This window comes from Lepidothrix coronata, unplaced genomic scaffold (assembly GCF_001604755.1).
Source record: "Lepidothrix coronata isolate B3197 unplaced genomic scaffold, Lepidothrix_coronata-1.0 Scaffold47, whole genome shotgun sequence".
NCBI lineage: Eukaryota > Metazoa > Chordata > Aves > Passeriformes > Pipridae > Lepidothrix > Lepidothrix coronata.
In genome coordinates, this window is record NW_016690227.1 from 4,436,513 (window position 1) to 4,498,133 (window position 61,621).

Sequence of the window (61,621 nt, forward strand, 5' to 3'; positions counted from 1 at the left end):
GATTTTACTAATATTGACAGAAATAGTTTGAATAAAAAACATTTTGAAAAATGCTTAAAGTTGTAGTCAGGTGACAGAGTAAACATTCCTGTGAAAATACCAAGGTAGCCAATGCATAAACAGTAGCACAAGGAGGCATTCTTAGCCCAGCACATGGCTCCTACATATGTTCACCTTCAGTGAGCTGAATGAGATACCTTGTGTGCTTAAACAACTTAAATGTTTGAGCTTTGCTGTATTGCTCAGCTGATACATTCATCAGGGAGCGTGTACTATGACAGGTAACTTCCCTGTGAGACATAATGCACACAAAAGCTATAGAGCTGCCTTCATGTAGCATTTATAGGCTGGGGGCTGAATATGTGTATGCTTATACACAGGTAGATAATACAAGAAGTATCAGGCTTTCCTGTGGAAAAAAAATGTGTATTTCCAATTTACACTAAAAAGTTTGAGATTTGTTGTATACAAGCAGCTTAACACTTGTTCTGTTATGACCGATGATGCTGTAGGATATATCCCAAATCCCTCTGGTGGCATGCCTTTATAACACCTTGATTATCTATTTTATTACACTGCAACCAAGTCCAGGAAATTCACTTAGCAAAAACATTATCAATTTCATGAAAAGAAAAAGTCGATGCGAGATGTCTAGATACAGCCAAAGACACTTTAAGAAGTGGTATGAATTTACTAAACCGTGTAAATAAAAAGACGTAATTTTGGAGTAAGTCAACTTTCAAAAATGTAGTCTATAAGGACTAAGTTTGTGGTATTTGTATTAAGAGAAGTGTACTGGGATTCTGGTTTATGGATTGTGCAACACTACTAAGTCAGCTTTGTAAAACTACTATTGGAGGGATCTTTTAAAATATATACATCTCCAAGTCATGAGAACAAATAAATACATTTTAAAAATCCTTGTGATAGTTTGTAATTATAGTCCATGGTAGCCTTCTGATTTCACAAGACTCTCAAATTCCTCTAACATACATACTGCAGAGTTGCCTGGAGGGGAGAAAGAAAAAAAAAAAAAGTATTTTTCTTTCTTTCGTTACATGTTGCCCAAGCTGTGCCACTCCTCTGATGTGCCCAGAACCCCCAAAAATACCAGGTTTAAGGAAAATGTAGAGGAGAACCCCCTGTGTAATTTGTACTGTACCAGACATTAATGGGCACAGTTACCTGCATAAGTCTCCATCTTACATCTGCAGCCCACCTACAGCTGCAGAGAGCTGAGCTGAGGTTGACCAACACAAACGCCACAGCTACCAGGCTCTGGGCAGGTGAGGAACTGAAGTTCAGGCTACCTGCAAGGTAAACAGAAGCATCAGTGACCAGATCCCACAGGTAAGATATGTTTAACCATAATTCACGTCAGCAGCATGGCTTAGTGTCATGAGGACAACAGCCAGGAGCAGCCTTGCCAAGGAATCCTCACAGAACCGGAATTAAAGTGTTCCCCAGCTGAAGCAGGTCACTGTGTCAGGGTTTGGCAGCCTGCTGCATCAGAAGCAGCATCCCATTTGAACTGAATGCACAGAAGCAGTACATTAGTGGAGGTCATTTGCACTCATTCAGTATTTAAATGATGCTTAGAAATCTTAGAAATAAAAAGTACACTTATGTGCCAGATACAGTCCGTTTTGTAAAAAGAAAGAAATATGTAAATACTGTCTTCATGTCAACTTTGGGGAAGTGTTTGTCTCACCAGAGGTAATTGCCAATGAGGAAATTGGCATTTATTGTTGAGGTTGTTACAAAGGGTGTCATAAACTAACTTTATTATAGCAAATGTTGAACTGTATTTGCATTATTTCCATCGCATCGTTGTTGCTTTACAAGCTGTCTGCAATAGCTGTTCTTGGAAGGTCTCCAACAAAGCATTCTCTTTGGGGCTACTAACTGCAAATAAGATTAAAGCTTAATATGTCTGGTAATCAGTTTTCTTTTAAAGAGTGCAATTTGATTTCTTATGGTCAGTTGGGATCCCACATATCCTCATCTCCTGTGTCTTTCAACTTGCTGCTCTAAATAACCCAAAAAAGCAATTTGCCAACAGATGTCCTTTCACCAATTTTCCTGAACTGGAGCGTCATCTGAGAGGCAGTCATACACAGCTTCTACTCCAGGGTCTCAGACTTCTGTCTATTAAATGCAACCTCCTTTTTTTTTTTTCTTTCCCCTTGAGCCTGGGCAAGAATGAAGTGCTTTATGTCCTCCATTTGTTCCCATGACATGCAGTGAATAAAGATGGGAAAAGCTCCTTTGCTCAAAATCAAACAACAGAAGCAGGTAATCTCTGTATTCCTCACGCAAATAATTGATTTGCTCCAAGAGAACTGTGGCTGCACTGAGTAGACTTTTTTCTTGATAATAACAAAAACACCCTTTGGGGCAAATGGTAAAAAGAGAGAGCACCACAAGAACGTGTCTGTCTTTCATGAACCCAATCTCACGTCCCAGCTGATCTGATCTCACCTGACCTGTAAGGGTAGGAGAAGGGGACAGCTGGGATCTGTGCTGATACCCAGAGGGAGGGTAAGGACACCACCTCATCTCCCAGGGTGAGGAGAGCAAGGCACTTTCACTTCCCATGAATGTTCCCCGAGCCCATAAGTACTCAGCCCTTGTCTGCTTTGCTCCTTTGCTGGAAAGGACTAGAGGGAGAACAGGTCTCCACACCACTTCTTCTCCTGTATTGGACCAGAACTAGGATGCTATCCTGTGTCTGAGGAGAAAATTAAGGACACAAAGCCAGTGAGACTAGACTGGCAAAACTGGACTGGGTAAGTCTAGTCCTAAAGACATCATGTTGGTTTGACAGCCTAATAGCTGTTAAATCATTTGGCACCAGGTGCAAGCTGAATAGCAGCCACATGATGCTACTGACATCTATGCTGTAATATTGTACCACAGAATGGTCAGGAGTTGCAGGAGACTGTGAATCATTAAGCAAAGCATTTGGTAAAAGAGTATGCTGGTGGTGACCCTTGAAATTTTTTTTTCAATATTCCTAAAATTCATCTTGACTGATACTATACTTTTTCTATTGGGCCTACTGGAAGAAACCACCAGAGGATAACAATGTTAATTCCTCATTGGGGGATAGTTTCTCAAATTACAGTCCTTAAATGTTTAGTTTTGCTAACTCTCCTATTGAACAGGTGGCCCAGAGAGGTTGTGGTGTCTCCCCCACTGGAGATACTCGAGAACCGTTTGGATGCAAACCTGTGCGACTTGCTCTAGGATGACCCTGCTTGAGAAGGGAAGTTGGACTAGATGCCCCACTGCGGTCCCTTCCAACCATACCCCTTCTGTGGTTCTGTGATTCTGTGAAAACAAGCTTTTAGACAACATCGGGGGATATCAGTATATTTGTCAGTTTGGTTGTCAGAGGTCCAAGAGGATTTAAAACAAGTTTGCCAAAGTAGGAGGTTGCTTCTAGATATAAACATTTCAAAGAATGTAAACACTAGTTTTCAAAATGTTGTTAAAAGGTTTTGGCAAGTATAAAAGTGCTTCCATTTCCATCTACATTAAACCTGGAACATATTCATCACTCTTACACAGCCTGTTGCTATTCATATGTCATACCTTGTTTTGATACTTATTTCTAAGTTCTGTAACAGGAAAAAAGGCGAGTCCTGTGCTTTTAGGACAATTTTGCCACAGCAATGATATGTTTCAATACACTTAATCCACAGCTACAAAATGTGGATGTTTAAAAGACAAAAGAAAAATAATTATTACGTTTCATTCAAATATACATGTGACTGAAAGGACTGAAGATTTATCACAAACAGCTCCAGCCTTTACTAAGCAGTCCTATTCTGGAAGAAATCTGAATCCACTTTCTCCGAAGAAAAATAGAAGTGGCCTGAGGGCAACATAAAGGTATAGTAAACTTCTAAAAGTTGAAGTCTCTATTTTATTTTTTCTGGAATAACTTTATGATATGGATAAACAAAGACAAGATATAATTTTATGCAGCCACTCGAAAGTTCATAAGCCTGGCTAAAGGAACTTTTCATGAGCAGTCTTAAAAAACAACAGTAAAACTAGCAACTAATATCTTTGCCTGATATACTGTCGCGTCGACACGATAGTAAGATCTGTCTAACACCACCCATTCTCCCCACAGATGGGATCCCAGTGTTCCTATTTCAGCAGGATGTTTTTGTCACTGACTTAAAAATAATAAATGATTAAAGTGAGAGCAGATACTAAATGTTTTCACACAAAAGCCTGTCACAGATTTCTCACCCAACTGCTTCTATCTATCCTTCACTATTTACCGTCACTGTTCACACAGCGGGCCAGCAATATTATTTTTTTCCAAATGTGAAACAAGGCAATTACGTAGGGGGTGCTGGAGGCCACTTGGAAAACAACTGCTTGAAGGAGGAGGTACCTTCTGAAAAGGCACTGTGAAAGTGGCTCCTGAGGCTTCAACTTTGTACATTGATGGCTTCTTTAATAAATAAGCTCTGTTTATCACGTGCAGAAGAGAAAAGGAGAAGAAATGGGCTTTCCACAGACAGGTCTGCAAAGCAGAGGTACCACCTGCTTCACGCATCATAGATTAAGCACATTAAAAAGGGTGAATTCATCAGTGTAGAGATACTACATCATTAAATCATGCCTTCAGTGACAACTGGATAGTCCATTTGCCTTCAGTAGGTTTCTAGTGGAGGCAATGATTGAAACTTAATAACAGGTGTGTTAGGAAAACACTATTTCTTATATATATGGCTTGTGAAGCACAAGCAGTACAAGAAAGCAAGAACATTTCTTTTTTTTTTTGGCTTTTTTTTGTTTGTTTGTTTTCAAGCACGAGAAGAAATTACTAGCAGGTGAAGGAAGTGGACTAATGTGATAAAAATACACTACTTACCACTCACTTTTCAGGTAGAACAAGCCCTTAAGATTTATTCCGTAGGTTTTCCCATTAGGAAAATGTTCCTAAAGTGTGTATTGAGTAGCATTCCTACACGTTGTTTTCAGTCAAAGCACTACACCCCTAACCTAGATTCCAGTTTGCTTGCCCTGTTAGGTTTTTAAAATGATCAACACCCACTGCAACTAAGTTATTTAATTATATTTACCATTTACCAAAATGACATTGCAAATGAGCTACACCTGCACCAGTGTATGGTTTGGGTCAGACCAAAGGTCTGACTCCATATCCTGTCTCTGACACCTCTCAAAATGAGTACCCAGAAAAAGATTACACAGGCCACTATAAACACATGGTGTCACCTCCCCAGCTTCCAGATGAACTTAGGTTTCATTTCTCTTTTCAATACAAAGGTAATTTGCAGTTCACTTGTTTTTTACAACTTGCAGGAGTCTGCAGGGGCAATAATGCTGAAGACGATTCTTAGCTAGTTCTCTACTTAAGTACACATCTAACTGAAATGTACCGACAATATGTAATTGCTGCAGGTGAGCTTTGTAGACATGCAAGCTGCTGGCAAAAGGTAAGAATCACCTCTGTGTCTTAATTCAGTTTCTCTCTTATGGTCTGCCCAGACCATGGGAATTCACGTACCTTCCCTAGGAGTTTGATTTTTGGAAACAGTGGAGGACAAGTGTGTGGAGCTCAAATAATTTATCCAAAGTACAAAGACACTTTTCTGTAAAACCAAGGAATAATCCATCACTCAGACTTCTTTTTTAAACAATTTTCAAGAATTAGGAAGATGTCTAAATTTTTACAGCTCCATTCTTATTATTAAATCCTTCTACCCCACAATCTCAAAGTATATACTAGTATAAAATATTTGACTCAGGATACACTTAAGGGATAAGGGCATTCCTTTTGTCTTGCTGTGTACCAATGATCTTTGATCTTAGTATATTCACTGCCTTCCTTCCTTCCTTGCACTGATTTTAGACAAGATGGATGAAAATCCCTCCACCTGGAGCTGTTTTAATGCTTACTACCCACTTCCTAAATCCTGTACAGGAACAGAGTGCACTATGGCTGAGCACAAGCCCAGGATGGAGGGATTAGAGAAAAAAAAAATCCAGCACCTCAAGGCAGTACTTGGCAGCTGCTGTTTTAGGCCTAGAGCTACAGCAGCTGCCACAGCCATAGCAGCACTGCCTGGCACAGACACAATAAGGAAGGTCTGCCTGATCTACTTCTCCTTCCCACCTTGTGGCTTGCCTGCATTCTTTAACTCTTCGTTTATGTAATGCAAATAGTTCTACCTCGAGAATAATCTTGTGGATCCAGGGGAAAGACTATATTTTCATCCCTATTACACAAACAAGCCACAGAAACCTCCCTCTCCTTCTTCCAGCCCCAGTCAAATATTATGTTAAATTAAACACAAGCCACGTTATTTTCAGCAATTATATATTAAATAATTATATACTATTATATGTTATAATCATATATCAGAAATCCCAGCACACATGGACAGTACAGAAAGATCATTTCCTTAAATGTAACAAACATGGAGACCATGCAAGGAATGACCTAAACACTTCAGAAATGAGGAAAAGATTCAGCATATAGTCTAGAACCAGCAGAGCAGCATTAATTTATTTAATTCTATATGAATCTATTTTCATACCGTTCTTTTTCTCCTGTCTGTTCCAGAAAAAGTTTTAACTCTCCGGAGTGCCATTTCTGAGATGGTTTCCCATAATGCAAAAGCGAAAAGTCTATGAGCATTCCAGTATAATAAGTGAGCAGCAGATGTGCATGAGTACAGTTTAGTAAGTAGGTATTTCCAGAGAGCTTAGATAAAGTGCTTAATACAATAGCCAAATACCACAAGTCCCAGTGGGATCTTGAAGCTTGCTATGGGAGAGAGACAATACAAGAAAGTCAAAGACAGTGCAGGAATATTATTTCCTTTTTGAACCATTTCAAAGTATGACAGCCTTCGTCATACTTGTCAGTCCGACGAAGTAACAGAAAGATGCAGCATGGGCTGTGGCCATGGAAGGTAAAATAGTACCTGCTCAGGGTTATTAACTGCATTCCAGTTGTCCTATACTAATGCTGGGGCTAATCATCAGTCAGGAGTAAGCACAATATTATAATTTTTAAAATATTGTTTTAAAGTTGCACTTTTGCATCTAAACAAAGTCTTGCTTTTTGCTATTCATCTGAACGTACACAAGATCCGAGTTTTATTAAATATTGGGAGCATTGGCATTGGCTAGTGCAAGTTTTAGGTGAGCAAGCATGTATATCCACCACATTTTTAACCTGAGGTTCTCAAAGCTTTTGGGGATGAAACTGTCTGAGTCCCATTTTTTTTAGACAGACAGCTACACTTGCACCAAGGCTAGGAGACACCACACTGAATCCTAACTGAACTACACGTGACCCTGTAATGCAGGGTGCAATCCTGTGACCTCTGTCTCTGCTTCCTGGGGTCTTGCTTCAAACGGGGGACTTGCAAAACAAGTCAATGACATAGTACCAAAAGGATTCAAGGTCTCACCTCCCCTTCCATTCCCGGTCTTCATTTCATGCTTCTATTTTGTTACATGCATCTCACTTTTCATTATAGCATATCACTGTTTAGCACAGTTTTAACAATAAAACTTGTTTTATATTGTGAAATATCCTTCTTTAGAGAAAGAGAAAAGCATTTTATTTGAAAATACACTCTCATCTTGCAAAATAAGTGTTAAATCTCTGCAGCTGAAAGACTATTTATGGTCTGCATAGATATCCTTTCAGGGTATGACATCATCCTTAGCACATGCATAGCCCAGAACACAGTAAATTATTCTCCCTGAAAATGCCTTTCATTACTCTCAGATTGTTAAACATCACCCAGTGGCAAATTAGTAACTGGTGTCTGTTGTCTGAAATTGATTTGCATGCTTATTTCTTTTGTTAACTCACTGGGGTCTCTTACCTTTTGTGTCTAAAATAGAACTAAGGATGTAAATATTTTAGGATTGAGGGAATAAATTATTTTAGCCTATTTGCTGTTTTCTAAACCTGTATTTATTTACTTTTTAAAAACTACTTTTTGTATTGCAAACAATACTCATTAACACAGTTACACACCCTCTGGTATTACCTCAGATGCGAAATACAATTTTCTACCCAGCCTCTGATGTGGAACTTCGGGCCTCCTGTGCAGCCAACTTCTGCCCGTAGCAACTATCCCTGACTTTGCAAAGGAGTGACCTTTTCAAGTTAACAGTTTTATTCATTCAGTATCACTACTCCAACTAGTTGAAAAGTATCAGTATGATCTGATGCCTCTGAAAGCAAAAGGTTTAATTAGAGCCCCTCATTCAGTCTTTGGGACTATTCTTCAGGAAGACAATATAGGTTTAAAATTGATTTCTTGCAGGACCTCTGAGCTGTTGCTGTAGAGAATAAAGAGACAGCATAGATAGGAGTCCCATGAGGAAAATCACTCTAACCTGAAGAACACTGGAATTCCCAAAAGCTGAATGGTGATGAAAGCAATTACCTGAGAACATGGGCAGTGTTTTGATGGTTTTGCTGTTACCTTTTCTTCCTGGCTTTTGGAGTTGTTTTTCTCTTAGTTCCAGTAGTAAAACCAGCATCTGCAGTTTGCTGCTGTCTACCCAGCTAAGCAAGTGACAAGTATTACCCTTTTGTTATGGTGGATCAGGCCCTTAATCTGAATAGTACTCTCTGTAATGAACCAAATAACCTCCAAGGCAGTTCTCTTGTGCCTAAAAAGCGTGATTTATATGGAAGTAAATAACTGCCATATACAAGTGCTGCACTGCTCCTAACATCCAAACAGTGATGAATTCCTTATCCCATATTCAAACAGAGCAGGAAATACCTCCCTTTCTATATTTCTTTCAGCTATGCTGTCAATCAACCACAGTTTCTATTTCTATTAAATAGGCAGATTTTCCTTCCCTCATGTGTCCAATAAAAGCAACCTACTCTAGTGAGAGGTGTCTCTGCCCATGGCAGGAGGGTTGGAACTAGATGATCTTTAAGGTCCCTTCTAGCCCCAACCAACCTGTGACTCTATGATATTTTTTTGTTTGGGCTCTCATAGTTGATCACCTTGCTATATACCAAACAGGCCCTGATGTTCTGAATGGTGCCTTTATTAGGACTGTTGTTCTAGAGGCATTTCCCTGGAAGTTTGGTTGAATTTTTGGATGCACACAGATACAGAGGTGAAGAAAGAAAATGCACAAAACTGATTATTTTTCTGTTTGAAAACAAGTTTTCCTGCTGTTCTAGACAGATGGAGAAGAAAAAAGGTAGTACTTAATGAGGTGGGACATATTGTACTCCTTGACAGCACTGCTGAGCCAGAAGACCATTTTATTAACAAGAAAACCAATGCAGTAGATAATGTGCCTTTCAAACACAGTTTTAAAATAAAAACCAATACACAAACTAACTCATCTCACCTAATTCCCTCATAACAATGATAGACTAGTTTGTTTTTATTGCCAAAATAAAAACTTCATCTTCCTCCCATTTCCTACCCCCCTCTTTTTTTCCTCAAAAGAGAAGATAAACAGATGCTAGCAGAGTAACCCTCAAGATAAAAATACGTAAGAAACCATGCACGATTTCCCACGAATTCTTTCAAAGCATGCTCCTAAAGGAATATCATCATGTAAGCCTCATAACTGAGCTCTGGTCAGTGTGGGACATTGTTTTACACCAGTAGAATAGAAATGCTGTTCTAACTGTATCAAAAAGCTTGCAAAGTTTATAAACTTACAAAGTTTAGAAATTCTCTGCTGGCAAGGTTAAATAACCCCCTGCTCCAAAAAGAAAGATTGAAACCTTCTGGGAAGAAAAAAAAATGATGTGTCAATTATCTAAAACAAGCTTGTGCTTTACATACAGCTTATTAACAAACATATAGTCAGACCACAGCAATTCTACTGAGCAAACCCAGCCTGCAGAAAACTTATTTTAGGCAGGTGATTTGGGAAGCAAGCAGAAGAGAAGGCTCATCCAGAGCCGGTGCAATCAGTTGGCAGAATGCTATTAACTGGATGGAGTTCAAAGGACTCTGATGGGTAAGAACGGATACCTTTGGCTGTCAGCAACAGAGCTAACGAAAGCTGTGGTTTTCGACATTTACTCCCAGCTACACAGAAGCCAAAGTTACCTTCACTATCAGTGTTCATCCGCAGGTTGGAATCTTTACTATTCAAGGTCCACAATCCTTCCTCTCTAAAAAAAATTCCTATTTCTGTAAGACCCTTTTTCAATGAAGGCCAAATCAGACAACTCCTGGAGCAACATTCAAAACTATAGCTTTTGAAATTTCAGAAAGCCAACTCAAATTCTTCAGATGTAATTTTGGAATAATTCTAATTTAATTGTTGTCTTTTGCCTCAGAGTTTTTGTGCCTATGTGTTTCAATTAACATTTTCAAGCCAAAACCTAAAAGCATTTTGCTGTAAGTAACAGAAGAAGCTAATGTAAAAGCTAATGGTGATTGTCCTTACCATTGAATAAGGCACAAAGGAAAATAAAAGCCCCAAAGAATTTACCATCTGAGGGCTCATTAAATTCTGTGGGCCTACTTCCAAGATTAAATGCACACTTCTGGGCTAAGTATTTGTGAGATCAGTTTCATACTGCAGACGTAAAATAGAGAATTGCCCCTTGAGACTGGGAGAATAATTATGCATGACAGGAGGCATGTACTCACTCTTACTGTACTCTATAGCAAAGCTTTAATGATGGTAGGAGAGCCCTCTGAAGTGCTTTTTACATACACTTACTTCTATATACATATATAGATATTTTATCTTTTTTGTGTGTAAATATATACATATATATACATATATTTGTGTCTGGGTATGTGACTTCCAGTCACATAATACTGAAGTCCCTATATATTCATATAGTTATATATATTTATTAAAATCCAATCTACCACTGCTGCATGCCATCTAGTATAATAAGAATACAATAACCTAACAAAGCAAGGGGATGGTTAGATACAAAGTCTTTCATACAAGTTACAACTTCATTCCCGTAAGACATCAGAGACTTCCAGTTTTAGAGACATCTTCTTAAGCACATGAAGTAGCTTCTCTTTCTGCAGCAATTCTAGCTTCTGCCATGGTCAATGGAGACTTTTCCACTGCTTCCATGAGGAATCAGCCTAGGCCTTGCTCCATCCAAACAGAAATCACTCAGACAAGATTATGATGCAGAAGTTAAAGCAGTAGATATTTCATAATCACCATAATCACCAATACAGGAAAAAAAAACCCAAAACGCAAACAACACAAAAACCAACCCACACTTAACTAAGCCTATTTCTTATATGGATTATTTCAGATGTAGCAAAATTCCCTCTTTGCAACCTAATGTACAATTTTAAACAATCAGTTAGAGTTTTATGGAAGTGGGAAAGTGGATATTGACCACTGCTTTGGGATTAGGCAGGCTAACATTCTGAAAAATATAAGAACTTCAATCTTAAAATTACAAGGGATTATGATCTGCAGGAGAACAACTATACCTTGCCATGCCTTCCAAACTAGCTTCTGGTACTCATATTGAGCTCTTACTAGGTTGGATTTTTGTTCGTTCTAACACTAATTTGAGATTTATGCAAACATTCCTGAAATACAATCCACTTATTACATGTTTTTAAGTAGGAGATTGAAAACTGCCTACTCACCTACAAAATCATCATTGCTCCACCAGTTAAAATCACATCCCATATTGCTCTCATTTAATCAAAAGCCAATCTTGTTAAGTTACTAAAACAAATTGGCTTTTTGATGTTAGCTAATACCAACATTAAACAAACAAAAATAAATTAATAGCTCATTCAAAAATTAAGGGAAGTGTGAAAAGGAAAAAAAAAATTAATATAATTGGAGTAGACTCTTTTCTCCAAGTAATAAAAAGGAAATATTGTCAATTTTCAACAAGCATTGGCAGAGCACACATTAAGATTTTCATCATGGTAAAAGTAAGATAGCATCAATATTTTAGATTCTGTGACATCTGTTTACAGTCAAGATTTTTTCCTGAAGTACTATAAATTGTCAATTGTTTATCTACAGTAACGGACTCAATTACTGCTACCCCAGATTATGCAATAAGCATATTTAGTAACTGAGATAATTAAGCAACACACATATACTTTAAGCTACAGCAAAGACTTGCCAGCATTAATTCTGCCAAATCAGAAGACATGCACACATTGCAATGTCATTTCTTCACACTTCATTTTTCAGTATTATGTGTTTCACTGTTCGCTTCTGTAATGCTAATGCACTATTGCTTTGAAAATAATTAAAATTATGGTCTGACCACATGCAGTTTGAAGAAATTAATGTGTGACCTTCAACTGCACAGAAACACATACGTGACAGATAACCAGGTTATGCAGCATTAGGGAAACCACTACATGCAAAGTTATGCACATTATAAAAGTCAATACACTAACCTAAATTTTAAAAGACACCTTTTGGTTGCACAAAGATGTGTTCATTACAGCCTTATGTCACAGGAAATGTTTTTTTTTTTAAACATCTCCCTCAAAGTCTCGATTTAACCACCATCATTTATCTCCAGCCTTTTAATCTATCAGGAATATTCTTTATTTCCATTAATTGTTCATTCTTTTTTTATTATTTTTTGGTAGGCCCAACACTTAAGTTGCTGATGGTTGCCTTTGAAGGCCTAAACATCCTTAACTTTACTAAACCATGGCAGAACAAAAATGTTTCACATCATCAAACTTGCATTATCTAACATCTCTTAGAACTTGCTAATTGGAAGAGACTGAATGTCACTGCAGATTAATGCACCTCCTTTCAGCTTGAGCACCTGAGTTGAATCTAATCTGCACAAAAGTGACTAAAAATCAATCTAATCTGACAGTGGTGAAATTATTAGGTATAATTATATGCATTTTCAGATCCTTAGCTGGAGAAGACAAATTCCTTGGAACATTTCAAGAGAAGAATTTAAATATTTGTAATATGTTGGGATTTTTTTTAATCAAAACCATGCAGAAAACATTTGCTTTCAACCATAAAAGATGAAAGGTGATCAAGACAATATCTTCTGTTCATATCAGCCCTCAGTATTTGCTACAGGAAACAACACATTCCCATGCCAGGAGTGTGTTGGAGGAAGGAAGGAATTGGGGGAAGGGAAAAACCTTGAAAAGTACTCAGATGCATCATTTTTAATCACCTAAAAATGTGCATTAAACTTTTAATCATTGACTCATTTTCATTAAAGGAGCAGAGATCTTAGCTTGCTCATACAATGACATAATTAGCAAAATTTCTTTTTTGCAAAGGGCTGCATATATCTACCTAATACAAGCAAGTAAACTCACTCTTTTTACCAAACTCAGAGCAATGAACATGACAGGAGAGCATAACCCTGACTTGAAGCTACTTTTTCTTTTTCCTCACCCACACAGTCTGCTGAGTAGTATTCAAATACAAATTAGGAAATATAAAAGACAATACACCTAGTTTTTTGTCAATAATCCCAGCAATAACACAACACTAAACAGTGCTGAAAAAACAATCTTGTTTGTTTCAATAGGCATGATTAGTATTTAAAAGATTCAAATGTTTTTGCAAACTGTTTATTGTATAACATGAAATACTCAACAGCACTCAGTTAACAATGTTCTTCATCAAAATCTTTCTTCAAGCAGTAAAATGCATCCATTTATGATTATATTTTTTTTATTACCAATTCCAGTATTCAAAAAATGAAGAGGCAGATGATGAAATTGTGTTCTGAGAATTAAAAAGCACAGCAAGTCCGTGTGTCAGAACTGTAAATGTGATAGTGTGATTAAACTAACATATTTGTATTTGGTGAGGAGAACAGTTTCTCATATAAAAGATAATAATTTTGTTTGCTACTACTGTCTTATTTTTATGCCCAAAAGCACATTGCCAGTGGAAATCCAGTTGATACAATCTATCTGGATTTCCAGAAGGCTTAAGGAACCTAAGCACCTACCAAGAAATAAAGAAGGCCCTTGCACAGATAGAGAACTTGTCAAAAATTAGAATATAATTACCTACAAGAGTTAGGGAAGTAAACAGTTCTCACGGAAATCTATCCTGGGACTCATGCTGCTCCTTGTATTTATAAGCAAGCTAGAAAAGGGGGTGTAGCAAGGTGGCAAAAGTTGCTGACTCTACTTTATTATTTAGGGTAGTGAAACTGAAGGCTCATAATGAACAATCACCTTATATGACTTAGAAATTAAGCAATAAACCAGCACAGAAAATTTGCTACAGACAAACAGTAAAAGATACACAGGAGAATAAAGCTGTCCAAATTTCATATATACAATAAGTTGACCATTATTACTTAAGAAGGGGGGCCTTGAGGTTAGGACAGCCAGATAATGGAAACATAAACTTAGTGCTCAACAGAAGTACAATAAAAAAATCACTTATTTGAAAAGAAATTGAGAAAACATCTCTTTGCTACCTATAGTCTGCATCTTAACTTCTGCTTGCAGTTTGTTCCCTCCATCTGATCCAAAGAGGGCAACAAGGAGAATCCAAGCATTATCTACCACATAATAAATAGCTAAGTAAGCCAGAACTCTTGAGTCTAGACACAGAAATGTTTAAGAATGAATAAGGTAAAGGTCTATAAAGTCTTTAGCTGCAATGGAGAGAGTGAGTCTTTAATGTCTGTCATTTAAAAAAATAAGAACCAAGAAGCACTAAATGAAGCTAAAATGGGGGCAGGTTAAAACCAAGAGAAAGGTCTTCACACACATGGTTGAGCTACAAGAGCTTCTGCTTGTGGAATACCAGGAACACTAACAGCTCAAACCTTTTCAAGGGACACAAGATAAATTTATGGAACTGGAATCTAACCAAAGCTACTAAATACACAGAAGCCATCGACAGAAAAAGTATCATCCTGTGCAGTCACCCTGTTTGTACAGTCTTCCCTGCACATCTGCTTTCAGCTCCCACTGGAGACAGTGTACTGGGTTAAACAGTCTGACCATAGAGCCAGCCTCAGTGCTCGCTCCATGCCTTTAATGTATAACAATGGAATTGACAGAATCACAGAAAACAGAACTGGAAAAATTCTTGAGAGGTCATCTAATCTCCTCTCCTGTCTCTTGGTAGAATCAGGATCTTGTGCATGATCTTTTGTGGCAGATGTCTAACCTGTTTTTCAAAACCTTCAAAAGCAAGCTATTCTAGTGCGAATAGCCTTCTCTGAAAAAAGTTCTTTGTGATATAACCTGAATCTTCCTTGCTGGAAAGTTAATCCCTTTATTTCTTCATTGTTACAGACACAGAGAGAGATGGTCCCTCCCCCTTTGCAGTGGCCTTTCATATCCTTGGACTTATCTACCAAAACCTAGAAAGAAAACCTAAGACTTCTCAAATTGTAGTCACCTAATCATTGAAAGAAAAAAAACAAACCTCATCCTTGCAAATACCAAAATTCCTCTACATATTACCCACTTGAGTGTATCACAGCAAGTAAAAAACCAGACTCTTCTAATAGGGTCATTACTAGTCAAAAAAACCCCCAAAAAAACAACAATAAAAAAAGCCAAACAACAAAGAAAAAGAAAACCAACCAAAAAACCAAACTAAAACTAAAAACAACTAAAAAACCCCCAAACGTGTGAAGTATGGTTAGTATATAAAGAATGGCCTATAGTGCATAATAAATTGAGTTCATCTGTAACAGGCACAGAGAACAAGTCTTCCTTTTCTGCAGAAATCTCCCCTAGTCCCCTTCTTCTCCTTATCCTTTACCACATAGGTAACCCAAATTCTCAATCACTCTTCACAGACTATGCTCCCTAGACCTCAGAGTATCCTCTTCTCTTCAAGAAAGACAGGAAAGATTTGGAAGGAGTCCAGAAGTGCAATGCCCAAAGCTAGACATAGCATTCAAATTGAGCCTAACCAAAGCTTTGACAAGCAAAAGGATTACAGCGTGTGCCTTGCAGGCTTCCTGCTTGTGTGATGTGTGTGTTTCAAGGCACGGCAATAGCGCTGATTCATAGCCAGCTCATAAATCACCCAGGCTCTGCCATGCCTTCTACTGCAACTGTTATCCACTCATTTTTACCCCAGCCCATGATTTATGTAGTTTCAATGATTTTAATTTTTTTTCTTTCGTATGGGACCTTTTTACTCAAGAAGAAATGATCTTTTTAGGACTGTCTCAAAAATTGCACTGATGCTAAGCAGTATCAATTTGTTTCTCCTGGCCACTTCACACAGAGTCTAAGGATTTCCCAGGATCAACAGATGAGACTTTTAAAAATCACTGGCTGTAGAAATAAAGTATGAATTTGTGTTTGTCTGTGATTTATTATATATATATATACATACACATATTAAAAAGAAACCCAAGCCAACAAAAGACAAAAAAAACCTAAAAAAACCCAAACCAAACTAAACCAAAAAAAAAATGAACCCAGAAACATTTTCTCTAAATTCTAATCTTGTGCTCCAACTAGGCTCCTCTTGAGTATCTTGAGTAAATTTAGTTAGGGCTTTTTTGTCTATTCAATCATCTGGTCTGCACAGTAGCAACTCAGCAGAGATCTTGGCTAAAACACTGGGTGTGGTCTGACTAGTTCAGCATACACCAGAGTGGTTTATCTAGCACTTGCATTCCTAGTTTGCATTTGGGAAAGAAAACAAGTGAGACTGACAAATAACCAACAAAGTCAAGATGTCATCAAGCAGATGTCACATACTGGCTACATTTTGCATCTTCGTCTTTCGGGGGTTTTTTTCTTGCATTGAGAATATAATAGTGAGCAAAGCAGATAACATTCACGGATGGCCCATGAACACTTAGAGATACTGTTGTCATTATTAACTTACTCAAATTTATATCCTAATTGCAGTAAAAATACCACAGCCTTAATCTACAGGCAAGTGCAAAATTAGTATAGAACTAATAGTGCTACAGCACCAGAAAACTTGTTCTAACAAGTAGAGATGCATGAGCTAATCCCTGTGAGCAATTAACTCAGTGACTTCAAGCCCTGCTCTGTTAATGAATTCAACGGGACATTTTTCTGTGGATTTTTTTCTTTAAAATTATTAATAAATTAATTACATGACCACGCTCAGTCTCCAGATTGCTTGCAAACTATTTGCCATCCCATCAAGATTTTATGTTCATAAACCAGATTACTTACTCAGCTGATCCACATTTTTTTCAGTCTACAAACCCACAGCATTTTCAAGGTGGTTACTGCACTAAAGATTACGCAAATGAGTATCATGACATTTTTATCTTTCTCAGCCGAGCATTTTGGAAATCAAGAACTTGTTCACATGAATAACTGCAGAAAACATTCATCAGACTCTGAATGCAAACTAAATAAGGAAATTCTTAACCCGTTTCCACTTTCAAAAAGATAAGATTAAATTTAATATGATAAATTAATTCACAAATCTTTTGAGACACTATGTAAATATGCTAAATATTGTGTAATAATTAATTATCCAGGATGTAGAGAGTACAGGATTCCATTAACTTGCACAATGGCTAGTTTCTCCCTTTCATAGTGTATGCAAAGAGAATAATGTTTAAAATCAAAGTCAAATACTACATGTAATTTATTTTTTTTCTCCAGCATATAACTCTATTTTACCATAGTGAAATCTGTATTTAACAAAACCTTCTGGGTTAGATTTCCCTTACCTACACAATATTTTGGTAAAACTTGCCAGACACAGCATGAATACAATTTTTGGTCAGTAGTCCACACTTCAAGCAACAACACTGATAATTGGCAGGTGTGCTGCCAACATGACTTACTAGCAAAAATTCAAGTAAAGTACAACTAAGCTGCAAGCAGAACAACACTTGGACTCTTATTGCTCATTTCTGATGTGTCAAATTTGTCACATTTTAAAACAAATTTTAAGAAGAAAAGGCTACCAGGAAAATGACACAAAAGGCATTTCTAAAGACCCTGCTTCTCTTTTTGTGTTGCTAAGAATATAGAAAAGGCTTCAAGAAGATTGCATTGAATGTTAGATATTTGATGTGCGCAGTAAAAAGGCCTTTAATATTACAAAAGTAGTCTCCTTAATCCACAGTTCAAACACCTATTTTAAAGGCATTTGGCATTATATTTAAACAAAGCTAGTGCAGTGCCTGCAGCTGCAAATTGCAGGGAACAAATGCAAATCACAAGAGTTCACACTGCAGACGCTGAAAAGTCATCAAAGCCTCCAAGTACTTTTAAAGAATAATGTACAAAATGCCACCAAGACCTCACAAGCTACCCTGCAGGAATCCATTGCTTTTTACCTGACAGAGCAGTGAAGATAACAACTTTAATCCTTACTTCTTCCAGAGCCTCTATTAAAATGCAAAAGACACCCAATAAACAAATACACTACCAAAAAGGAAAAAAAACCCACAACAACACTCCAAAACACAAAACCAAACAGTTGCTGTTCTTATTTTTAATAAGAGCTAAGTCTTTTTTATTAAAAATTTAGAAATTATAGCGCAAATTGCACTTGTGCAACACTGCTAGAGATGCCTAGATTAACAGAGTTGTCTGAAACTGTTGGATACTGTTGCTAGGAAATTGTAATAGTACAAATCACTATGTAGCAATCACTAGCAGCTACTTCTCAACTATGACAACTTCCTAGCATTATTTCAACCTACCGAGGAGTAAAAAGTTATTACCACTTTGTAGATATGCAAAAAAAACCAAAAAACTCCAAAAAAAACCCCCAAAACAAAATAAAACAAAACAAAACAAAACAAAAAAACCCAAACAAAACCCCCCAAAAAACCAAACAAAAAACCCCCAAACCAAAACAAAAAATAGCCAACACGCAGAAAGAGGTTATGTAAGAATTGTAAAACCTTCACTTTAATTCAGTTATATACAGAGGGATTATACATATTCTCTCACACCATTTTAGCTACCCGATAATCTTACAAACTGCAACATAGCCAACAAGTGAAGCCACAGACAATATAATTTTTAACCCACCCATTTTTCTCATGGTACCAACGCGCTTGCAACAAACGTGGATAGAGCCCTTCCCAAATCTTCGTTTGCGAAGCCCAGCCATGATGACAGAAGTATGAATAGTAGGATTACTGAAAGCTAAACAGCCAGATGCAATGTAAATTAGGTCCTGAGAGAGATCTAAGAACAAAGCTGGGAATAGAATAAATTCAGTTTCAGAGACCAGCCTTTTCCTTCTGATGGAGATGAAGAGCACCCATGCATTTGGTCCGAAAGCATCCAAGACTTTTACTTCCAGGCAGCCTGAATGTGTCAGCCAGAAAGCACCCCACCACACCCAGCCACTCCATTGGGCCAGTTCCCCAGTAGGAAGAGAACTGGCAGAGCTCTCTCCTCGCTAGGAAGCTGCACCTGGGGCTGGGGCAGGGAGCAGCTCTGACCAAGAGTACGCTACCCCAGCCATTTCTGCCTATGGATCTTCTCCATCAGCTGCCATTGCACCTCCAGATACACATTACTGACATTCCTACTGGTAGGCCATGCTCCTCCATTCCAGGTCAGTTGGTCCTTGCTATCCTGGTGGCTGATGTCACACCTCTCAGTCCACAGAAGAGCCCTCTCATGACCCCTTGCAGCCCAGGGCCACAGCCTGCACAGGGGCCTCACACAGCTGCTGGGGACCTCACTCTCTCCACTCTGCTTATCCCAACTCATAATAAAGATCCTTCAGCTTGTTTTCCAAACATTTTTTTTTCTCTCATCGCTTTCTTCCTGCATTAAAAATATTAAGACTTAAATTATCCTAATCATGAGGCACTCACCACTCTTCATATGCCTCAATAAGCTTCACACTGGAGTAACTCCCTCTGCATGATAAGAAAACTATTGTGGTCAATTTTCATGCAGCCAAAGGGTGAAAAAAACAACCGCAAACAAAAAACCCAACCCCCCCCCCCAAACCCGGGATAGGACCCTGAGATGTTCTTCCTAATTCAGGAGATTCCTGCATTTTTCCCCACATATTATTGAAAAAAAGTAACAGGAGCCTTTCCAGCTCTCTGAGGCTATTACAGGTGGGTGACTGCTCATGTCAAAGAGTGTGCAGAGTTGTTGCTGAGCAGTATTTAATTTTCTTATTAGAAAGGTAATATATAAAACAATAGACCTTGTATACTAGAAAGGGAAAAGGTGTTCAACTCAAGCCAGGTTCAAAATGAACAGCAGGAAGAGCCATGTCACACCCAGCCAGACTAGCAATTGCAATTGGCACTTCTTCAGGTGAGCCCTTGTCCATATCACAAAGCAACTGCCTATGTAAGCGTGTAACAGGAAGCCAGCAAAATACACATGGCACTTATTCAGCAGAAAAACATCTCTTAATTTTCAGGGCTGGTTCTGGACAGCCAATCAAGGAGCAGGGAGAAGGAACTGTGCAACTCCACAGCCCTTCTCCCATCCTCAATTCTCCTACTCATCCCTGCAGACACTCTCACCATTTACATTGCCGTTGTTGCTATTTCTCAATGAGTTATGGGTCTTCTGGGATTGTATGTGAGGTGGATTGAGAACTGGCTGAACAGCAGATCCCAGAGGATCATAATCAGTGGCACAGAGTCTAGTAGGAGGCCTGTCACCAGTGGTGTCCCCCAAGATCCAACACTGGGCCCAGTATTGTTTAACTTATTCATCAACGACTTGGATGAAGAGGCAGATCCTTTCTCAGCAAGTTCACTGCTGACACAAAGCTGGGAGGAGTAGCTGATACCCCAGAGTGCTGTGCAGCCCTTCAGAAGGACCTCAAAAGGCTGAAGAGGTGGGCAGAGAGGAACTTTCTGTAATTCAACAAAGACAAGTGCAGGGTCCTGCACTTGGGGAAGAATAACCCCAGGCAGTACAGGCTGGGGGCTGACTTACTGGAAAGCAGCTCTGCAGAGAAGGACCTGGGGGTCCCAGTGGACAACAAGGTGTCCATGAGCCAGCTGTGTGCTCTGCAGGCCAAGGCGGCCAGTGGTATCCTGGGATGCCTTAGCAAGAGCATTGGCAGTAGGTCGAGGGAGGTGATCCTGCCCCTGTGCTCTGCCCGAGGCCACATCTGGAGTGCTGTGTCCAGTTCTGGGCTTCTCAGGACAAGAGAGACAGGGAAGTCCTGGAGCAGGTCCAGCAGAGGGCTATGAAGATGATAAAGGGACTGGAGCGCCTCCCTTATGAGGAAAGGCTGAGGGAGCTGGGCCTGTTCAGCCTTGAGAAGAGAAAACCAAGAGGGGACCTCATCAATGTCTATAAGTATTCAAAAGGAAGGTGCCAAGAGAATGGATTCAGGCTCTTCTCAGTGGTGCCAAGCAATAGGACAAGAGGCAACAAGCAGAAACTGATGCACAGAAAATTCCACCAGAATATGAGGAAAAACTTTACTATGCAGGTGATTCTGAACAGGTTGCCCAGAGAGGTTGCGGAGTCTCCCTTACTGGAGATATCCAGAACCATCGGGACACAATCCTGTGCCATGTACTCTAGGATGATCCTGCTTGAGCAGGGAGGTTGGACCAGGTGACTCACTGTGGTCTCTTCAAACTGTGATTCTGTAAACCATTTGGTACCATGTAAAATTCCATTGTACTTAATATTGCTGCAATACATGTGGGCCTTGTGATTTTTAGTAAACCAACTGATAAAAGTGGGCACAGGTAAGAAAATGCCTGGCTAAGTGCTATTTAAAAACTTTCACTGATGCAGCACATTAATTCTCTGCATGATGCACTTTCATTAAAGGTGCTCCTCTCGGTAAAAACATCCCTGTGATAAGGTATGCTTCCTATTTAATTGGTCATGCCTGAGAGCTGGGCACACAGCATGTGCATGGGAAAGAGACGGGCCCCAGCCTTGGCAACAAGAAAAGGCTGACTAAGACAAGATCAACACTTTGAGCAGACAGCAAAGCAGATCTGGCTTTGTCAAGGGACACAACTCCCCTGCAATTCCCAGTGCCCCTGCTAATTCCACACTCAAGTCACTGTCTTGAGCATGCAATGGGAGGCTGTCTATTTAAGCGAGAAGCAACATGTACTGCATAGCACACACAAGCCTGAAACAATCACTAGGGGCAAATGCAATTGAGTTTACCAGTTTTCTTTGTGATGCTGCTGGCAGCCTGCGTGCTCACACAGAAAGACAGCAACTACAGTTGGGAAGGAGAATATGGGACTTGGATGTCTGTACAAGGCCTTGCTTATGCCCCTGGAAAGCAAATCTTGTCCTGCTTTTCTGCTACATATACAGGTGCCTGGAACACAGCCTGGAAGTCCAGGCTTTTGTCTTCAACTCTCTTTCAGGCCACCTTCAAAGCTTTTGTTTTACACAGCACTGCCTGGCACCCCTACTGTGACCAAGCTCTGTCCTCATTACAGCACCGTCTATAAATGTGACCTAATTTTTATGCCTGAATATCAACTTCTTGGACCTCTGCCTCTCCACAAGGCATGTGCTGGGGCAGGATCTCATACAGCTGCAGCTAGAAACCTAGAAGACAGGCGTTGCATTGAGGTAGCTCAAACAAATATGGTAATAAGTTGACCAGCATGTTGAATGCAGGTGCATGCAAGCATAAAAAGTTTTCTCAGTCATCAAGCAGCTTAAGAACTGTATGTAACCCCATATCACCACCAACCAGTTCTCTGGAGCATGGCATGAAACAGCACAGACAGTAAAAGGACTGCGAAAACACTTTGGAGCACAGTCCAAGTCCCCTCAAATTTATTCTCGGATGTTTCCCCAGGGCAAAACTACTCCAGATTCCAACAAGTGTTAAAAACTCCAGACCAGGACACTAGCTATGGCAAAACAGTGTGGAAACAACCAAATCTGGAACAGTATGAATTACCCAGAAAGGCAGTAAGTACCAGCTATCTGTAATTATATTCTGAATTTTTTAATGACAATGGCAATTACTTGCAACTTGAATTTTAACAGCTTACACAGTTAAGTGTGGATGACCACACGGAACACTTACTGGTTAGGGTCCTCAGAGCTCACCATCTGAGAACTGAAGGGAGCAACTAAACCCCTCTGAATATTTTATCGAGGCAACTGGAACAAAAGCTGACACGTCTGAGACTCGCACACCATTCTCATCGTTATGAGGGCGTTTCGATAAGCTTTATCTCGCCTTGGCCAGGTTACGGCAGGAGCTGCCCGCAGGCCCAGCACACACTGCTGGGCCCGCTCTGTGCGGTGACAAGGGCCCCATCTCCGAAACCACAGCCTGAGTTCAGCCGGGTCTCGCACAGCTCTTTATTGCACACCTGCAAAGGCCTCTGTGGCACAGAAGACTCAGACCCAGCGCCCTTTCCAGCATCGCTCACCCCCGACGGCGAGCAAACCCACACCTCGACACACTGTCACCTCCCATGCACACGGGCTCCCCGGGGCCGGCTCTGCTGCCACAGCCAGGCCTCCAAGGAGGGGCCTGCGACACTGCAGGGCAACGAGGAGGAGGCCGAGCTGCTCCCTCCGAGGCCCCGGCCGCAGTGGCTCCGAGCTCGGTCCCTCACAAGCTCGGGCCGGTGCCCTATTCGCTTCGCCCGCCCCGGCCCGGCCCAGCCGGGGGTAGAGGGGGCACGCCGCCGCCACTGCGCATGCGCGCACAGCGCCGCCACCACGCCCGGGGAGGGGGAGCTGTGCCGGCCGCGGAGCCGAGCGGGGCGGCATGGCCAGCCTGCTTCCCGCCGCCGCTTCTCCCGCCGGCGCCCCGTCCCGCAGCAAGAAGCGCCCGGCGAGCCCGGGCACCGGCGGCGGTCCCGCCAAGAAAAAGAAAGCGGCGGCGCCGGGTGGCTCGCAGGTAATGGTGGGAGTGGGCGACCAGCGCGCATGCGCGGCGGTGACCTTATCTTACTTTCCCTTCCTTTCCCTGTCCCGCCCCCTTGGCGGGGACTGTCCCCGTTCCCGGTATCGCCGGGTATCCCGGGACACGGCATCGCCTCCCGCCCGGGGTCCCGCGGCACTCCTGCTTCCTCGCTGGAAGCTGCCGAGTCCCAGAGAAGGGCTGGCCGCTGGGTGGCTGCCGGGGGACCGCCATGTCCCTCGGGCTTACAAGTCCCTTCCAGGCGTTGAAATGCCGAGTTTCGGGCCGCTTCCTTCGTCTCCCTGTATCGTGGAGGTTGTGTCCCCTCGATGTGTACAGCTGGACTGGTGGTGTCGTTCTCACGCCTTCCCCGGCTGGATGTGTGGGTCAGAGGAAACGCTTTACCGGGATGCGGTGGGAGCTGCGTTTGGAAGCACCGAGATGTCCGGTGTGGTCACAAATGTATGGTGACACAAGCGTGCGGTGACACTTTCTGATCAAACCGCCCCGCGGTTGTCCATTGTTCCCCGCGCTCAGCCTTCAGCTTTGTACCTGAGCTCTGTGCAAACACCCCCACGCGTAAACCTCTGATCGCGCGCGATGGTGATTTTAGTTCGAGGTAGCTGATGTGCCACGGAGCAGACACTAGTGCTGGACACAGCACAGTTCAACAGCTGCTAGTTCTGCTGTGTGCGGGTCAGGTGGCCTTCTCTCAGTTGGGCTAAGTGAGCAGAAGACTTAAACGTGAAATGAAGATGTAACCTCAGAGCCTGAGTTTCAGGGAACAGGGCCAGGGGAGGGAGAAGGGCTATTAAGGTGAGTTTCTTCTAAACTCCAACCCTCAATCACAGCGGGTGGTACAGACTATTTCTGCATCATGTGTCACCACCACCCATCCCCAGTTAATGTCATCTGCCTCTTGATGAAGGAAACATCTCATGCTCCAAAACTAAGTCCCAGAAAGTCTTCAGAATCAGTGTGTATGCAACACCTGTATAGATTTGAAATGCCATATGTCTCAGATTACTTCTTCAAGAAAGATTTTGGTAGCTAAAGTGGTCAAAAGATGGTTGGAAAAAATGGCTGTCTTTTTTCTTTCCCCTGGAAATGACTCTTCTCAGTCATATTTCATGAACTATAACAGTAGCTACAGAGTATGCCCTACTACTAGTTAGGTTGCTTATTTTCATGTGAACCATCAGATCAAGGGAATGTTTATGCGTTTTTCAGCAGATCTTCTCTCCAGGCAAATAAAAGCCATTGTGCACATGCCAGAGCACAGGCAGAAACCCTTCCTCATTTGAATGATCCTCTTGTAACACTTGTGTTCACCCTGTGGCAGTTCCATGGTTTCTTGTCTCGTGGGCTTATCCCTAGGAGAGGGAGTACACACCATAGTGCTTCAAGTCACTAACAAACTGCACCACATCACGTTTCACAACTTTTTCAAGGTGGGATACAGATAACAATCTAGATTTTCCCCTGTGGAGCAAGCTGCTCTGTGCATGTGTGCGTGTGTGTGTATGCAGATATAAAACATTATTTATTTATATATTATTTAAATGTGTATAGAATCATTTATATTTAAAAAACTTCCCCAAACCCTTCTGCCTCTAAAACTGTTTTCTGAAGTGGATGCCAAACTAAAGCTTGTGGACAGCTTTGAGTATTATGAGACTTTTCTTACTGAAACTGTGTTTCAATACTGCTTGATAAACAGTTTTTGTAATTTTTCTCACAAGTGATTTCAGTGGAGAAAGATGTAATTTCTCAACACTGCATCCGAGTTAGCGTATACATTGATTGACTTCAGCAGCGCAGTTCAATCCAATAAGGAAAAGAAAAAATGAGTCTCAGAAAAAGTAACCTCAAGAGTGGGACAAGGAACAGCTCGTTGATCTTCTGGCAATCTCATTCAATGTTGCTGACTAGCTCTGGGGTGAGGCAGTTCAAACAGAAATGAAATGGGACTTTGCATTTTTTGGCTTAGAAACATTGATCATCGAGCACCTTCTTCTGCTGTATGTTATTTAATCTTAATCTCCAGCAGTCCTTAAAAGACCTTGGTTAATTGCTGAGTAATATACTTTTTCTGGATAAGGAACCTGTGACACAATGAAACAATAATTCTAGTCTAATGAGCTATTCAAAATGTAGCCAGTCAACAAGCACTTAATGCTCTCTTTTTTTATAATATACTCAATCTTTAAGTGACTCGATCAGTCAGGGACTAGGTCATCCATGACTTAAATACTTTTTGTGAATATATTATATACCAAATATCCAATCATGTGGGATTTTTATTTTATTTTGGTTTTTTAACTCCAAACAAGTGACATTCATCTGGTAGTCTGATTATACACTTTTCATACACACCAGTTTCAGCACACGTTTGGAGGTAGCATTTGTTAATCTTCTGACCATTCACTTTCCTAATTAACCCCTTTGATATTTTACAGCCTTTTATAGCCTATTTTCAACCCTTTAGAAGCTAAATGTGTCCTGCCATAGGTCAGCATGAAATGATTTCTATTTTAAGCAAACTGACATTCTGAAAGGGATAGAGAAATAGTGAATTATTTCTTAGTTAAATAGCAAACTACAGGTAAGGGAATCCCTACTGGGAGGTTTATAGCTACTTGCAGGGGTCAACCTGGAATCTGGGGACTTTCCATTATATTAACTAGTAACTTTTGCTGAGAACCTTGTGCCAGCCTATGTGAAAATACACTTCACATTGTTCCAGCTGTGAACATACCCACATCTCTGATTCCATCATTGTGAAATTAACAAAAAAAGATTTTTATAAGTTCTGCAAAACACATACTTATTTTTTTCTTTTGTGCGCTCTATGTTACAAGAAGCTATCACAGTGCTCACCCTGAAAGACAGACCAGTCTGGTAAGAGTGTAAATTTAAAAAATGTGTTTATTTTTTGTATAACAAATTTGCTTAAGCATAGCAATGTAATCAACTAGTTTGAGTAACTGTGTGTATCCTACAAGAAGGCACACAGAATTACACAGCATACAGATTTTTTTTAAACTCCAGTTTGATTTTATTTCTCCAGCATGTGAATTGCTACTTTCTCTAAGACACACTTTAGGAACATTACTAAGAAACATTCTTCATCATTTGGTTGGAGCATGGTGCTCATAATGCCAAGGTTATGGGTTCAATCCCCATATGGGCCATTCAGTTTAAGAGTTGGACTCGATGATCCTTGTGGGTCCCTTCCAACTCAGAACATTCTGTGGGATTTGTATGTTACCGACCCAAAGGTATTGAGCCATGTTTGTTTTCGAAGCACATTGTACGTAGGGCTTGTCAGTCATGTCAGCAGAAGGAGACACATGCTTTTTAGATATAATGTCTGTATTTACCAAACGTAAAATTAAAAATGAGTTTGCAGGAAAGTATGATTGCAAATTGATTACTTCACTTTCATTGAGGATTATTATGTATATTAAATGGTAACATTAATGTCTCAAAACCAATACTGTGTAGTGATTTACACAGCACCATTCAGTCAGATGTCCCTGCCCAGTGGTTCCCAACAGCTGCTGTGCTGATTCAGCTCCATTGCTGGCTTTTGTCCGGACTTGTCTCCAGGTCTTCTGTCTTATTAATTACTATCACTTAGCCTGGGTTAGAATCTTGGACACTGATCTTAAAATGCCACTGGTTCTTCTACCTTAATGTTCACACTATTATTTTTATAAATTAGACAGCAACAGGAAGCTTTAAAAAGAATATATTCTAGACGTAGTTAATGAAACACAATGCTTGCCTGTGACATCCAACAAGCTTAAAGATAAAATTTCCAGTAAGATAAGAGAATGATTTGGAAAAAAAAAATCTCTGATTTTTTCATAGGACAATTAAAAAGAGAAAATATGCTAAATATTGTGGTAGATCTATATTTGCTTGCATTATTTGTGAAACAACTTTAGATTTAACCTGAAGTATAATAAACACTTTACTTTGAGAATGACATCATGTTTTGTCTTACATTTTTAATTGATGTAAACTGCCCTGTAAACTACAGAAATACACAGAGAATATTTTTTGCTTCCCTCCTCTCCATTGCTGTAATAACAGCAGATCTTGGTACTATTTAGAAAATAAAGGCCAAACTTCTGTAGTGGTATTTAGAAGTTAAATTATTAAATATATGGATTTTATCTACAGTTAGGATTATTGCAGCAATACTAGTAACCTTCATTTTATGTAACTAGCTCTCATTTGTATACTTAACACTTTCTGTATTTCTTGTTCTATGCTTAAAAATAAAAGCTATACAACAATATTAGAAAATAAAATCAAAATGCTTTAAAGTTACCATCCTCTTAAATAAACTCTTCTAATGCACAACATGAAAAAAACCCGAGTGACTCTAAGATACTCTTAGAAATCCATTTTTATTTTAAAGGTAACTAATTTACGATTGTATGTCATAAACTGAAGATCATCAGATTTCAAAGTTCTGATAGAGAGCTATAAGTTCAACAAGTGGACTTAAATATATACATGGTTGCTGTTACATACTCAGAAGCTGCCCACTAAAAACAGAGAGCTTACCCTAGTACATAAATAGCACAGAATTGGACCCTGAACCATCAGTAAATTTAATCAATTCTCCTGTTACACTATTTTACCAAGCCTATCGCTTTTAGTAGGAAACCATCAAATCAGTTTAAAAATTACTTTGTTTTAAAGAGTCCATTTGATCTGGCTGTAATTTCCTGAAAAACGAGGTTAGGGTGAAGGAGTTTAACTATAGAATTGGCGAATACCACTGCAACTACTGAGGTGAACTACTGTTCTCCATGTTCTGGGACATATATCTGCTCTAGTGCAGCTATCGTCATTATGCATTAGACTACACTTTTTGTGTTAAAACATCTCTCAGCCCTTAAAATTATGACAGTAACCGAAAATATGTGAATTTAACCAATGAAGCAGTGCCAGTCTGAAGCTATTGCTTGCTTGGAGTGATATCTTTAAAAGATATAATGTGTTCCCATGGGATGTTAATTCAAACGTAATTAAATTGATTTAAATGACACTTTAATTTGATAAAGTATAGATATCATGATACGTTGCAGGTGATTGCTAGTTACTGGTAAGAACTGCTAAGGTGAGCTCTTCAAGTTCAGCCAGTTGCACACTTATTCCCAACCCTACCAAAGAGTCTTGGCTCTTACAGAACGAGCAGCCGCTTTAAAACAAATTGGCATGTCTCAACAAGAGTTTGAGCATGTAGCATTTAAATTGAGATAGCTATCCTACACATAGGTAACATACTCTGGCATCACACTGCATGTCACCAGACCACAGAGCACTGAAAATCCCCCAAACCTGCGGTTCTCTGTATGAAGTTCTTAGAGGGTCACTGCTTTCATCTCCCAATCCTTTCAGATGCTGCACCACAAAGATACTTTCTGCAACAAAGCTGAAAGTGAATAGCTGAAATACTCATCCCAAAAAACATCTTATTTTCAAGCAGTTCACTAATGAGAGCCAGGATTATCCAGTTTTTGTCACTTGCACATTTGAAGTCAAATCTGTTAAAGATCCAGAATCGCTCTGTGCCTGATGGGGAAAAATGGTAATTAAAAGACAATTAGCAGATTTTCTAGAGAAATCTGCCAACATGTGTGTGTATTTTAAGTTTAGCTTCATTTTTAAAAAGGGCATTGTTTTTATAGAGCAATCTGGTTAAAATGGACACTGTCAAAACAGAGCTAAGAACTGACTTTACTTGACATGTATCCCATTTTGAAAGCTTCAGATGATCTGCAATCTTAAAAGTATGTGAATTTCTAAACCATACTGTGCCAGTCTCAGAGAATTATCTACCCCCCAACCAAATGTGATTAGATTTTAAATTTAGAGTAAACACAGATGGGTTATGTTGTAGAAAGGCAAAAGCACATGTGTGTTGGCTTTTACTATGGGTGTCAGTATGCTGGTGTCGTGGGTTTTTTGCTCTTCTCCACTTATCCTAGTAGATAATTTTAATCTTTCTTTTAGCTAACCGGAAATGGAGTCTTACTGTGATCACATCTAATTTCAGGATTCATAATAAACATGGAAGAAACTTAGGAGAGTTAATAAAGATGGCTCACTGCTTCTATTGTAAGGAGATAGAATAGGATGGGTCATTTTTTGAGAAAGAAAGAGCAATGTAAAACACCTCATGCATGTACCTTAGAATGACATTTTTTCTGAGAGGTAGTAATGCTAAAAAGTGGTCTCAGAATCCAGTTAGTTCTTTAAAAGGTTCAGATTAGCAAAAGAAAATGTAGAATAACTTAACTGTCTAGATAGTGCAGATTTATAGAGGTATCAGACTGTTTTTCACATTTTTCTAAAGTATAATACTTAGGTAGTAACTTCAGTTCTTGCTGTAGCAAGGCACTGGTAGTTATATCAATGTATTTATTTTGGATTAGAAAGGCAAATATAAATATTAGTTTGGTAGCCTGGGAGGGTTTTGAGCACATTTTTCAAACATTCCAAGAAAACAAACTGAGAGATTAGCTGTTTATTTAGACCCGCAGAAAACCATAAAAGTTGTGACACTCACTGTTGTGAAATACACCTGGTCTTGACAGCGGAATTCATATCCATGAACAGCACGTGTTGCCTCACTGCAAAGCATTCCTGCAACTTCCAGAGGCTCAGTTAGGCAATGCATTAGTTTCTTCTTATCAAAAAGGAAAGAGTCCAAGTCTCTTCCTGTCTTCTTCACTGTTATCCCACTCCACAAGTCTTGGCTGCGTTCTGCTGCCTGCATCATGCCAGCTTTGGTACTCATCAGACCTGTTCCCACTGATAGAGGTCAGCAGTCAGAAGACTAACTTACCAAACTTTCCCCCTCTCCTGAGAACTGCGTTGTCTCTGCTGCATTGATGAGCTGAACGGATTCACAGGGAGGTCTAACAGCTGTTGGATGTAGCACAAGAAAGAAATACGACCATGTGGGAAGGAAAACCACTTTTCCACTGCAAGCATTCAAGTCTTTTTTCAAATCTGAAACAGCAACTTCCCAAGTTAAGTATAGAATGACTGCTTAAAGTTTGGTTAGGTATGTATCAAGTAGAACATATTTGAAGAAAAGGTTACTGGCGTCCCAGGACCACAGGGGATGGTCATCAGGCAAGGGAGAAAGTTATGTGAAAACACTAATCATTTAGGAGAAAGGAGTAGGGAGTCAACACCTACTAGGAAACTGTGTGAAATTTATGTGCCATAAAAAGGTCTCTATTGAGTCAGTGTTGTATTGGTATGCAGTCCATCCAGCAACTTGTCCTAATTTCCCAGATAAACAGGTACATTTAATAAAAGATGACCCCTCTGTCTAAAAACTTTGTTACATTTATGCCCTGAAACCATCAGGACTACAGCAAAATACTGCTGAATTGGGACATAGAGAAATTAGGGCAGTAATTAACATGAGTTATATGACTGCTCATGACGAAAAGATCTTTTTGTTAATAAAACCACTATTTTCTATTTTATAGGGTATTGATTTCTATCCAGGGAGATGGAGAGCTGCACAGAGAGCTGTGCAATCTCTGTCCTTGGAAGTATTCAGGACCTGCTGGGACAAAGCCCTATAAGTCTAGTCCAAGGTCAGCTTTGACCCTGCTTTGAACAGCAGGTTGGCTAGTGGCCTCCTTACACTCCTTCCAGCTTCAGTGATTTAGTGTTACCATGTCAACTTTCAGACATTTGCTTTATGTGATTAAGATGCGTGTCCTCTCCCTACAACAAGCAGCTGTGCACTCCTTCCATGGTTCAAATATGAAAATGACCACAAAATTCAATGGCTTCATTTAGACAGTATTAATTCTCCCTACACTGTAACAATGGTTAAGTTTTCATAGAACTGCTCTTCCCTGGAAAGAACAGGACAATATTCTTACAGCAAAATTAACTGTTAAAATGAACAAACTGAAATAGGAGAAGGCCATTTTTCCTTGACATATGCTGTGTATTCAGGCTCCTCAAAACAAACTGATAATCTGGAAAGGCTTTATTCCTTAAATTGATTACCTTTGTTTACATAGTCTAGAACTAGAAATGCTAGTTTGAGTCTCACATTACTGACCTTGAATTTTGTCAAGTCAGAAATTCCATTTTCTTGTAAATTTTTGTTAAACCTATATGTTGCAGCCAGAATCGCCTTTTATACAGATATAGAATTGCCCTTTTTATTATCATACTTTTCATCTGTCCAAGAGGTATTTTGTTTGTTTGCTGAATAATTCATTGTGGGAAATATCCTAAAATAGAATCCTGTTAAACCAACCACAAAATATGAAATACTATGTTTCCCTTTCACCTACAATAGTGGATGTGATAGCAAAACTTCACTAGTTCTAATGTAGTGGAAAAGTCTTTTAATAGTTCTGTTCTGTTTCAAGTCCAGCAAAAAAGGCAGTTGGGATAGAAGTGTATAAGCAAAACACTGAACTGTCTGGTGCTTTTCAGATCTGCTGCAGTTCCTCAACTTCAATATATAGTATCAGGGTGAAGTGCTACAGAACTTTTATAGTTGAGTAAACAACCACCTACTTGTATAAATGTTTCTGCAGAAATATTTCAGAAATTTGCCTTGAAATTAGCTCTACCATACAACTCTCTCCTCCCTTTTCCTCCTGAGCTGCCTCAAATAACCTACAATAGATACTTGTATTACCTTATTTTCATCTAAATTAGAATTTGCCATACGTTTATTTTGGTTCAGTCGTCAGGGTTTTTTTTTCATTATCCAATTAAATGTAGGTATCCATAGGATAATGCACCTACAATTTTGCTGAGTATAGGAGACCTGGTGTGCTCTTCAAGCTGGAATGGTTGGTGTTAAGTTTACTAGATGAAGGAAAGTGAATGCAGTATTCAGGGCATGTGCAACCAGATTTTTTGTCCCATAGTATGAGACAAACAATAAAGATGGCATTTGTAGTCTGAAGGATTTTAAAAACTACAGTATAGTTTCTTTTCTTGTCTTCCTTAAAAGACCTTTGGGGCATCTGATACAATTACTACTCTCTGATACTTTATGCCTTTGATAACTTTTTGAAGGTTTGTAGAAAGAATGTTTTTACTCTCAGTTCCTGTAGAAGTGGAATGTTCCATACATCAGTGTACCTAAACTTTGTCTTTCTGAGATAGTTTTCAGGTATGACAGTCTTATGTAACTGTACACAAATGGAAAAACCTTCTGAGTAACTTTAGACTGCAATGCAGTAGTAGTGTAGTTAGCAGAAATGAAATAAAATTAGAATTTTTGTCTACTTAAAGTTAAAAGAAAGACAGAAGAAAGTGCTAAAATGTGTAAAAAAATAGGAAAAATACAAAAGTAAAGTTTCATTTTCTGTATAGGTTTTTGACCAGTTAGTCCATAACGTCTTGAAGGTAAAATTTGACTATTCTAATCCCAGCATGTTTTTTTCCTAAGCAAAGTAGAATAGGAGCTCTGAAAGAAAGATACACTCTGTTTTCACTTGAAACTAATTAATAGCTTTTCCTTGAAGAAATGTTGTTTTGTTTTTCTTTGTTACTCAAACATTGTTTCCTGTCAGAATGGATAATGTTTTACAGAATAAACTACAATCAAGAAACTGATTTTTTTTTTTTTTCAAATGAAATTACTTTCCCATCAGTCATAGTAGCCAATAACTTTTTGCTTTGCTTGTCGCTGTTTCAGTCACATGTAGATGAATGGACTTGGATCCTTCTTCTGCCTTGGCTGAAGCCTGTTACTTGACAGAGGGATTCTGGTATGCTCCCTGAGCAGCATTACAATGTTAACAGCACATGAGCATATTGTAATCCTCCACTCTTTTCTCCAGAAGTACTTTGACCTTAACTGTTATGTATCAAATGATGTATTTTAAACTTTAAGAAGCAGTTTAGCCAAAGTCCTTGACTGAACTGAATTTTTCTGATAGAGAAAGGAACGTATTGGCAGTTTTTATAAAAATTCAATTGTGATTTACTATAGTCCTTTTTGCTGGTATGCTTCCATCCATTTTCAGTCTTATAGCTCATCAATTTAGAAGCCCTTTTTTTTCTCTAGAGGGATCAAAATACTCTGTTAGCTGGGCTCACTTTTACCCTTGATGAAAGTATGACCTAACATGTGCTTTTCGATTCCACATATACTGAAAGTTTTAGATTCAGAGGTGCTTCAGTGTGCCATTCAGCTTGTGAATTTGTCCAAGTTACAATTTTCTCTAATAAAGAAAACTGTCAAGCTTTATAAGCAAGGAGTAATCCCAATCCACCAAATGAAATCTAAAAGTAAGAGATCCTTTGCAATTATTTAAGCCGAAGGCAGCTTTGTGGCAAATGCAAATTAAAGCAAGCTTTTCTGGGATAGCATGCAGCTATTCACAGTTGCGTCCCAATTACATTTTATTTGAGGCTTTTCCCCACAGGAAATAGTAATTTTTTTTCCTTTAAATATCTGTAAGTTATAAAACTTTGCCTATCACAGTACTTGAAAGTTTTAAATGGAAAAACATGTTTGGCATTTGAAATCCCCTGAGAATAAATCCAAGCTTTTTATTGAAGCTTGTTAGTCTTTTTCTGTGTTTGATAGTGTAATAATTTTGAAGAGAGGAAAGTAAACTTGAGTTTTTCTGGATTATTTTGGGGGGTTTTTTAAGTGAGCATTACGAAAGGAGATCCTGTGTCATGAAATTACTACATTTTTTTCCTCTAGGTTTTTAAGAAATGTTTGAGAGGTGGGGAGTGTAATTAAAATCTTACTCTCCCTTCGGCTGCATTTTTAATTTTCAATTCAAACCCTCATGCAGCATAATGGAGCTTTGCATTAGGGTGTTTTATACCTCTATCAAAGTGACTAAAGTAATTAGTATTTTATACATTTTTGTAAGTATTTTGTCACTGGAAGCACCAGTGCAGGTGAATGATAATGGTTTGAAGCTCAGGCAGTGACAGGACCCTAAATGAGAATGTCGCCTTTTAATCAAGAGCGCTTGGAGTCTATGGTATTGAAATGCCCTACAGAGAGCATAGGAAAGCCATCCATCACTTTGTGACAGTCCAATCTTTTAGTGCATGAGTAAAATTTTATTCAGCCTTTCTAAGGCAGTTGAAATGTGAGATGTTTTAACTCACCTCAAAGCAGCAAAAGTTTGAAAGCATAAGGTGGAGAGTGCTATCTGGACAGTATGTGTCTCTTTATGCATTATCTTTGTTTATTTAGATTGCAGTTGGAATATTTTCCATGTCCTGCTTCAAAAACCTCCCCCCTAACTCTTATATACTTAACAGCAGAGATTATAGCTAAATTTCAGTCGCATGTTTGGAGTTAATTTGCTTAGTTGATTAACTCCTGATAATCAGCAGAAATACTCCGCAAGCTAGAGGGAGAGAAGTGCTGGAAAGAAAGAACTTTAGGAAGGGCAGATTTTGTAAGTCTCGCACAGATAAGTAGTTTGGCACATGACCCAGAAGTCCTTTGGGGAATGCATAGAAGAAGAAGTACATTTAGTGACACGTACTTGGAATTATAGACTATTATTATAATAATCCAACAATCTAATTTCAAGATTTATGTTGTTATATTTGTTTTTAACAACCCTCGCTTTCTTTATAAGTGAAAGCAGCAGTAGCATCTGAGCACAATGTGGTAATTTAAACAAAAATATTTTTGTTGTCAGGCCTTTGGGAGATTTACTTTTGATGTCAGTGGAAGCAGAAACCTATACCAGGACCTTTGTCTTTTGAGACGAGTTGATAATTATTAAACCCACTGACTTAAATGGGTTTACTCCCAATTTACACCGTATACATGAATATATTGCCAGTCCTACTAGCTGCTTGAAATCAAGGACAATGATCTGCACTGTACTTCATAGCTGGTTTCAGCTGGCTACTACTCAGGGCTTTTTGTTTAGCAAATTCAGTTTTTCTGAATTTTTTCTGTCGAACCAAAATTTGCTGTGAATATGCAAAATTAGGGTTTTTTTCCCTCCTGGCACTTGAACATTTTCAAGCTTAACTATTTTTTGTCCTATCCCAAAATAAGGTAAGACATTCTGTGAAGGGCGAACATTCCTAAAATGCTACCATGTACCAGTGCTGAGAGAGAAAAGGCTGGGGAAATTTTATTTGGCTTTATTTTAGTGAATAGAAGGAAGATCGAAAAGGTTTTTCCTGCTGAACCCAAGAACTAGTAAAATGCAACCAGATGAGGAACTTGTTTATACATCTTACTGAATAAGTTTCCAGCAAACCCTTCTGTCACATACATGGAGTCAGCCTTGTTCAAAAGAGTGCTGTTTCCTCATTCTTTCATTCTGAGTCTTCAGTGAGTTTGCTTTCAAAAATATACTATGGTAAGAATGTTGGCAATGAGAAATTTTTTAGCCATCATTTTAACTTGAGCTTAAGCACATCTAATTCTGACACCTTTCTCTGTAAATTATTCCCAGCAACGTAAAGAGCTGCATTTTTGTCTGCCAGAGGGTACGTGTTCAAGTTTTAATGGCTCCTGTCATGTCATCATGCAAAGTTAAATGATTTAAATATTCAGAATGTGCAAGAGCCTGGGCCAGCCTTGTTATAGTGAGAGCTAATATATTAATCAAACAGCTTAATATATGTTCCAGTATGAGCAGTATTAGCTGGTAGTCCGTTAAATAGCTGACATTCAAGATCTACTCCCAATTTTAAAATGTCTGCTCATATCATCGCTGCTGTCATCTAGTGACATTCGTGCTCTGTTTCCACATGGCATTCTCACTCACTGTAATTGTCTGCTAGTGAAAATACAGGTATTATCCATCGATTTTATAAATTACCATTTTCTTCCCTGGCTGCATGCCACAGCTCTGTCAGGATATCACAGAACTTACACTCAACTAAAAGCTGAGTAAATTGCTACAAGTTGGACATTGCTGCTTTAGAAGTAACCTACTACAGGAATAATTAGACATATGCCATTATTGAAGCTGAGTTAAAACAATATTGTTCTAGTATTGTGATTATGAAAATCAGCTACCAAAAGTAAGTAAAAATAATATAAACTGTTTATTGAATTTCACATACAGAGGTTGGAGACAAGTGGGTTCCTCAGTAAGCCAAACTGGCTGCTTGGGGCAAAGTTGTCACCAAGGATGAGGGCTTGATTTAGAAACAGACCCCTCTTATTACTTGTTTTTCAGCAATGACATTCAACACCCTAGTCATCACTGTGGGACAAAGCCAGCATTTCAGAAATACTGAATGCAGAAACCAAACCAAACCAAAAGACAACATATGTAATCACTTTCATCTATAATTCCTGGATATATATCCAGGATATATATCCAGGAATTATATCCAGTATTGTTAAAACTGATGAATGATTTGCAGCAATGTTTTCAGTATCATTTTTTGGTTCCATAATCTAGAATCTCCCTTTCCAGTTCTTATGGAATTTATTTATGCATTTAGGTTTTGATTTACCAGCACACTGTTCAGTTGCCTTCTGTTTTTAAATTTTGTTTTAGCACGTAAAACTGTAACACCTAGTGAAAATGGCCATTGGCGATCAGTGATGTGCAAATTCTTTTTTTTTTCTAAGCCTTGACATGCATGGTATGCGGTGATAGGATGCCAGAAATGCACATATTTATGTCTTTGACTTTTTTATTTCATATTTTTAAGGGTTTTTTTATACTTCATAAAATCCTATTACTCTAAAATAATAAAAAAAAACTTCTTACAGAATATAATCAAAACAGAAATAAGTAAGAAATGATACTTCAGGATATACTGCACAGTTTTAATCCTTGCTGGGTAAAAAAAAAAAAAAATCATGAGTCAAACAAGCACTTTCATAATAAGCTAATCCACCTGGTATTTAGCCCCATCACAGACACCCATTACAAACCCCACAATGCTGATTCCACCTAGAAATAGCCAAAACAAAGAATTCAGCTTCTGTGGTCTACAAGTTTTGCTTGTTCTTTCTCTAAATAAAACCAGACAGATGGAGCAATCTTTGGAAATCATGTGAAAACATCTGCAGTAGGGAATTTGGAACAAAATGTATTAAAAAATTAATAGATCTACCAAAACCCAATATTGAAAGTAGTATATGAATAGGCAGCCTCCCAGTGTGGTTTCTCCCACTACAGGCAGCATAAACAGCAGGGTCCAAACTAGGCTCATTCCTGGGGTTTGGCTTTACTCAAAAGAAACCAGTGTAAAGGTAGCAAAGCTTAACTCAGGTCTCTTCCCCAGGCTTGGCTGCTCTTACAACCAACTTATTGGGACTCCCAAGTGTTTGCTGAAGGTTTTCACTGTCAAATTTTTGCTGTCAACCAAGTGAAGTCCTCAGCTAGCTTCCTCCCTTGGGTGACTGTCACCCAGTCCTTGTACATACCAGGCAGGGCAGTGTCCCATCCTGCAGGGATGCACTGAATACTCGATAGATAGTTTCGTGAAAAGAACTGCAGAATAGAATCTGACCCCCTCACTATTGCTCTCATCTGTCCAAGGCGATAGGGATTGCCAACCTGTCATCCTATGGTTGTAGTTAAAATTCAGCTAAAGCACATAAACACAACTTTACAGAGGGAATAAAATTGCATAAGTGGCGCTGTAAGAAGCCTGTAATTGACCCGCTGCCTATGATTTTTAATACATACTATTCCAGTCAAGGTTGCTCTATGCCTGGGGGATACTGAGAGGAGGAGGAGGAGGAGAACAGAGAGGGGTAACGTGAGAAGATGTGGCAGCATGGACTTCAGTGGGATAAACAGCCAGAGCAAGAGTTAATGGGAGACGATGAACATAGTTACTGATGGCTTAGATGAAGTCTTTACTGCAGTGTTTTTATCATTACCTGAGGTAAAACTAGCATAAGTATGTTCAGCTGTACTGAAATCACACTTTCATTTTCCCATGCAGGTGTACCCTGTAAATGTAAAGCCACTCCAAAGTCTTTGTTGCTATAATCTTCAACAGACTATGGAGGAAAACATATACTGCTTAGTGACTAATGTAGCACAAATTCCCTGTAGCTCTAGTTACATAAACCACCATTTAAGAGACACAATTTAGTTATAAAGTGCACGTTAAAAGCTGCTCTCTCCTTGAAGTGTATATTGAATTCTCCATAAAGATTGTTTACAAGATCAGTTAAAAAGAAGCTTTAAAGAAGCTTTTGAGAGTTTCAGCACATGATTACACCTTCTTTCTAGCCCCACAGCAAAGGATTTGGGATTATCCTAGAACTCTGGGGGTGACAGAGTTAGCTAAGAGACTGGCTGGGTAGGCCAAATGTTCTGGGGATTGGCTGTGAAATGGGCAGGAAGGGGAAGTTGCCCCCCATGTGACTGGGGGTTATGGCACATATTGAGTAGTGTGTGTTCGCTGGTGACAGGCACTTCCTCACTGTGCTCATGAGACCACCATCACTTCACAGGACTACAAAGGGGACTTGAATTCTTTCTGTTTGTTTGTCCCAGCACATGACAGTGAAGAATGTACTGTCTTCCAATCTGGATGACCAAGAAAACAAGCACATTTGGGAGAGATTTGTTCAACTGATGTTAAAAGTTAAAGATTACCTTTACTGTGAAGTAATTGTTCACTGAGGAATCTTTCATCAGGCTGTAAATAATGGTTTGTTTCATCACTGTATTATTCACTTTCAGGAAATGTGAGTTTTGCAGTACAAAGATAGATCCATATCCCCTGACTTTAAAAAAACATTCCAAAAAAAGTCCTGAAGCATTACATGATGTTTCCTATGCTTTAAATCCTGGCATTTAAAACATAGGCTGGACAGATTTGTAGATTCTGGAGACACTTGCAGTTTGTGGCTATAAAGCTGCAGAGGATATCAGCTGAGACTTCTGCAGGCTGCATGGAAAGAGCATTTGAAAGCTCTGTACTTGCCAGAGTTCATGGCTCTGTGCAGTAGCACATTATTCTGGAAGCAGTGCTTCTTCTCAACTCTTTAATGTTTTTCCAGAAAGAAAAGCATGTTATGTGGGTGTGTCTCTTCCATAGTGCCACTGCTAATAATCAGAGTTTTCATACAAGCAATGTTGAGTGAGGGAACTGGCATGGCCCTACAGTATGTCTTTATCTCAATTCCCAGCATTAACTGGTATCATTATACTCAGTCTTATTTGCTTCCCAGTCTATCACAGGGCTCTGAAATCAGGTATGCTTTACAGACCTGCACACAAGCCTGCACCCTTTGCCTTGGAGAGGAAACCTCTGCTCTCAAATTGTCCATGACACATCCAGAAGCTACTGTTGGCATTGTTTCTCACTGGGACTGGAGTATGACTTGAGTGTCCTTATGACCTAAAAAAGCAGAAGTTGTTGCTCCAGATCCTGCTGCCTCTGCCACTGTGCAAAGGATACCGGCAAAAACAAAATCAGCATCTGGCCTGTAATGAGAGTTAGCCCAACTCTTAGCAGCACTAATACCTGAAATCCCTTAGGAGTTGGTCCGAAAAAGAAATGACATATAGAATTTACATTGAGGAATTTTCCTGCCAGGAAGAATTCCTTACTTTCCTTCCCAATGCACTAGCAAGATTATCACTGAATCCACACAGTGTAGTATGTAAGTATATCCAGCTGCAGAAATTGAGGCCTATATGTGTAAGGAACTTTCTTTTACTATTTAACTGTTTTTATTTGCTCTGTCTCACTATATTAGTTACTGTTTTGAGATAGGGGTGAAATGCTACTCAAAGCCTGTTTCATAAAAAACAGAATACTTAGGAGAAGATCACTGAAGGGACAAAAGTGATAAAGTAATTATCTGTGGGATTGGATTTAACACAGACCAGATGGTACCAAAGAAGAGGCAAGAATGCTTTGAAGAATAACTGTGAGTGCTGATTCCTCCACTTAGAGAATTTACACTGATAATGAGCAGTATCAGAGATAATTAATTCATCAGAAGTATCTTATATCTCAGGCCTTGTCTTTCTTAAGACTGACTAACGTTTGCTGCTGAAATCTGAAGTGCTGGAAGCATGCGTGTGCAAGAATATACTTTGAAACCTAGAAACTCATTGTATAAAGCCACTTTATTCAGGAGTTATTAAGGTATTTTCTCTGCTCACTGCCACATAATGTACGTGTTTCTAAATATCCATCTGCATTTCTTCTGTTTTTCTGACAGTCACTGCCTTTTAATGTTGTCTGTTCTCTTAAGGGAAGAATCAAGTTTAAGGTACAGACTTCAGTTTGCTTCCGCTGATATTATTATGGCAGTATCCCCCTACTTACAGAGGACTGACTATTGTTTTGAAAATCGATTATTTCTATTAATATATTTTATTTGAATAAGGCACTAGAAACATTTGCTTTCAATGTTTAAGACCTTTCTTTGCTGTGTTAAAAACAGGCACTGCAGAATCATTGAAGTATTTTCCCAAAGAAGAGTTCAACTTGCCTAGTTCCTAATCCTGTAATTACTTATGCATGTAGGGGGCCCCTGGTGGTCTAGTGGTTAGGGTGCTGCACTCTCACCACTGCGACTCGGGTTCGATTCCCAGCCCCCCGGGCAGATGGAGCTCGTCAGCCCTGTGTGGCAATCCATCTAAGAGAAGGTCACTCTAAACAAACCTACGTCCTGGGGACCTCACTGCCACTGTCCAAGCTTGCTTGGCCCCGGCAGATGAACCTCAGGATTAAAGGGTGGGCTCAGTTCAGCGCAAGCTGTGTCTCACCTAAAAAATCCACTGCGCAGGCTCGAAGGGTTAATGACCTTTCCCAAATCTTCGCTCGCGAAGTCTGGCCATATATATATATATATATAGTTAAGAGTAAAAACACTTCCCTTGTAATCACTTGGAGAAGGATATGATGAATCATGGCCTTTGCTATATAGTCTCAGTGTCTAGAAGTACTCCCATAAATCACAATAATAATGATCCTTTTTTCTCCTACTTAAATGAGTATTGTACCAACACAAAAGGTTTTGAATACAGGTTTTTACAGGAAAATATTTTTTGTTTTAAGTATTATCTGTCTGAAGGTAACATAAAGGAGCATTTTAACCACCCATTCAGTAAATATTGACTTATCTTTTAGCCAAGCTTTTTGTTCTCCAAGTGAAAAAAAAAAATCAAGGTATGATATCCTATTGACTAAAATGCCAAACTCAGAGACAAAATTCTCATTGGCTTCCCTATAGATGAGGATTTCAAAAGAAACATGTATGTATGTAGCATGGGCTAGTTCTAGTAGTGTGGAGACTTACAGGTCACTGACAAAATAAAAGAAAAACTCAAACTCAGCCGTGCAGAACTATCAGAAATTGGTTAGAACACCGCACAACTTTTTTAGCTTTCCAGTCACACACACACCTTCTCCAACTGCTCTTCCTGCTAAATAAATAAACCATAAAAGAAGCCTGGAAAACCCTATAGCACACAGGTAGATTTTGTGAGGCTTGTATATAAAAATAATATATAATAATATACTTTTTCTCTCAGTCCTCACTCAGGCACAGTTGAAGCCAAGGATGAAGTATAAAATGATTGATGATTTTTTCTCTAGAATCTTGAGAAAAAACTTTTTATAAATTTTATATATTCCTATTAATACTTTATACAGAACATTCTGAAATAGATCCAGTGTACATTTCTGCTGTTTCGGGTTGCACATGCCATCTTGCACTTTATATAGAGATGGCTTTCATTAATACTGAAGTAAACTGAATGCGTTTTTTACTCAGTGGGCTTTGGCCACTCCATCCCCTTCCTCCCCTTTATGTGTCAGTTGTAAATTGCTTGATAAATGCTCTGTTTCATGCTTCCCCACTCTTGGCTTGCAACATCTTTAAAGATTCAAAAGACATAGGAAGGCTAAAAAGGCAACAGGTAGGTAATACAGCAGACGGCTCCATCTCCAGTTAAACTTGCTCAGAGTAACAAGCACTAAGATTGTATTTTTTCTGCAGGGTGCAGGGGGAGAGGCCATGAATGAAAATAAATTTCTGAACACAGACTCCAGCACAGGATCAGTGGAAACTACCGTCAAGCCCTTACCATTTAAAGATCCAAACTTCATCGTAAGTATATTATTTTAACAATTTGAAATTCTAAACTTTTCCCATAAAACATTAACTAAGATTCCAGTAACTGTATTCCTAATGTAAATATTAACAAAATCAGCTTAACAGCCAAATAAAAGGTTGACAGTTTTTAAGAAATTTACCTCAAGTCTATGGTCCAAAGACTGTATTATAACATGAAAATGGCACTGGTCCAGAGACAGAACAGCTATATTAAATTCTGGAATGGAGTCAGAAAACCTGCTAGATCCAGGTGAGCGTGGAAGTTTTATGATGTGGTATCTCACAAACTACCAAAGTTAGAGAGGAACAATTAACACCGCTGTGAAAGGTAGTAATCCCATGTTCCAGTTCCCAGCCAAGGCAGGCTGCAAAGAAATTGAACTAGAAATCAGCCAGAGAGTCACTAGTGAATGGCATTTGCTCCTCTTCTGGTCCCTGAAACTCTTAACAGACTTGTAGTGTCTTCTTCCAGTCATTGCTAGATTTAGAAGCAAATGCCAGAAGACTGGCCTGCCGGCATTCAGTCATGTAAATGCTGACAGCTGATGAAATACAGGCTCCTAAACACTCTGAGGTTTAAACTGGGGGAGAAGGTGAAGGAAGATTACAGCTAGTAATGCTGTCACTGCTAGTTTGTTTTTAATATCTTTTTATCTTGCTGTGCCAAAGCCAACTAACTCATTGGCACACTGTACAAATGCTTTCTAGACAAGCAAACTTCTCAGACTGCTGGTCCTAAGCCAGTACTTAGAAAGAAGGATTTTATCACAGATTTCATTCTGTATGAATAAGATACAATATCTCACAGCATAAACCCTGGGTAATTGGGCATCGCACAGCTGACTAAGTACAGGTTTGGCAGGGGGTATAAAATTTACCTCTGACATGCAAGTCACTCTATATCTGCTTTGCAGACAACTTCTGTCATGAGTGGGGCATTCAAACGACTGTATAGTTTGCTCACTAATCCTCCAGCAAGCTACCAGCATCTTTGAGAAATGAGGCTTATTGGAAAAGCTCCTTCTGTGCCCAGAGGCATTCCATGTAGCTTCCATATAGGATTTAAATAGCCAAGAGGCCTTGTGCTGATCCTTCAGTTCTTAGAGAATGTCACTATTTCCAAAGGGGCAATACTAATGTCTGCATGCTTAACATAATAATGAATGTACAGGGCCTTTGGCAACTGCTGCAGAAATAATAGGCAGTTATAATAAAAAATCTGAAATTGTCCTCTCCAATACAATTACTAATTTGAGAAGAAATGCATTGAGTTTTAGCTAGTATTTCATTGGTATGACCTAGTAGTAATAATTTGGATGACTTTTTGCATCCTTTCACCTAATTTGCATTAAAAGGAAGAAAATAAATCAAATAGTGTCTATCTCTCATACATATGCCAAAGTTTGAACCATTACCTCACAGCAGAAGATATACTTAAGAGCATAGAATAAGGAAGAAATTACCTTTTCCTAAACTTTCTGAGTGGAATTTACATCCCTTGGCAATGGGGAAGGGGAAGAAGACTTTCTGACAGTTGTATAGAGCAATATCTGCTATAGAGCAGTAGCTCCACCTGTCCTAGCTCCAGCTTTCTCTGAACTTCACTAGTGCAGAAGTAGCTCAGGTCATATATCTTATCTTAATATATCTTATGTCTACAAAAAAAGCTTTCTCATTGAATCTTTCCTCCTATGATTCTCATCAATTTAACAGGTTAATTTAGAAACCATTCACAGCAGAAGACTGTTTGTGGAACTTTGCTGAGTTTCTGTGAGGCTCATGTGGCAGGTAGTAACTATTAACAGAAATAACAACTCCTCAATTGTAAGAACATTTTCTTTTCTGACGTAGAGCTATAAATCTGTGTCCTTTGATCATTTAGAAGTATTACAGTATGTTGTGCAGCTTCTGTCTCTGGAGGGACATAAATAAATTAAGTCTTTAGCAATCACATTTGATAACTGAAAATACCGTTATAGTACCTGTGACAAGCCTTCCATTAATGTACCTTTCAAAATGCAAAATTGTCTTGGCAGCCAACATTCTATTTATTATTCTTTTTCTATTATCCTGTCTTTTATCCTTTGAAAGAAAAATAAAATTTCCAGAAAGTTTCTCATAGTATTTATTACATTTTGCAAGATCAGTTGTGTTTGCTACAGTCATGGATAATTTATAAAAGAGCTAGAGTTTCACCTGTAATATGCCATAAAAAGGAGAGAGGAAATTTAGCTGTGTAATCACAATTTCAGACACAGCTTCATAGTAATAAGTTCTAATACGAAGGGAGTACATACAGAATCCTGTAATCTCAGGCTAAACCTAACCACATTGATTTTCTATTTCCATGTGAAGAGCAGATTTTAATTTCCCTCCTTTAATCAAAAACATAGAAGCTTTGACACAGTCCAAAAAGCTTTGTTTTTCTTGCAGCCAAGATTAAAGTGTACAGAATATTATCCTACTGATGAAATAAGTGAGGATAACAAATGGTTCATGACAAGATGAGACGATCAGAAAGACTATGAAATAGAAGTGTTATTAGTATTCTTTGTTTATTTTTTTCTCTAAACACCATATTTTTAATTCTAGCACTCCGGCATTGGTGGAGCAGCAGCTGGCAAGAAGAACAGAACTTGGAAGAACCTAAAACAAATTCTTGCTTCTGAAAGGGCATTGCCATGGCAACTAAATGATCCTAGCTGTAAGCTGCTTAGACGCTTCGCATGTATTTATAAATAATAGAATCCTCACAAATAACTTTCTTTAAAACAAATCTAAATTATTTCATCAGTGCATGGCATATCCTGCTTGAACAGGGGTCAGTACTATATTTAAGACTAGTCCAATCACAATGGTGAGGCCCAAGTGGAAATCAGGGGAAAGCAAATAATTTAGAATATCACGACAAAGTTCAAATACATTTGGAGAGAGAGTTTAATAAAGGAAATATATTTATCCAAACCAGGTCAGAAACCCTTATTCCCATCAGGTTTTTGTCACCTCTTCACTGATTAGGAGCCTGCCCTTCCTCTGCATACAGCCCAGAGGTCTTCTGATGGGTGGCTGCTATTCAATTAGCTATATTTGAACTATTTTCAAAATGATTCTGCTAAGCCACATACCTGCAGAAGCTTAGACCTTAGCCCAAGCTTCCTATCTAGCTCCTTATCCTAGATTCTTGGGAGATTTAAATCCTACATCCCCTCTTTAGTACAGCACAGCTGAAACTACATTATTATCAGTCCTGATTAGCAGTCCTAGCTGGTGTACATCCACAGGAGCAGAGTTACAGCAGTGGTCTTAATCTAGATTTACTTCAAGTCTACTTGTAAAGTAGGATACTATTGAACTTAGCTGGAGGCAGAATGGGATCCTCAGATTTTACTTAAGCAAGTGGAGGCATTTCAGAATTGAGCATATGCATATACTTTTTGTCAGACGTGGTACTTTATCCAAAAATAGCTTGCCATTTTTTGAAGTGTTTTAGACACAACTGTTAAAGAAAAATGCAGACTACTGTGTGTTCCTGGCTATTGTAACTGACAATCTGCTGATGTTGCTATTTCTACTATGCTCTGTTTGCAACCATAAATTTACAGGATTTTTTTAAAAAGGAGGAAGGAGAAATTCAGTTTCATATTTAAAACCAGCTGTCTGTGGCATTAGGGTCTTTTGAATTATGAGATGATATGTTAAAAATCTGATGTGAAGGGACCATTTGAATTGATCATAGCATCTGAATGAGTTGCAAATGAGATCATAAAAGAACGAAGAAATGAGTCAGGTACAAGATATTTTTGTAAACATCCAACATTGGGGGTTTAACTGCTTAAACATACCAATTGTATCTTGAAAAATGTTTATGAATGAGAGTTGCCGTCTAAAGGGCACCAAAAACCAGCAATTTCCACCACTTAATTTAAACATTCAGACAATTTTCTAGGTCACTGACTGGGCTTAAAGTGGTGCATGCTTAAAGATTTAACTGATTTAAAAGATTGCTTTGCTTTTGTGGATTATAGTATTTCAGAGCTTCGATCTTGAGCAATGTTTCATGATCTTAACATATAACATGCATGTGATAAAGGCTATTCTTTGCATGTGACTGACTAAGGGAATTCATTAAGACTTGGAAAAAATCAACACAATTTGAATAGATCTTGCATTTTTCCTTTTGGGGAGGGAAGTTCTGCTTGCTGAAGTTCTTCTGTTAGAGAGATGAGCAGGATCAGGCTGTGATTTACAGTGATTGCAGGCTAAATGTTTTCAGAGGTAATTCTGTTTCATATTTCTTTGCCTTGGTCTTGCTAATCAGTAGAGATCTCAGAAATTAGGTTTATCTATTAAAATATACATAAAACACTGAGTTTATCCCTTTGTTTGTCTCTAGATTTTAATATTGATGCTCCTCCTTCCTTTAAGCCTGCCAAGAAATATTCTGACATTTCAGGACTTCCGGTAAGTATTTTATCTTTCCCTCCAAAATCGGCATCTCACTTTCCGCAATGAAGTAGTGCTGGTGCATTGTTTTGTAAAAGATGTACATGCTGAGGTTCCTATTGAGCCTTGGTCTTAATAGTTATCCAGTGATTTAGGGCCAAACCCCAGCTACTATCATTACCTCACAAAATCCTTAGGTTGTTAATAAATGTCAGGACAGATTAAATAGCTTGTCCTGCCAAGTGGCTCCTAATTCTCTAGATCGTTGCATTGAAAGCTGGTAGTCCACAGTCTTCATGACTGCTAGCTTTGCCAAGCTATAACCACACTGACTGAAACTTTCCATGCTGAATGTTTGTGTGAGGCCGATCTATTTCACTGTATCTTGTAGAGGAAGTTTAAAAAGATGGCTCAGCAATTTTCAATAATGAGATTAGGCAAAATTATATTGATTGGCCCAGGTTAAAAAAAATCTTTGTTATCATTGCTCTCAAACTTTCCCTCAAACAAATCAGCCAGAAACAGACACTTGCGTAGACTTTTGAGAATTTCAAATACCCTCATGCTTCAGAGCTGGAACTTGGAGTTTGGCAGATGTATATCCTATGTGTCACATATGGCCTCTTTTACATATTTTTGTTAAAGAAAAAAGAAAAAGGGGAAAAAACCCCACCCTCACATTTGACTTAGATACAGTTTGCACATGCTCCAAAAAGTCTCAGTAGTTACGATTTGGTGCCTGAATTCCCCAAAGATTCTGTTGGCACAAAACAGGAGTAAGTCATTGAATTCTGCCCAGCAAAAAATTTGTATCTGCTGCTGAAACTGTTCCTATGTGACATGAATAATTTTACTTAAAACAAAACAGTTGTTAGTAACAGCATATCTTTTCAGTTTTCACCGTCAGCTTCCGGTGATTTATTTTGCAGAAGCCTGTGTATTTATTGCAATTGAAGTGAATGTGAATGTTGTATTTTGCTTAAGTAATGGTTACACTAGCTAACTACAATAATGAAGACTTTATAATGCCAAAGAATCTTAGACAGAATTTCTGGGGCCCCTTTTCCCGGTTTAATCTGTTTTTCATCCATGGGGCACTAGCCCACCTTCACAGGCTTGATATCACCTCACAAGAGACGTCTTTAAAGGTACACATTTGTTATGTAGATGCAGGTTAACATACCATTTGCATTCTGTACACTGAATTAGGCGAAAAAGTCCTCAGTAGGAAACAAAATGAGTGAGCCCTTAATTAAGGACTGCCTTATAATACATACACAGTGTAAGGCATCAAAGAACAGCTATAGCACCAACTGTAATCCTGCACATTCTAGCATGTGTTTTCTTTGACTTTTTAATTTTATAACTAACACATTTAAATAAGGCACCTAGGAGGTGGCATGTTTGCAGCCTGTGCCTCCTAATGTGATTTGGAAATGAGTGGGTTGCTCAGATAGAGGATGGTAACCCTTGGTGTTCAAGAGGGAATGGGAAAGCAACATTTCCCTCACAGATGAACAGGCAGACAGCAAATGGAAGAGACTGCTCACAAACTGAGGGAAAATAATTCCCTCCAGGCAGTCAGACTTACATTCTTGTACTTATAGCAGTATTGCTTTGATATAATAGCAGCTTGTTTTCAGAGAAGGAGTAGGGATCAGTTGAATAAAGCACTTTGCATAAGTACCCCTGCTCTATATAAAGATGCAGTGGATAGAGGAATGGGGGATAGGTGGGCATATGAAATAATAATGAGCAGATTTCACCAACATAGCAAAAATGCTATACTGGATCACTTAGTGGTGCTCATCTTTTCTCTATCCTCTCCCCTTAGAGCTGCTTTGAAAAGTGTTAGTAGCGCTCACACCAGTTGTTATTAAGTTGTTGCAACATCTCTGCTCTGTTTGCAGCTAAGCTGTGGGGCAGAAGGCATAGAAGCATAAGTTCCTTTCACTGGCCCATCGCCAAGGAGATATAATGCTTTCCAGCTCTGACCTTTGATGCATTTCAAAACTAGTCAGTCGCACCTATAGCAAGATGATGATGCAGGATGTAAATGTGAGTGGAGACCACATCCCTACCAGTTAAGGGTCAGTTTAGTCATAGGAAATAAATCATTCTCTCAGTTTCCCAGCTTTCTTTACCATCTCCCGCTTTCCATCAGTGATTTATGTGCTCTAAGTATCCTAGCTCAGTATAAATACTCTCTATACAAATCCATTCAGTGCTTCTTTTGTTTCCTTCTTCTCTATTTCCACTTTTTTTTCCCTTAATTTTCCATCCTCTAATTGCATTGTGAGTCAAGTTTCCTATTTTACCTGGCCTGCAAGGTTCTCCAGACTATGATAAAATTACTGTGTTTAAAAAAATCTTTTTTATTAAAATAACCGAGACAGTGTGTCCTTTAAATTGCTAGTCTAGAAATGTTTCATAAGAAGCGCTAAATACACTTTCAAGATCATTTCCTAGTGGAAAGATATGTAGGACAATAGAATATTTTAGAAATCTAGTATTAGAAAAATGCCCCTGTATCGTTTGTGTAAAATCTAAAAGCATTTGTGTAAGAATATATTTTCTATGGAAATGCTGGATTCCCCATGGGGAAAAAAAAAAAGAAAATAAATTCCTTAGCATTACCCATTTAGGGAAGAATTAAATGGTCTAGCAGGTACAAAAAGAGAAATATATTAAAACACTCTCAATCGGTATACTTGCACTTGTATTAAATGCCACAATTAAATTCTGCTGATCCTCTTCTCTCTCTATGTGTAACACAAATGGAATTAAATTTACCAGTGTTCTCAGCAGAACAGCCTATATATTTTTGTAAGGCAGCTTAGAATTCAAAAGCTATTATTTACTATATTGACACTGGAAAATAAACCTATTATTTCCGAACTTGCAAGATATGTATTTAGATATTTTAACATGCAAAACAGAGTAATTTATTGTAAAGGAGATTAAAAAAAAAACACCAAAACTTCAAATGTTTATATTTCTCTTCCTTTTCTGAAAATGGATGAGCCCTGTTACTATAGAAACAGATTGAGATAACTAGTTTATTGTGTTTTAAGAGTATGTCTCTCTGGCCTTTGACTTAGTTTTTTAAACATGACAGAGTTTTTTCATTGCAAAATCATCTTGCTTTACTCTTCTAATCTGTTTAATTATTGCTGAAGTATTGGTAAAGTTTGTTTTCAGACTGAAGTCATGGCATAAATGAGTTATCATACATTAGTGTCTGCAAACAGTGCAGCCCAATACAAAGTATCAGAATGGTGGAGAATTGCCATAGTGTTTTTAACCTAGATTGGTGCATAATACAAATTGCAGATATTGCTTGACTAGTTTATTACTGAATCATGCACATATGAAAAGCTGTCTAATTGGTTAGCCTTTTCTTACATGAGGCCAGAGGTAAAATTTGAAAATTTAGACCTGCTGTAACCATGAAGTTACCACCACTGATAAATTTATTCCTAATGTTCTATGTTTGAAAATTAATTGATGACTTGACTGTTAGCTGACTTTATTTAATTAACCTGGTGGCATTTCTTTGTAAAGAAACAAGCTACAAATAACACTAAATTTTCTGAGTCATATCACACCAAACGATTAACTGGATTGTTACCATAGTCAACAGGTGCTTCCCAACATAAAAATGGTAGAGGCCTCTGCACTATAACAGTATGGAGGGGGAGAATACTCCAGCTCTTCCTGGCCTTTTCTATTTTTAGTAGCAATGTCTTAAGGGATCTCAACTGCCTGTGCCTTGTAGCCTGCCACCATCTCGTGTTAAAGAGCGGTATGGAAAACACTTTCAGAGTTTTGGGAGATGCTTGGTAATCCATTGCTGAACAGGCAGTGATTGTCCTGGAGACTGAAGGTGGAGAGGCAATACCCTGAAGCCTGCCTTCTCCCAGCACAGCCTCCTGGCCTACCCCTGAGCTCATCCGAGCTCCAGGTTTCTGTAGCAACAAGGAAGGGGAGAGGATAGAAGGAAACTGGCACCACTCCCAGGCATCCAGGGTCCAAATATAGCTGGGGATACAAGCATAGCCCAGGGTGAGCTGGCCAGGCTGTTATCCTAAAAGCAGGCATCTGTAGCAAAACACAATGCTGAGTTCAAATTTCTTATCGGTTCAGGCACAGAACCATAAGCTGAGACTCCCTAGCTTTAACAACCACTTTAAAGTAAATTAAAAGCTAAGTTGTATGCAGCAAGAGAAAAGCAGTCCAAAGCTATGAGAGCGCCCATAATTCAGCCTCTTTGTGGGTAATTTATTGGCAGCAGCCTGACTGCTTGGAGAGCTGCCTTGCGAGAGACTGCACAAGGCACAGAGCTGCTAGGGTGAGTTTAGAATTGAGGAATTTCTTTTGCGCTGTGTTTTGTATGTAACTTATTTCAGCCCTCTGTTATGTTTAATGCATTTCTAATGTGATTTTATAGGGATCTGTTAACGTCTCATAAGTTCTGACATAAGGAGAAAGAAAAAGAGACAAACTTTTGGTCACGTGGTAGAACAGCAGTGCTGTTACTGGGAAGAGAAACTCACTATTTTGTGGTCTTGTAATTAAGACACTTTTGTACTATTATGATGTGAAATTTTATTTGAATAGTGTCTCTACCATTGTTTGTTTTTCAGGCAAATTACACAGATCCACAGAGCAAGCTAAGGTTCAGTACTATCGAAGAATTTGCCTATATTCGGATGCTCCCTTCAGATGTGGTTACAGGATACCTGGCTCTAAGGAAAGCAACAAGTATTGTTTCCTGAAGAGACTAAATATTGTCGTACATCGCTTGTGAACAGTGCTAATTTTGAGCGTCATGATGGAAACTGACTGTGGAACTGAGGTTCTTTAAAACTATCCATGGATTTTTACATCTGGAAGTAGTTGATGATACATGCATTTGAAGAACATATGGATTTAATTTTCATAAATGCTGATATTTGTTAGTTTGCCAATTTGTTAGCAATTTGGTTTGGTGAACAGAATAACTTAGACCTTAAGGATATGTATTTGCACCATAATGTCTCATTTATATTAATTTCTGTAGAGACAGGATTTCATCTCCACCCTGTATATTTTATGTACTTCGCTGGCTCAGAAGGAGTGCTCATCTGAATTAAGGAAAAGACACCAAGATACCCAAACGTCTAAACCCCCTTACCAGATGCGCTTACCACTTGGCTATAAATAAGTTTGTCCCATCTGTGAAATAAAGCTAAAATACCTAGCAAGTACTGCTATTGTGATGACTGTTTATGGTACTGCGCACTGTGGAAATGAACAGCTTCACACAAATATTTCCATTGAACCACTGCCAGCATAAATAAAGTTGGACTCATACTTGTTTGTAAAGTACTCTAATGAATACACATAACGGGATTAAATCAAATCACTGGGTAACTCTTAATCGTGACACTTTGCAGTTTTTGAGTGCTTCATTTCTCAACCTCACTATTCTACCTTTCCTAGTTGGAACAGTATTAGTACTAATTAGTATGAAAAAAAGTACTTATTTCCCAGACTTTTAAAAAAAGATGCTAAAGAGCAGGAGTTCCACTGTCCATTGGGAGTGTTCTGCTACCCAGATGGTCTTCAGAAAGGCAAGACCTTCTACATGAGAGCACTGAAGTTAGCACCATGAGACACTGAAAGAATAACTGAGAGCAAGTGAACATTGTCACATTTTTGAGGAAAGAGACTGAAGGAGAGTTTGGACTCTTACTGGGGTGATGGCTGACAAGTGTCAGAATGACCATGACTTCCTGAAACTAAGTCTAGGGGCCAAGGGGGCAGAGGGTTTCCTGCCCATTCTTTCTTTCTGTCCTCTTTCTTATGACAAGCTGCTGATTTGATATCTTCTGACTTCTGAATCCTTGTCCCAGCCTTAGGCTCATGTAGGGTTTTGATCTGGACTCCAAGTTCAGGCTCAACTGCTTCTAGCCCCCAGTCACACAGCCTTCACTACCATACTCCATGGATTGCCCTTTAGTTGTGGCACTTCCCTCCCTTATCTCTCGGAGCCAGTGGGTGTTAGCCTGAAGGGCTGCTAGGCAAGTTACTCCTTGCTGTGGAAATGCTCTCTTTCCATGTATAAAACTGCCAAGTGGAAGTCTTGTACCATAGCTTGTTAGTTCTGGACTTCCCAGGTCACTGAGGAGATAAGGTGCTGGTCACAGGACAGCACTTCTGTCGCACAGAAGCTCCATCATGGACATCAGGATCTTGTGCAAGGCACCTGCCCAAGCAGCACACAGCAGTGACTAGTTAGTTTCTAAGCTGCACTTTAAATGCACATTTCTATAGACATGACAATTAAGATTATTTTTTTCTCATTGAAAGAATAAATATGCAAAGTGTTATTATGCTAGTTTAATTTCAACTCCAAACCAAGAAAAGCAATAATGGCATACATTGTTTAATGAAAGTTGGTGGGACTCATTCCTCAGTTTTTGTGATCTAATATTGCCAAAACCAAATTCTAAGTCTTTGACGTGCTTACAATAGATCCTTCAAAGCCCTAGATATCAGATTAGGCTACAACTGTATCACAGTACAAAAAAGAATAAAACAGGATATCTCTCTGCATGCCTGTAAGCAACCAAGCCACATTCTCTTTGCATCCGAGTTTTATAATGGATGTGTTTAACTTACTTTACATTCTGAAGATGTGTTTATAAGATAAGCTTAGCATTGATATGAAAAACCACATAGAACTGCTGTAAGATCATTTTTGTTTTAAATAACTAGACAGCAGCTCACAAAATCAATTTCATGAGCTTGTTCTCTCCCACAAATATTTTTAACATTCTTTGGGAATGACTGTGTAGGAGCCCAGGTTCCTCCACTATCAGAAGTGCTCCATGCACTACTGCACTCTATATTAAGATGTTGCCTCTTGGCTAATTTCTGCTGCACAGGCTAATTTCTGCTGCACAGCATTTATGCATTTCATTTTCAAATTTTAAGTGTCCTGCTGAATAAATCAGCATCACAAAGTAAATACATCTTAGATTTGGAAGAAACATTAGTGACTCTTCTCTCAATGCTCTGTATCCATATGATGGCTGCTAGATTCCCTTTTCTTCCTTTCCATGTTTCTTCCATTGTTGGCTATTTTTTCCTAGTCGCTAGTACTTCCCTTTTACTCCTTACACTGTGCAGTAGTCAAGCCAAGAGTGATGAATCAGCCACCAGCACCATTCAGCATTACATCGATCAACGACTGTTTACTATGTGGAACAATCAAAACAAATTTGTTTTAGTAGGAAGCTGAGGACAGAATAGATCTAGCGGCCAACATGTACGATGCTGTTCAGTCCAGCTGAGTTCCTTTTGGGAACAGCATGTGAACCTGCTGCTCTCATCAGTGCCCTCTCTGAGAGAACAGACCAACACCTCCCTTGCTTTATATAAGAGAAAATATGGATAAGTGAAAAGCTTATCAGTGCCACAGAGTAGTTCTAAAGTGTCTTATTGTCAGCTTTAGAAGAAGTGAAAATTGAGAAGTACATTTATATATAAACAGGATGTTATCTAGATAAATATACATAAGTTGAATTTAAATTGAAAAAAGGACAAAGGAAAAGAGAAGCAGCAACAAATACCATTTCAGACTAGGGGAGAATATATTTTGACTAATAGCAGTGCCACATCTATAAAGCAGAAAGCCAGCAGTCAGGGTGAGGACTAATCTGTTCTAATACGACTGTTACTATCTGGGAAGCATCACCTGAATGCATTACTTAATACAGACCATGGATGGCTTCAGCCTCACATGCATTTGCATTAATATGTTCCCCTGTCGTCCCCCTGTAACGGCTTACAGTGTGCCAGTTGCTAAGCTCCCACAGAAATCCCACTGACATTAATGGCAATTGAGCTTGTCCAGCAACTTGCAAGGAGCAGTCCAACTGGCAAAGCTTTAGCCTTAGTCTTTTTGGCAGGTGGAAATCATATTTTCCTTACCTCATCTGTCCTATCCCAGAGGCCAAGCTCCTGTTTCCCTATGCAGCTACCTACCTAACACACACCACTGGTCCAGCAAACACTGGAGATGGTGTGTTGCATCCAGCTTACTGTGGGGGTTTCTGTTTTTATTTAAGACTGCAGTAGCTTGTATTTACCCCATACTTTGGGTGGATCTGCTTGCTCTCAAAGGCCAGGAAAAAGCAGGCAACTGCCTCTGCAGTGGTCAGCCCCAGAACAGCAGAACCTCTGTAGCTGAACCGTCTGATGTGGCCTAAACCCTGGCGCTGAAAGGATGCTGTGCTGAGCTGGGGCAGAGGCTGGATCCCATGGGGCTCTGGGACTGCGGAGCCAGCTGCTCCCAAGGAAAGGGGTTCACTGAGAGCTATGAGAGGAATGAAGCTCTCAACAGCTGCAGTTGCTGCCTCCATGCTCTTTAGTGGATGGGAAAGCAGGGTGTAGGAGCTCCAGGGCTCTTGCCTTTATTGTTTGCTGCTGGTTCAAACAGCAGGTGTGTACCCATGGAAACTTCCTGCCCCAGCCCTTCCCCTGGCTGTGTCTGTACTAGGAATGACCTTGGCCCCACGTCCTGGAAAGCAGCAAAATTCAATTCAGAGAGGCCTTGGACCAGCTCGTTTTGTAGCCCCTGCATTTCACTATCCCATATTTCCTGGCTTTCTCCCATCATAACCTCCTGGATCCCTATGGAGTTTCTATATATGGGCTTCAGTGGAGGCTAGGAGTAGCAGGCACATGCAAGGAAATGTGCCTTGATCTCCTTTGATAGAGGCCTGAAAGTGTCAAACCCCACCAAACCACAAGGAAATAAAGGTAAACAAAGGGGTGGGCTTTTTACTGGTGAAAAATATCAAAGTAAAAATTAACCAGTATAAGCATAAAAAGGTTTTTCTAAGTCTACTCTATCAAAGAAAAAAGCTTGAAAAGCATGATTACAATCTTCTTCTGAAGGGCTAAGTAATCTTTAATAAATTCATACAACAATAATTTATTATTTATTAGAAAACTTAGCAACTGGTTTTAAGGCCTCTTACAAACTCTAACAATGTATATGGTTTATATAGTCAAAACAAATAGCACATAGTTTTTCTATCTGAATAACTTCAAGGAAGAAGACTTTCACAGACTTGATGTGAGGTTCTGGGAGAAAAACCCTGACTTTTAAGCAAGAAGAGTCAAGCGGTATATGTATTGTTACTGAACACTTCAGACACACTAAGGTGATCATACCACTAATATTAATTCATAGAAATTCCTTCATATTTTTCTCATTTTAGTATGTGTCACCCAATGAGAGACCACTTGGCCTGTTGGCCAGTGGGTGGTTGGAACGTAATAAAATAATACGTCTTGAGGAAAGAAAAACATTTTCTTTAAGTCCGTTGGGTATCTGTAAGTATTGCTTGACTTGTTTTTGTATTATCTGAGAAGCTTAACAAATCCAGTATTTTCAGATGATTACACTACTGTAAATCACAGCCTACAGACAGCAATGGCACTAATCTCTTGTGAGAGATAATAACAACAATTAACAAACACTGTTTAAAATACTGGTAAGTAGTGCCTGTGTAATTGCACGTGGTTTATGAACTATGAGGTCACATGCACAGAACATTGCTGTCCCTGACACTGTAGCCTAAAATCAATAATTTGTACATAAAAACCATAATATTAGTGGATTAGACAATAAATTGGTTCTGGGGCTGGCTGTGGTTGCTGTTTACCAGCATGTTCTCTAGGCAAGAGCTCCCATCAGTTTTCACATTCTGACTGCTGTGGCTCTGTTACTTGACTCCAGTGCACCCAGCACAGCACCCAGAAAACTGCATCTGGTTCATGTACTATCTGAATTCTTCTCCAGTGTCCAAAATCTGGGATGTAAAAACTATTCTTCTCACAAGTGAAGAAATCATTTACAAGTCTCTAACCAGGCATAGCCCATGAGAATAATGTCCCTTTTCTCTGCAAGTCTTGAATGCAAAGCATAGTTTGTGGTAAAGAAGAATAAATGTCTTGTGTGTGGATACTTCTGTTTCAGCACAGGTCACACACAAGCAAGTTCTCAGCATCAGGTTTTGGAATTTCTGAAGACAGCTATCTACCTGTGCATGGGAAGAAAGTGTTTCCTGCCTCATCGTATCAAAACAAATGGTATATGTGCACACCGAATGCTGATGTATAGATCTGATAAAGGTACAGCAATAAACCCTTGTGAGCAGAGGTGAAGGCCTTGTCTGCTTGGCCGATACTTGAGCTATGTTGGGCACTGAGTAACCAAAGGTAAATAGGGAGGTTTGAATTTTGTCTGTGATCTCATTTATACTCTGAGGGACAGCAGCTTCCCTTGATTCTTTTCTCCCAGGAGGAAAGGATGCATCTAAAAGGACACCATAAACTCACACACATTGCCTACATACTGTATGTCTGGTCTTTAGTTCCATGACTAATACGTAAAGATGACACAGAGGGGACAGAATTAAGGACGTTTTAATAAATTGTCTGTGGACCCAAATCCTCTCTTAGATAGCTTGGATGCTGGTAACCCCTGTGTGCTCATGGAAGGGCATGAAGGAGTGACCCTACCTACATAGAGGAGTGTTCTGTGGTCTGAGCTCCAGCCCAATGATTAGAGCAGTTAATTGTGGAAACCCCCAGGCCATGGTAGGGCTGGCAGTACAGCGTGCACCTCTCCTGTCCTGTGTCTACACCTGCATCCTTCACCAGCTCAATAGGCAGACATGGTGGGAATAAATACGTGCAGGCAATCCCCTGGTGGGAGTCAGCCTTCCAGCTCAGGACCAAAATGCAAGCACCCACTTTCCAACAACTGGAAAAAGTCAACAGCCTCTAGGAGTGTGCCTGAATAGCAGTTCTTGCATGGGGGAAAACAGTGGCAGTGTCTGGTTTGATAATAACCTCAATAAAAGAGAATCGCAGGGGGTTCAACAAGAGCTGGCCTTAGACTAAGGTGGGAGGACTGAAAGAGGGACTGCAGAAGTAATTGCCCTGACGATATAAGGCTATGTTGAAGAGAAATCATCTATGGAACATTCTGTGGGTGATTCGTAATCCTTTGAAGTAATACATATGGCATTATGGTGGCCTTATATTTGAAATAAAGAATTTAAATAGAGCATAAATCACTACTTCAAATTGTGCCTTTCAAGAAGGTGTGTATATGTCATAGCTGGTGATGTGGAGTCAATGGCTGCCATCAGTCTTGTGTGCACAAGTGACAGAAGCTAATAGGTACAAGCCTTGTTCTCCTCCTACTAAACAGGCTTTTGTTACCGAAACCGATGGCAAAGCACAATCAACCAAACGTTTTTCGCCTCTAACAACCAAGATTTTGTCATGCTGCATCCCTTGTGCCAGACTGTACAAAATCAGAGAGCTAAGAAATAACTACCAGTAACTCCTTTCCAGTGTTATGTGAGCCCTTCTTATGAGCTTTGTAAATTGAGAACTATTGCCTCCATTCTAGTGAAGTACGAGGTGTTCCATATCAGTACCCTGGGTTGGCCCCAATGCTTCCTTAACCCTTGGGAAACAGCACTTTGAACCCCACTATGAAACACCTCCCTTCAACAGTTTATTTCAGCAGCTTTCTCCACATTTCTATAATTTACCTAATAATTAATTGGAAGCCAAATTCTCCATGGACCTTGAGATGTCCTTCTGAAGGATCACATTGGGACAGAGAGTGCAAAAGCCATTCTTCCTGTACATTTCCTGTATACAATTTCACTGGGACACACAGACCTCTCCAGAGCCTTTAGACAGTGACTGTCATGCCAAGGTCTGCTTGTATCTTTCATAGAAAGTATGCATAAGCCATCAGGATGATTTCTGGAAGAAGCAGTGGAATCCTGTTCTTCCCACTTCTGCACACATGCTCTGCTTGCTGCGCTTAACAGTTGCTCAATTAACCCCTCCAACTCTAAGAATCATGGGGTTGCACCCACTGCAAAACAGTTACACACAGTTCTACAGCCCCCATATTCTCCAACGAATGGGAGAGGTGCTTTAAATCTGTTAGCTGAAAGAAGGGACTGAGCCTATGTGAGAGGACTAGGCAGGATGAGGGGGAAGCATGCTCACCCTGGGTGGTTGGATAAGGAGAACAGGAACTGTGGCACTCCTGCTGTACTTCAAACAAGGGCAATAGCCTACAACAGCCCTTTTTGAACAGTGTGATCTAGAAAAGCTCTGCATCTGCTGCTGTGGGACAGAACATGGGCAGGAGGCTCTCACCGAGCTGCTCAGTTATGTTGAGGCTGACATGACTTTGGGTGTGCTCAAAGGCAGAGCTTCAGGGGTCTGGGTAACCATCCAGGATCCAGTCAGCAGCCGTGTGAGGATACAGAGGATGGAAGGTTTAGTTGTAGACTGTCTAAACTCAGGCCAGATCCCTTTTGGGGATCTGCAACTCTCTGAAGACTTGGGAATGAATCTTACCAATTCAGTGGATTTTGACTCAGCACCTGTATCACCTGACCAGCTCATATAGCATGCACTTCTTGTTACCAGAAGGTACCTGGTATTGCTTCCAGTACTGGATCTGATGTGATGAAAGCACTAGAGAAGGAAAGCATTAGAGAAGGAAAGAAAATAATCAAGGGCAGACAGGGGCCCTCTTGTCATTCCTCCAGAATTTCTCTGCTTCTGAGGCCATGTCCCTACTACCTTTGTGACCTAGGTTGCACTACCGTCTACCTCCAGCTTTTTCCAACTTGGTTAAGACATGAACAAGGTTAAAAATCTTGTTCTAAAACATACATTTCTAAGTAGTTCTCAAAAAACAACCAGAATCCAGCAGTTAAGGGGTGTCCTAAAAGTCCTCCTTTGCACCTCTGTATCTCTATAGGTAAGAGGGTAAGAAGGAGGCTGCAGGGGTAACCTCTGTGGGAAAGATTTCAGGGGCTATAGGATATGTAAGAACTACAGATGCAGTTTCCTGACCCCTAAAAATGAATATTTGAAGTGACAGGTTGTTTTTTGGGTCATATAGAAAGAGAGGCTTTATTTTGTTCTAAATAGCACATATGAGTTTGATCAAGTAGTAATTATATCTGAGCCATGAAGAAATAATCTCCAAGGCATAATTAGTAACAGCACCCTCCCTGTGAGATATGATTCTCTCCACCTCTCACTTCCCCTTCCTGCTCTGAAAACAGAGCTCTGTGCTACTCATCAGAAAAAAGACAACTGAAAAATAAATGACCAATTTAATAAAAAGAAGATGTTTATATAGAATGAACAGAATTCACCTGCAGATCCGCAGAAACTGCTTACTGAAAAGAGAAAAGAAGCACTATAAGAAGAAAAATCCCAAGTGGAAAAGCAAGAAGAAAAGCTGAAACCATAAGAGGAAAGGTAATGATCTATGTTGCCAAAAAGGCATACTTCTGCAGAGGACAAACAAAATGCCAGGGTGGGCCAAAGCCAGAAGCATCCTCTACAGTTGTTAAAAGCGCCATTGAAGCGAAGCAAAGCTTAAAATGGAATGAATTCACCTGAAAATAAAGAACGCTTTGCCATGGGGCCAGACAGTTGTCCTAGTATAGTACAACTGTATTTCAGCAAGCATATTTCTGTTTCTTGAACTGTATGGCTACCCAAGGCTCACAATTACCACTTGAGAAACTTAAACCAACTTGGGTAAGTGAAAAAGACACAGGCACACACTGAGACCTTCCAGATTTTCACTCAAGCAGGTACTCAGGCACTTACTCTGTTCTTACACTGCCTCTTTCCTGCCAACTTGGCTAGATTAGGGATATTTGTCACACTGTAACTATATCTACAAACCCTGAGTGTAAATTTATATACAAACCCTGAGTGTAAATATGTACATCAAAAGGATTTTGCCAGGAACTTAGTACTGCATGAGCACTTCAGTCTTATCTCTAGGTAAGGACTGCCATTTGATTCTGCTAAAACAAATTCTCATCTAGACCAGTCAGTCCACATCCAGAGCTGTGCAGCCAGCAGGTATCAGCCTCTACACCTTGACCTCAGGCTGCTGTAGGAAGCAGTGCTGGAGATTGGCACAGTGATCACTTGCCACAAGAGTGCGAGGGTTTACTGGGAGATTTATTTTTCTTGGCTCAGACTTAAAACACATCTCCATACAGAACACCCCCCTCCCTCTACATGCCATTTTTAATGGTACTCTATTATATAAACAACATAACTGGAAAAACTATTGCACCTGCGTAGGGTTGCACCTTATAAATAATTTATTGTAGTTAAGCAAAAGCTAAAGGATAAACTTTGATTTTGTTTGCC

General features: G+C 39.3%; 1 protein-coding gene and 1 long non-coding RNA gene across 2 annotated transcripts; one reads left to right on the forward strand and one right to left on the reverse strand.

Moving 5' to 3' along the window:
- Nucleotides 1-293: 293 nt before the first annotated feature.
- Nucleotides 294-23,497, reverse strand: LOC108497381. Its single transcript, XR_001874791.1, has 3 exons — nucleotides 23,375-23,497; nucleotides 1,186-1,310; nucleotides 294-1,008 (listed from the first exon to the last, which is right to left on the reverse strand). It is a non-coding gene; the product is annotated as an uncharacterized LOC108497381 (long non-coding RNA).
- A 155-nt stretch (nucleotides 23,498-23,652) lies between these two features.
- Nucleotides 23,653-52,762, forward strand: INO80C (INO80 complex subunit C). Its single transcript, XM_017814916.1, has 5 exons — nucleotides 23,653-23,799; nucleotides 42,773-42,883; nucleotides 45,482-45,593; nucleotides 47,283-47,350; nucleotides 51,979-52,762. Exons 1-5 carry the CDS (start codon nucleotides 23,668-23,670, stop codon nucleotides 52,108-52,110), a joined length of 555 nt encoding a protein of 184 aa, XP_017670405.1. The 5' UTR covers nucleotides 23,653-23,667; the 3' UTR covers nucleotides 52,111-52,762.
- The last annotated feature ends 8,859 nt before the right edge of the window (nucleotides 52,763-61,621 follow it).

Bases quoted from the DNA above. Each gene is read 5' to 3' on its own strand.
- INO80C (XM_017814916.1), top strand. From the start codon at position 23,668: ATGGCCAGCCTGCTTCCCGCCGCCGCTTCTCCCGCCGGCGCCCCGTCC. The intron at 42,884-45,481 runs GTAAGTATATTA...TTTTAATTCTAG, and splicing joins TTAAAGATCCAAACTTCATC to CACTCCGGCATTGGTGGAGC. The intron at 45,594-47,282 runs GTAAGCTGCTTA...GTTTGTCTCTAG, and splicing joins GCAACTAAATGATCCTAGCT to ATTTTAATATTGATGCTCCT.